Here is a 72,089-nt window from a genome sequence, read left to right as displayed (position 1 = left end):
ATGCAACGTGACGCCTGCAGACCAATCCATTTAAGTCTGCATTCCAAATGACGCTCCTTCCCTTCCGAGCTCTGTCATGCACCCAAACAGTGGTTCCCCCCCACATATGGGGTATCAGCGTACTCAGGACAAATTGATCAACAACTTTTGGGGTCAATTTATCCTGATACCCTTGTGAAAATACAAAACTGGGGGCTAAAAAATCATTTTTGTGAAAAAAAAAAAGAATTTTTATTTTCACGGCTCTGCGTTATAAACTGTAGTGAAACACTTGGGGGTTCAAAGTTCTCACAACACATCTAGATAAGTTCCTTGGGGGGTCTAGTTTCCAATATGGGGTCACTTGTGGGGGGTTTGTACTGTTTGGGTACATCAGGGGCTCTGCAAATGCAACGTGACGCCTGCAGACCAATCCATTTAAGTCTGCATTCCAAATGACGCTCCTTCCCTTCCGAGCTCTGTCATGCACCCAAACAGTGGTTCCCCCCCACATATGGGGTATCATCGTACTCAGGACAAATTGGACAACAACTTTTGGAGCCCAATTTATCCTGATACCCTTGTGAAAATACAAAACTGGGGGCTAAAAAATCATTTTTGTGAAAAAAAAAGGAATTTTTATTTTCACGGCTCTGCGTTATAAACTGTAGTGAAACACTTGGGGGTTCAAAGTTCTCACAACACATCTAGATAAGTTCCTTGGGGGGTCTAGTTTCCAATATGGGGTCACTTGTGGGGGGTTTGTACTGTTTGGGTACATCAGGGGCTCTGCAAATGCAACGTGACGCCTGCAGACCAATCCATTTAAGTCTGCATTCCAAATGGCGCTCCTTCCCTTCCGAGCTCTGTCATGCGCCCAAACAGTGGTTCCCCCCCCACATATGGGGTATCAGCGTACTCAGGACAAATTGGACAACAAAGATTGGGGTCCAATTTATCCTGATACCCTTGTGAAAATACAAAACTGGGGGCTAAAAATCATTTTTGTGAAGAAAAAAAAAGGAATTTTTATTTTCACGGCTCTGCGTTATAAACTGTAGTGAAACACTTGGGGGTTCAAAGCTATCAAAACACATCTAGATAAGTTCCTTAGGGGGTCTACTTTCCAAAATGGTGTCACTTGTGGGGGTTTTTAATGTTTAGGCACATCAGGGGCTATCCAAACGCAACATGGCATCCCATCTTAATTCCAGTCAATTTTGCATTGAAAAGTAAAATAGCGCTCCTTCCCTTCCGAGCTCTGCATTGCGCCCAAACAGTGGTTTACCCCCACATATGGGGTATCGTCGTACTCAGGACAAATTGCACAACAACTTTTGTGGTCTAATTTCTTCTCTTACCCTTGGGGAAATAAAAAAATGGGGGCGAAAAGATCATTTTTGTGAAAAAATATGATTTTTATTTTTAAGGCTCTGCATTATAAACTTCTGTGAAGCACTTGTTGGGTCAAAGTGCTCACCACACATCTAGATAAGTTCCTTAGGGGGTCTACTTTCCAAAATGGTGTCACTTGTGGGGGTTTTTAATGTTTAGGCACATCAGGGGCTCTCCAAACGCAACATGGCATCCCATCTTAATTCCAGTCAATTTTGCATTGAAAAGTAAAATAGCGCTCCTTCCCTTCCGAGCTCTGCTATGCGCCCAAACAGTGGTTTATCCCCACATATGGGGTATCGTCGTACTCAGGACAAATTGCACAACAACTTTTGTGGTCTAATTTCTTCTCTTACCCTTGGGGAAATAAAAAAATGGGGGCGAAAAGATCATTTTTGTGAAAAAATATGATTTTTGTTTTTACGGCTCTGCATTATAAACTTCTGTGAAGCACTTGTTGGGTCAAAGTGCTCAACACACATCTAGATAAGATCCTTAGGGGGTCTACTTTCCAAAATGGTGTCACTTGTGGGGGGTTTCAATGTTTACGGACATCAGGGGCTCTCCAAATGCAACATGGCGTCCCATCTCAATTCCAGTCAATTTTGCATTGAAAAGTCAAATGGCGCTCCTTTCCTTCCGAGCTCTGCCCTGCGCCCAAACAATGGTTTACACCCACATATGGGGTATCAGCGTACTCAGGACGAATTGTACAACAAATTTTGGGGTCTATTTTCTCCTGTTACCCTTGGTAAAATAAAACAAATTGGAGCTGAAACAAATTTTGAGTGAAAAAAAGTTAAATGTTTATTTTTATTTAAACATTCCAAAAATTCCTGTGAAACACCTGAAGGGTTAATAAACTTCTTGAAAGTGGTTTTGAGTACCTTGAGGGGTGCAGTTTTTAGAATGGTGTCACACTTGGGTATTTTCTATCATATAGACCCCTCAAAATGACTTCAAATGAGATGTGGTCCCTAAAAAAAAATGGTGTTGTAAAAATGAGAAATTGCTGGTCAACTTTTAACCCTTATAACTCCGTCACCAAAAAAAATTTTGGTTCCAAAATTGTGCTGATGTAAAGTAGACATGTGGGAAATGTTACTTATTAAGTATTTTGCGTGACATATGTCTGTGATTTAAGGGCATAAAAATTCAAAGTTGGAAAATTGCGAAATTTTCAAAATTTTCGCCAAATATTCGTTTTTTTCACAAATAAACGCAAGTTATATCGAAGAAATTTTACCACTATCATGAAGTACAATATGTCACGAGAAAACATTGTCAGAATCGCCAAGATCCGTTGAAGCGTTCCAGAGTTATAACCTCATAAAGGGACAGTGGTCAGAATTGTAAAAATTGGCCCGGTCATTAACGTGCAAACCACCCTTGGGGGTGAAGGGGTTAATTGTCCAAGAAAAATTTAAATAAAAATAAAAACCTTTTACTCACCTCCAGCAGCAGTGTGGTTCTAGGGGTGTCGGTGCCAGGACTCAAGGCGCTCATGTGTACTTTTTAGGGTACCTTAGCGCTGCAGCCAATCAGTGGCTTCTTACAAACTTCAATCATTACCAATTTGTCAGAGTGGAATTAATAATAGCTGCAGGCAGTCAGTGGTCACTGATTAGCTGCAGCGCTCATGTAGTTTAGGAATGTCAGAGCGCCAGGAGAGAATGGTTAGTTACAGTTCAATATGGCAGCAGGGGAGATAGAAATTCCAAATAAAGGCTCCGAAAACCTGTGGGAACCGTAGTAGTGACCCCCCCGTCAACATCCTGATTTTCCAAAAATGACAAAATAGCTAAATGGAATGTTCTGGACAAGAGTTTGAGACGGTAATAACATCAATAGGATTTCGATGTGGAATTTTATGGCTCCTTCTGAGGAGTCGGTCGTACCTTAATGTGACACGCCACATCTCGCTTGTTGACATTGATAAGGAGACTACGGTGTTATACTGTGCTGAAGGCTGAAGGCTGTGTCCACACTGATGTTTTTCATGGGTGTGTGGTCTGAGTGTGAACAGCTGAGACGTATGATGTAAGCTTTATTGTTCGTGCTTATACCTGCTCCAATGTAATCTGTAACACCTCATGACATGCCAGTGTTCACACACACTCAACCTTGTTCCACATACTCGGGCTTATTCTTAATTCATTTTATAAAGCCGAAGCCGATGTGACCACTCAAGTGTTTTTTTTTTTACTTTTTACTCCTTTCTGTAGGTACACATGCTGTGAGCTTATCAGGCAACCCAAAGTTGCCAGGTGTGCCCCATGTAGATTCATAAGTCAGATTACTAAACAGTAACACCTATCTTAAAGGGAAACTTTCAATAGAGTCAGCCCTTTTATGCCATTTATTTGGACATGCAGGTCATAGGAAGCTGAATAAAATGATACCTTGATATCTGAGATCCGATATATTATTCCAAAGAAATCCACGTTTTTCTTAATATGTAAATTAACTATTGAGATCTATGGGCCGGACATAGATCTCTCTGAGAATCTGCCTCCAGAGCTTATTTTAAGGGCCCCTTTCCACTTGCGAGGAAAACGGACGAGTGCAATCCGATAAAAAATCAGATTGCACTCGGACCAATGTTCTTCAATAGGTGTCTTTGCATTTGCGATTTTTTTCTCAGCCGAAATCGGACTGAGAAAAATCTGGGTCGGCTGAGAAAAAAATCGCAGCATGCTGCGTATTGCTGCGATTCTCGGACGAGACTCGCCAATGCAAGTCAATGGGTGCGAGAAAAAAATCGCACAACACTCGCACCATGCGAGTTCTGTCCGATTTTTACGCACCGATGTTCTTTGAAAAGCCGGTAATTCAGCGCGGTGTACAGTAAAATCACACTGACAGGTTAGGCTACTTTCACACTAGCGTCGGGCCGAGGTCCCCGACGCTAGCGTTGTCTCCGCCGCACAACGGGAGCAGCGGATGCATTTTTCCAGTGCATCTGCTGCCCCATTGTGAGGTGCGGGGAAGTGCAGGGAGGTGGGGGCGGAGTTCCGGCCGCGCATGCGCAGTCGGAAAAAGCGGACCGTCTGGAGCAAAAAACGTTACATGTAACGTTTTTTGCTCCCGACGGTCCGCCACAGCACTGTGCAACCGTCGCACGACGGTTGCGACGTGTGTCATTGCTTCACAAATGCGTCGCTAATGTTAGTCAATGCAGAAAAAATGCATCCAGCAAGCACTTTTGCAGAATGCGTTTTTTCGGCAAAACGACGCATTGCGACGTAATGCAGCTAACGCCAGTGTGAAAGTAGCCTTAGAATAGAGTAGATATATACACATAGAATAGATATATATACATATATATGTCAGTGAGACACCTATATATGTACACTCACTGGCCACTTTATTAGGTACACCTGTCCAACTTCTTGTTAACACTTAATTTCTAATCAGCCAATCACATGGCGGCAACTCAGTGCATTTAGGCATGTAGACATGGTCAAGACAATCTCCTGCAGTTCAAACCGAGCATCAGTATGGGGAAGAAAGGTGATTTGAGTGCCTTTGAACGTGGCATGGTTGTTGGTGCCAGAAGGGCTGGTCTGAGTATTTCAGAAACTGCTGATCTACTGGGATTTTCACGCACAACCATCTCTAGGGTTTACAGAGAATGGTCCGAAAAAGAAAAAAAATCCAGTGAGCGGCAGTTCTGTGGGCGGAAATGCCTTGTTGATGCCAGAGGTCAGAGGAGAATGGGCAGACTGGTTCGAGCTGATAGAAAGGCAACAGTGACTCAAATCGCCACCCGTTACAACCAAGGTAGGCCTAAGAGCATCTCTGAACGCACAGTGCGTCGAACTTTGAGGCAGATGGGCTACAGCAGCAGAAGACCACACCGGGTACCACTCCTTTCAGCTAAGAACAGGAAACTGAGGCTACAATTTGTACAAGCTCATCGAAATTGGACAGTAGAAGATTGGAAAAACGTTGCTTGGTCTGATGAGTCTCGATTTCTGCTGCGACATTCGGATGGTAGGGTCAGAATTTGGCGTAAACAACATGAAAGCATGGATCCATCCTGCCTTGTATGGAGCATCTTTGGGATGTGCAGCCGACAAATCTGCGGCAACTGTGTGATGCCATCATGTCAATATGGACCAAAATCTCTGAGGAATGCTTCCAGCACCTTGTTGAATCTATGCCACGAAGAATTGAGGCGGTTCTGAAGGCAAAAGGGGTCCAACCCGTTACTAGCATGGTGTACCTAATAAAGTGGCCGGTGAGTGTATATTTATATTTAATGCAGCGCTAGATAGCATTAAAGCCGCTAATTCAATTGCCGGCTTTTTCTTTCTCTTTCACAAACCCGACAGGATATGAGATATGGTTTACATACAGTAAACCATCTCATATCCCTTCTTATATTACATATTCCTCTTCCCTAATGTAAGATGTGTCTGTGTGTCAAATTTGGGGGCTCTAGCTATTAAATTAAAGGGTTAAATCGCGGAAAAAATTGGCGTGGGCTCCTGCGCAATTTTCTCTGCCAGAGTGGTAAAGCCAGTGACTGAGGGCAGATATTAATAGCCTAGAGAGGGTCCATGGTTATTGGCCCCCCCCTGGCTACAAACATCTGCCCCCAGCCACCCCAGAAAAGGCACATCTGGAAGATGCGCCTATTCTGGCACTTGGCCACTCTCTTCCCACTCCCCTGTAGCGGTGGGATATGGGGTAATGAAGGGTTAATGTCACCTTGCTATTGTAAGGTGACATTAAGCCAGATTAATAATGGACAGGCGTCAATTATGACACCTATCCATTATTAATCCAATTGTATGAAATAGTTAAAAAAACACACACACATTATTTAAAAGTATTTTAATGAAATAAGCACACAGGTTGTTGTAATATTTTATTGCTCTCTCAATCCAGCTGAAGACCCTCACTTGGCAAAATAATAAACAAACAATATACATACCCTTCCATGAACTGTCAAGTCCCACGAGGTAAATCCATCTGAAGGGGTTAAAATATTTTACAGGCAGGAGCTCTGCTATAATGCAGCTGTGCTCGTGCCTGTAAACCCCGGGGAATGAAGGAAATGTAGGTCAATGACCTATAGTTACCTTCAGTCGCGGTGAGGCGTCCTCTGCTGGATGTCCTTATGAACTGCAGCCTGGGAACTTTTTCCCACGCTCGACGTCATATGAGGACATCCAGCAGGGAGCGCCTCACCGCGACTGAAGGTAACTATAGGTCATTGACCTACATTTCCTTCATTCCCCGGGGTTTACAGGCACGAGCACAGCTGCATTATAGCAGAGCTCCTGCCTGTAAAATATTTTAACCCCTTCAGATGGATTTACCTCGTGGGACTTGACAGTTCATGGAAGGGTATGTATATTGTTTGTTTATTATTTTGCCAAGTGAGGGTCTTCAGCTGGATTGAGAGAGCAATAAAATATTACAACAACCTGTGTGCTTATTTCATTAAAATACTTTTAAATAATGTGTGTGTGTTTTTTTAACTATTTCATACAATTGGATTAATAATGGATAGGTGTCATAATTGACGCCTGTCCATTATTAATCTGGCTTAATGTCACCTTACAATAGCAAGGTGACATTAACCCTTCATTACCCCATATCCCACCGCTACAGGGGAGTGGGAAGAGAGTGGCCAAGTGCCAGAATAGGCGCATCTTCCAGATGTGCCTTTTCTGGGGTGGCTGGGGGCAGATGTTTGTAGCCAGGGGGGGCCAATAACCATGGACCCTCTCTAGGCTATTAATATCTGCCCTCAGTCACTGGCTTTACCACTCTGGCGGAGAAAATTGCACAGGAGCCCATGCCAATTTTTTCCGCGATTTAACCCTTTAATTTAATAGCTAGAGCCCCCAAATTTGACACACAGACACATCTTACATTAGGGAAGAGGAATATGTAATATAAGAAGGGATATGAGATGGTTTACTGTATGTAAACCATGTCTCATATCCTGTCGGGTTTGTGAAGGAGAAATGAAAAGCCGGCAATTGAATTAGCGGCTTTTATGCTATCTAGCGCTGCATTAAATATAAATATACATATATAGGTGTCTCACTGACATATATATATGTATATATACACATTCTATGTGTATATATCTATTCTATTCTAACCTGTCAGTGTGATTTTACTGTACACAGAACTGATTTGCCGGCTTTTCAAAGGACACCGGTGCGTAAAAATCGGACAGCAATACGGATGTCATACGGATGTTGCGATAAAAAAAATCGCATGACACTCGCATGACACTCGCATGACACTCGCATGATTTTCCTCAGTTTTTTCGGTCTGTTAATCGGACCATTTTTTCTCTCGCAAGTGGAAAGGGACCCTAAATGAAAGTGTGAGACATGTTGAATCCACATTGAAACACTTGCACTATGCACTTTATATTTCACTGTGGATGAATAGCCCCCTACATGCATATTTAGATAGTATTAACACATCACTGGATTGCTTCATTTAAGGCTACTTTCACACTTGCGTTTTTCAGCTTCCGTCACAATCCGTCGATTTTTGGGAATGCAGGATCCTGCAAAAAAAATTGAAAAAAAAAATAAAAAATCCGGGAAAAGGTCTCTCTCTCTCCCTCTCTTTCTCTCTCTCTCCACAAACGATGCATCCATCATTACACTGGATGCGTCACACACGTTTTTCACGATTTTCGTAACGTACGTCGACACGTCATTTTATTGCACAGCAGACGACGCAAGTGTGAAATAAGCCTTATTGCTAAAACAAATTTTTCATTAGAACTTATAATGGAATATTATTTGTGCATATTAGTATAATTATTTTTAATGATTTACTCCCATGCTCATGGGTCTCTTCATGCTCCATAAGGGCTCTTTCACACGTCCTGATATTTCCGGTGCCGGAAAAACCGGTACCGGAGATATCCGTGTCCGTATGTCCGTGTGCTCAAGTGGCACATACGTGCGGCATCCGTTTGCCGCCCGTGTGCCGCCTGAGGACCACACGGCCCGTGCAGGAGAGACAGCGCTACACTAAGTGCTGTCCCCCCCGCATGTGGTGCTGAAGGCAGAATTCATCTCTTCTCCCCCAGCGTTCGTTGGAGAGAAGAGATGAAAGATCTTTTTTTTTTTTTTTTTGGGGGGGGGGTGAAAAATAAAGTTTGCATGTGCGTCCGCGTTCCCCCCCCAGTGCGCCGCCTGGCCCCTTGCCGCAGAAATACTCACCTAGCTCCCGCGATGTCTCCTCTGTCCTCTCCGCGCTGGCAGCTTCTCCTGTGTGAGCGGTCACGTGGTGCCGCTCATTACAGTCAGTGAATATTCCCTGACTGTAATGAGCGGTCCCACGCGACCGCTCACACTGTAGAGGCTGCCAGCGCGGAGAGGACAGAGGAGACATCGCAGGAGCTAGGTGAGTATTTCTGCGGCAAGGGGCCAGGCGGCGCACTGGGGGGGAGGCGGGGGCACATGAAAACTTTATTTTTCACAAAAAAAAACAAAAAACTTGATCTTTCATCTCTTCTCTCCGGCGGGGGAGAAGAGATGAATTCCGCCTTCAGCACCACAGCGGGGGGGGGGGGGGTTGGGGGACAGCGCTTACTGTAGCGCTGTCTCTCCTGCGGGCGCTACGTGCACACGGAGGAGAGTGCACACTGTTCTCCGTGTGCACGTGTGCTGTCCGTATTGTGGTCCATGCTGCCGGTAGAAAACGGACATGTCTACGTGTTTTCAGCACGGACATACGGTCCATGTGAAAACACGCACATGTGCATAGACCCATTCATTTGAATGGGTCTACGTGTGTCAGTGTCTCCGGTACATGAGAAAACTGTTACTATACGTACCGGAGACACTGACGTGTGAAAGAGGCCTAAGCTTGATATATTTTTAATCCGGTTTTGTTTTTATTTTTTATAAGCTAAATAAAGATTTGTGTTTTGTCTTTACTCATTTACACATATCGTCTGGCCTCATTACATCACTTGAAGACGTGTGTACATATGTTCTAGAAATAGAAAACCTTAAAGACTGTGTTAATTGAAGAAACTGATGTGGCGTGATATAGTCGTGTACAAGATGCATGTTTTGGAGGACCCCGGTCTGGTGTTAGACCATGCATGAGTTGTGCCTCAATGATCACTTTACGCATGGCCTAATAATCATAAGAAGCTCTGAGGATGTCGGTGGGTAGGAGGGATTTTGCAGGGCGCTGGTCTGGAAGCTACGGACTACCAACATGGCCGCTGGGTCATGAAAATCTGTTTGTTTAACCCTCATAATTATATATATAGAGAGAGAGAGAGTCATGTATGGCAGTCTCTATATCCGGGTCTCCATGCCCTGACGCCGCCTGTGCACGTTACATGGTGCAGTGTGAGGCTTTCGTCATTCGCCCCCTGTACTGCACGTGATTGCCAGTATCCATCTGAGAATACTTAGTGCTGGAATTCGGGGCACTCTGTAAAGTAATGCAGGCAGGCAGGAGTGCATGTATCCTGCTAAGATCACAGGACTCCTGCTGTCCAGATAATTCTCTCATTATGTGCCATTTGTCCATGAATAATTGATTTGCTGATGGTAAACAAAATGGCCTAAAATCTCCAGGGATGACAATATTTCTCCACACAGTGCAGCCGGCAGGCATGTGTTCCAATAACAGGTTGCAGGCAAAACCTCATAGTACACATGCAGAACCACATGACACAAAATTCAGCTGCTGCAGGACCTCATAATACAAACCTCAGATACAGCAGAACCTCATTATACACACCTTCGCTACTGCATAACATCATTATGCAAATATCATCTGCTGCTGAACCTCATTATGCAAATGTCAGCTGCTGCAGAACCTCAAAACACAAAGATCAGCTACAGTGGAACCTCATTATACACGTCAGCTGCTGCAGAAACCTCATAACACAAACCTCAGCTGGTGCAGAACCACATTATACAGATGTCAGCTACTGCAGAACATCATAATACACACCTCAGCTGCTGTAGAACCTCATTATATACACCTCAGCTGCTGTACAACATAACGCCACTCTAGCTGATGCCGAACCTCATCATAGACACCTCAGTTGCTGCATAACCTCATCATACACACCACAGCTGCTGAACATCATAACACATACTGCCGCTCAGGGCCAGCGACATCACCCTGCTCACCCGGTCAAGTGACGGGGCCCTGGACGAACGGGGAAACCCACTCGCAGTCGGGGAAACCAGCATGCTGTGGCGCTCATGAGTTGGGGGAGCCCGGTGCCATAATACTGTATGGAAGACAGTGGTGCCCATAATACTGTATGGAAGACTAGGTGGTGCCCCTATTGAGGACTATGTGGTGTCCATAATACTGTATGAAGGATTATGTGGTGCCCATAATACTGTATGAAGCACTATGTGGTGCCCATAATACTGTATGAAGCACTATGTGGTGCCCATAATACTGTATGGAAGACCGTGGTGCCTATAATACTGTATTTTGAATTGAGAGTCCTCAGGGGTTGATACCTTTTAATGGCTAACTGAAAAGATGGTAACAAATTGCAAGCTTTCGAGACTACTCGAAAGCTTGCAATTTGTTACCATCTTTTCAGTTAGCCATTAAAAGGTATCAACCCCTGAGGACTCTCGATTCTAAATATTTTTCTATCTACTGGCTAACACGGTACCAAGATATATATCTTTCCTGTATTATAATACTGTATGGAAGACTATATGGGATCACTATTAAGGACTATGTGGTGCCCATAATACTGTATGGAGGACTTTTTTGGTGGCCATAATATTGTATGGAAGACTATGTAGGGCCCATAATACTGTATGGAAGATTATGTGGTGTTCATAACATTGTATGGAGCACTGTGTGGGGCCCATAATACTGTATGGAGGACTGTGGTGCCCACAGTACTGTATGGAGGACTATATGGTGCCTATAATACTGTATGGAGGACTATACAGTCCATTCTAAAATGACTTCAGACTTTTGAATCCCCCCAGTGAAATCTTTGGCATTGTACTATACCTATATTTCTCTGGCGTATCATGAATTGTGGTATGTGTTAAAGGGGCCCACTCAGACTCTTTCACCCAGGGCTCACAGAAACCTGGAGCCGTCCCTGGCTGCAGCTGATGCAGAACATGATAATACATGGAGCACAAGAAATGGATCTGCTTAAAAAAAAATACTTTTAATAATGTAAAACCCTTATTGGGATCTGTCAAAAACTTTTAGCCCTCTGCCTCAAACCATTAAAGACAATCCAGTTCATCACTTTATAACTCGAAACCCTGCTCCGGCAATGAGAAATTACATTGTGAAAGGGCGTCTGTAAGTGCGTTGGGGTGTGACGATGCACATACAGCTCCTCAGCCTCTCGCTATATTTCCTACTAGCAGCCCAGCCCAGTTCAATGGCCGTGTACCAGAGGACAAGACCGATCAATCAGCCAGAGGAAGATGCTGCTAGCTAGGATACAGCATGGGGCTGAGGAGCTGTAAGTGCATCGTCACACCCCAACGCACTTCCAGATACACTTTCAAAACGTGATTTCTCACTGCCGAAGCAATGCATTGGGGTCATAAAGGGATTGAATGACTTATCTTTTAATGGGCTGCACTGTCATATTACTGATTGGAGGGTTAAAGGGTTCCCTTTAAAGTGTATATCTTTCTTTACAACATGATTGCTTCGTAGATTCAATAAGTAATAAAAAAATCAACTTGATTTAAAAATAAGCTCTTACTATTTTAAGTTGTAAAGCGCTGCGGAATATGTTGGCGCTATATAAATAAAATTATTATTATTATTATTATTATTATTATTTTGTATCTACAGCTACCATTGCATGTCCATGGTATCAGTCTGCAAATAAACATGAGCTTTGCAGTCCTGTTCCCGTCCATCTGCTTACTACTTGACACTAATGTTTTTTTCTGCACCCTGAGTGAAAACATTGCGTAAAACACATATTGTCGACACATTTTTTTATGCCTTTTTCAGGCGTTTTTTACATTCATTTTTTTTTCCTATTCATTTGAATGGGTGAAAAATTTGCAGGAAAAAAATATGACAAAGTTGCAGGCCCCAAAGCTGAATTCACACTACCTTTGTAAACCACAAACAGTATGTACTGGGAGAGCTCCATACTCCTATACTGAATTTTTTCACCAACCGCCATTAACCCCAAGTAACTGGTATGTTTATTATGGATTATGGTGCATTTTTTATATTTTTTTTATGTGTTATGGTGCGTCTTCTACGTGCGTTCTTGTGCACTTTTCTATTTTTACTTTATAAATGTTTTTTACGAGGCAAATTGTAAATTTTTCAATGAAAAAAGTCTACTGATTCAAGAAATTAGCTCCATGATTGAACAACTTTGGAGACGTGACTGTCGGCAACCTATCTGTGATCACTGAACTCTTCAGAAGTCAGACAAGTTTTCGATGTTCTTCTTTGGAAAGAGTTTTGCAGGACGAGATATTAATGAGGACATTGTCACGAGATAATAAACTAAGTACTTTTATTTTATTGCCCGTGTAATGACTTAAGATACTACTTGTAAATTTGGAATTCTGTCTCTTGACCTATGTATTCCTTGGACGCTGACAGTATGGGAAGATTTAGACTGTGACAGATGCCTTCACGGGGTAAAAGACATTTACTGCCTGTAACTTAAAAGTCCCAGTAAGTAGACTTGTGTAATGGGGATGACATCGGCAAGGACAACTTTTGAGCTCCTTATGGTCATATTCTGTATGTAATGGTCCTGATCTAAATAAATTATAAACATGATCAAATCAATTTGATGGGAGTCAAATTTGTGTCAAATTTTTAACAATTCACTGAATTAGAATAATTTGCGATTTGCTTTGTGTGAATCTGCTAAAACAACTGCCACTATTGTACGCATTGCACAAGACTGCCTCAGCTTGAGAAGGCATATACAACCTCGATCCTGGCTTCCCCATAATGCAGCTATCACATCACATGGTATAGCACAATAAGGAGGCACTATTATAGCCCGTACAATCCTGTATAAAAGCCCAGGAAGGGAATGCAGCAGCCTTGTCTTACGATGAATCTGGATGGTGAGAGGACGTCAGAGGTCAAAGCTTAGCCATAGAGATAGGGAGAGGAAGACATAAAGCACTAAAGAAACACCATGCTTCCACGTTGTGTGCTTTTTTCCAATTGAAGCAACAACCCATTTTCAAAAATTGCAGCAAAAACACCGTCGTTCTACTATTGAATCATTGAATTTGGTGAGTTTGAATGTTAAAAGATTTTCTCATTTCTAATAAATTGCAATAAGGCATCTCAAAAGCTTTCACGTCTATGCAGAAAAGAGTTTTTTTTCTTGGTTGAATAGCACCTAACATTCGGAAAATCAGGACAAACTAGATCATCTACTAATGAGCCTATTTCACATACATTTGGAGAAAGGACCATGCCCCTTTTTGTGACAGTTCATGACATTTTGACCGCAAAAATTAGGAGTTAATTAGACATCTGGTAGGTAAGCAGTTAAAATTACAATCAACATGTTCCACTTGTTTGACCGTGAACAGGCCATGCATGGTGATCACCGCACAACAGGAAAATAGCTCTTCTCCAGAGACAAAAACTACATCTCGATCTTTGCCTAGGGCTCATTCAGATGTTTTTGCCTACGTGTGACATCTCTGTTTTTCACAGATAGCACTCGTACCTGTAATATCGAATGGGAGCATTCACATGTCCATGATTTTTCATTTACCATGAGGTTAGCGCAAAATCGGGGAGACATGTTCAATTTTGATCTGAGTAATGGATAAAAATCAGCAATGCAAGCCTATGGGTCCGTGAAAAAAAAATCGGACAGCATTCGGATGACAACCACGTGTGGTCCAATTTTCATGGACTCTTAGATATGTATGATAAGATATTTTAAAAAATGGTATATTAAATTGCGTAAAAAATGTATAAAATATGTGCCCCATGGAGGAAATTTAGCAAAATGTGCAAAAAGTTAAGTGCAAATACAATGATGAATGATGAATATCCCCTTTTGTATGTGGTATTAACTATTTTAGGCCCCCTAGCCAGTGTCATTATGGCCTTCCCATACGTGTCTGCATACCTTTTGTTAAGTTGTATAAGAAAGTGTAATCTTTCTTAGGCCTCATTCAGAGGTCTGATTTTTCACGTACAAAAAAATTGGATCTATTATTCTGATCAATGTTTGATCAGTGTGGTACGCACATCATCCAATTTTCTCGTACATGTGGAGAATTAGAAAAAATAGTTTCTCCACCTTCTCCATTCTGACAGTCCGTGAAAACTGGACCGCACTAAGAAGTCATCCCAGCGAAGCCCATTTATTTTCAATAACAAATTGACTTGCATTGCCGATTTTGTTACAACCTTCGGATCAAAATCGGATATGTCTCCAATATTTTCCGTGGACCACTCAGTCTGAGAAAATAATTGGACATGTGAATTGCTCCGTAGACTATTATAGGTACAAGTGCTATCACGACTATCACTCATATGTAAAAATAGGACATCTGAATAAGGCCTTATACAGAGAGCAACTACAAAAAAATGGACTGAGATATTTTTGGACATATCCATCCATCCATCAACTGTGGCCACTGTGAAGGTATACGTCCAATAATAGGCGCAAAGGTAACATGCACTTAGGCTAAGGCCTCATTCAGAGGTCCATGTGTCATGGTCCAAGTACGAACAGCAGCGTGTCTCCTGACCCAAACTCAAGAGTTTCATAGACGTATATAAGGCTATTAAGTTCAGGTCCGCAGACCCATGGGCACTCTGTGTATTGCAGGCTGTACTCGAACCATGATGCATGGACGTCTGATTGAGGCCTATTGTGTATTGATTGAGACTTCTCAGTGGCAGACATTGGTAAAAATACCCAGTGCTTCTAGGTGAGAATACCTCCATCATATGGGTGTAATGGAAGATGCCAAAATTTGATGTTGTTATATAAAAGCTGAGTGTGGGCCCACAAATTGCTTTGGTTACCATTTTTCAGGTCCATAATATGACTAAGTGCACGAGCCTTAGGACACAGAAAAGAGTGCGTTCTGCTCCATAATGTTTTCTCCTTATGTCTTTCCATAACCTTCCTTTACTCTAGGCAGTGCCATTTTTCCTAGCAGTGTAACCTGATAGGTCGTATTTCTGCGAATTCTGGTTCCAAGAACTGGCAGCTTCCTCGATGTGTAGGTGACAGACGTATAAATCCAAGTGGCATTTTCTTTACAGTATCCTCGTTGGATAGGCAGATTGTTGTGGTTGGTAGACAAATGAAAGTGTTATGCAATCATCTCAATGATTACTTAGTACTGGAGCCAAATGTAAAGCCAAGTCAATGAGCTCACCAGGAAATGACCGGCCCCCGGTGTTTGCATTTGTGGGGCAGGGAGCAGCAGTAGTTATGGCTCAATAATATTTGTATTTCCAGTTTGTCGGATTACAACAGTTATTAAAGAATGATGTTTGACATGCACAAATATAAAGGGAAAAAAATCTATAAAACATACAAAGGCACAGATAGGTGAAAACCATGCAAGAACATATTTAGACCTGTCCTGTAAACATGTCAGGACGTGGAGGATCATTGAGTTTAGATTGAGGTGGTTATGGCACAAACTGTTCTTTCACATAACTTTGTCCAACCTCAAAGTTGTTAGAAGCCATAAAGTCTCATACCCACCACTGTAAAAAAAAGGTCCGATATTGGTCCAGAAAAGTGGGACAAGTGTCACGCAAGTGTCATTTTTATGAGAGTACAATCTGATTTTTAACACATTGGATCTTACATCCAATTTCCATGTGAATGCGATCCGATAGCAATGCAATTTTAACATGAACTTTTACATAGAGCAATTCTCTATGTAATTTACGCAAAGTTTTTCAAGAAAATATTCTTCAAGAAATATGTATATATATACAGATTATATCGACATACAGATAGATGGATAAATTAATAGATAGATACAAAAAATAGATCTAAATATGTGAGTGAGATATATAATGAGTGCTTTGTGTGTGTAGTTACTGAACATGTTTGTTTTAGTAAATAAATTCCTTTAAAAAAATATAGTGGGATCCCCCCCATATTTTATTAACCAGTAGAGGGAAAGTGGACAGCTGTGGGCAGATGTTTATAGCTTGGGAAGGGGGTAATGCCCATGGAGCTTCACAGGCTATTAATATCAGCTCACAGTTGTATACTTAGCCTTTACAAGTTATTAAAATGGGGGGACCTAACAAAAAAATTAAAAGAAGTAGGGTCTAACTATAATTAATAACCAGCAAAGGCAAGGCAGACAGCTGCAGGATGATATTAATAGCCTAGGAAAGGGCCATAGATATTGGCCCCCTCCCAGACTACAAATATCACCTCTCATCCACCCCAGTAATGGCGCATCCATAAGATGCGCCAATTCTGGCACTTAGCCTCGCTTTTCCTAATTGCCCAAGTGGGGTGATAGTATTGAGGTTGATGTCACTTTTGTATTGTCACGTGACATCAACCCCATAGGTTAGTAATGGATATACGTCTATAAGACGCCCCATTGCTAACCCCATAGTCAAATTGTTAAAAAGTAACACCTACAATAAAGTCATTTTTTTTAAATAATGACAGCGACTCCATTAATTAATCAAAATTTACCAAAAACACGTATACTCACATCAACGCCCAATTTACTGAAACCAATGTCTCCTGTAACAGAATTAAAATAAAAAACAACTATATTCCTGACCTGTCCGCTGAGAAGATAGTAAAAAGGAATCTGTGTCATTATTTCAAATGAAAGTCTTTATTTTGGGTGTTACTTTTTTTAACATTTTGACTGTGGGGTTAGTAATGGGGTCGTCTTATAGATGCATCTAATGAATGCACCATTTCTCAGGCGGTTGAGAGCTGATGTTTGTAGTCTGGGAGGATCGGACATCACGGTGCATATTCACACCATGAAATGATAATAGGATGTGTTAAAGCGGCTTAACTCTTCATGGCCCTAGTTTCTTATGAAGATTATCTCTGCTGGAGTCCAAAGTATTTTTTACTAGAAGTATTGCTACTGAGAGAAAAATAGCTCTTCGATGTGAGGCCATAATGACCAGGGAGGTTTTAGAGGCTGGCAAGAGGAACGGTTATCAAGTGTACCATTTTCTTGAGCTCAAGGGGTGCCTTAAAATAAGAACTAACATCAACCAATATGGTTTAGCAGGGTATGGTCGCATTATTTGTCCTCTTTGAAGGTCTGTTTTTGAGGTTTTATTTTATTTTGCCAAGGTACATAAAAATATGATGTGGGATAAAATTCTCAGAAGAATTGTTAAAAATGTTCAGCTCCAACTCTTTCTCTATTTTCTATAAACCAAGGCCTTCATTTGACTATCCAAAAGGACCTTTGGCCACATACTAAAGTCCCCCACACTTCTTAAATAGCTGTTGGTCAAACGATGGTTCGGCCAACCATTTGGCCAGCAGGTCTTTCTCCCAAGTCTCCCTTACACAGGAGCGCGCTTCTGTCCTTTATGAGGGAGCCGCTGTCAGACATCTATGGTGGCAGCATATTTCCAGGAGAACATAAGGAGTGGCGATCCGAAATTTTGTCATATCGGATTCTTATTTCCCTTGATATCATTTGTTGGGAAGAGTCAGAGGACCCTAAAAGTATTAGACTGTCAGACAATCCCATCCATTTTGGCAGGTTTGGAGGACGTTAGTCTAATGTGTATGTGGGCTTTAAGGTATGCTATGTGCCTCCATATAGATACCTTTGGCAGCAGCGTATCTTCCCCAGGAAACAAGGATTTCAACATGCCCAATTTTCCTTCTGTCGACATCTGCCACTGAGTTGGGGATTTCTATGTACATTAGATAGTAGGCCAAGTTTCCTCTATTGTGCCTGGGTATGTTCAGTGGCAAGTTTGTTTTCTGCCACAGTAAGAGCTGTAGCAAAGCCAGGTAGGAACTGGGTTAAATCCTAGCACTGCAGGTCTTAATTTGATGCACCTGGCTAGCTTTGCCTAAGAACCTGGATATGGGTTCCCCTTGTGTAAGTCTGTTGGGGGCAGAGGAGAGTGGAGTGTTTTGAAGCTGGTGAGTAACCAGCCAAAATATTAGCTGTAGCTGGGACAGAGACACATGCCAGTGTCTCTCTCTGACTGGAAATTGCACGGGTAAGCTAGGAAAGCTGAGCAATCTGTGTGCTGCAGCCACAGGATAACTTGTGGAACCTGCAGCCTGTTCAGTGTGAGCTGCGCATGGAAATGAACACTACTGTTTGGTGCTGGAAGATGCTGGAGCTCAGGCTGAAGGTGATACTAATAGTGGTATGACCATACATCTTCAGTTTGCTCCAGGAGAAAGAACTGTATTCTGTTTTGGGGAGCCTGCACTGACATATATGTGTCTGCTGAATGAACTGTTTATTTGCTATGATAACTTTACGCACAGAAGAGGCTGTTTTGTTTTGAATTCCATGGAATTTTATGAAAGCAATAAAACAGCACGTTTGGACTAAACCGCATTGCCAGTTTAAATGCTACTTAATGCCTACCTGAGAGTGTGGATCCCTACAGAGCGAATGCCTCTAAATTTGTTTCAGCCAGATTTGATTTGTTCTGAATAAATTCGGCCTAATTGAACTGGCCCTATTTGCTGAATATAATACTGTGAATTCTTTCCAGACCCCAAAGCATATTAAACAGAAGGGAGGGAAGTGGGTTAAAAAACATCACACTATCCTCACCTCTCCTAAGCCCTCACTTGATTCCTTAGACTGCCATGCGGAAGAAGCACCCGACCAGAGCGGAAAACTGAGGAAGTTGTGATGGAGAAAGCAAGAAGAGTCAGGTGAGGGTCTCGAAGAAGTGAGTAGAATTCATTTCCCGCCTGGCTGCCATTTTGATTGATTTGTGCCAATCGAAACCTCAAAATTTATGATTTGGTAAGATATTACATTTTGGGTAAATTGGTACTGAATTCATTTTATTACGAATCAACTGTTTTTAATCATGAAGATTTGCATTTACTTTTGTCATTACCTGTTACTCTGGAATTTGCACCAATTAGTAGACCTGTCTCATTGTGTTTAATTTTGGTTGTTTGCCAAAGTGTTGCAGACTACGACAAAGGAGGTACTCAATCTAAACAGATCATCATATTACAAAAAATACAGCGTTTCTGCATGAGCAGCTCCTTTATTTGCCCAGGGTAGTGAGCAGCAATTATGCGGATCACCGTATGACAGGTCTTTCTTCAAACCACTCCTTAGTTAACCCCTTTTTCTTAGAGCATTGTTCATATAATGCCTTTCTTCCATTTACACAAGTAAACAGAAAACAGGTTGGGCGAGTATGACATCTTAGCGCTAGAAGAAGGCAAGCACAAAACAAGGACGTGTAAGGCTGGATCGGAGGCGATCAGGTGTCCTGCTTTGTGTCACACTATTTGTTGCTGGGATGGGAATGTCACTCCAAAGAAAGAAATATCAGTTCTTGAGCAGAGGTCATCCAGGAAATCGCACACACAATAAGGCAACATAATCCAGCTCTTGAAGCCACACGGTCCGATTGCTGTTATTTTTGCCCTATTAACTTTGCTGCATGAAGATACAGTGACATTAATTACCCGCAAACAGGTCGAACAATGCAAGAAAGTTCAGACAAATGTGAAAACCCCCACCCCAAATGCTGACCTTTGCAGAATTTCTGTGATTGGTTTCATAAAAGTTTTTAAAACATTGCCGTGTTCTAAACAAAAAACATTTTAATTGCCCTGATAGTATATTTTTAATTACTAAAAAGGGGTGTTCACAGCAACTAGCCAGAGTGGAAAATAGTTACATAGGTGGTCTCTTACTCTGGAAGACCCAACATATAATTATTCATTTCACCTCTGGGGGTGCTACAGGGAAAATTAGTAGTTGTCAGATTCCCCTTTAGATTACAATGGCCCTTCTAACAAGAAAGGCATCACACCAATTGGACAATGCCTTTATAGGATTCTTATGATTTATCTTCAGGAATGCAATTCTCTCCAGCTTCCTAATTTCCCAAATCCTGGGGGGATTGGATCATAATATATATGGGGACCTGTGTATGTGCTTATACTGTATATAGGAATCTGTAAGTGGGCTCATTCTTAATGTATAATGGGATCTATGGGGATCCATAATGTATATAGAAGGCTATGTGGGGGCTCATACTGTGCATAGGGGCTGGGTGGGGCTCATACTGTATATAGTGGGCTGTGTGGGGGCTCATGCAGTATATCGGAGGGCTCTGTGGGGGCTCAAACTGTAAAAAGAGGCGTGTGAGTGGGCTTATACTTTATATACGGCAGCACGGTGGCTCAGTGGTTAGCACTGCAGCCTTGCAGCGCTGGGGTCTTGAGTTCAAATCCCACCAAGGACAACATCTGCAAAGAGTATGTCTGGGTGGGGCTCATACTGTATATAGTGGGCTGTGTGGGGGCTCATGCAGTATTTCGGAGGGCTCTGTGGGGGCTCAAACTGTAAAAAGAGGCGTGTGAGTGGGCTTATACTTTGCGTGGGTTTCTTCCAGGTTCTCCAGTTTCCTTGAACATTCCAAAGACATACTGATTGGGAATCTAGATTGTGAGCCCCAACGGGGACAGTGATAATAATCTATGCAAAGCGCTGTGGAATATGATAGCGCTATACAAGCAAAGTGTAATAATTAATAATAAATAAAAAATACATAGTGCCGGGGGATCATGCTGTATATAGGACCTGTGTATGCGATCATACTGCATATAGTGGGCTGGGTATGGGATTGTACTGTATCAAGGGGACTGTGTGGGGGCTCATGCTGTATATAAGAGGGCTATGTGGGGGCTCATTCTGTATATAGGGGACTGTGAGTGGGGTCATACTTCATATGGGGGGGCTCATGCTGTATATGGAGGCCTGCTTGTAGGATCATAATGTATATAGGGCAGCTGTGTGTGGGATCATACTGTATATCGGGGCTCATACTGTATATAGGGTGGATGTGGGCTCATATGGTATAAAGCGGGCTGCGTGCTGCAGACTCATAATGTATATAGGGCAGCTGTGTGAGGGATCATACTATATATTGGGAGATGTGTGGGGGCTCATACTGTATATTGGGTGGGAGGGTGTAGGCTCATATGGTATAAAGCGTGCTGCGTGCACACTCATAATGTATATAGGGGGCTCACACTGCAAATAGGGGGTGTGAGCGTACTTACTTCTCCTCAATATTAAGTGATCCAATTAATATTAATATAAAATAATAATTCTAATTAATATGGTAATATTCATATTGAGCAGAACTCATTTCATCCATTTGTTTTCGCCTCCACAACAGTCGCGGTCTCTCATGTGACACCTCGGGAAAATTCATTGCTCACCCCTGCTGTAGACCTATGGCGGATAGGGAGCACATGTGATGTTTGTTATAGTAATTCATAGATATAACACATTTTGGATGGAAATGCCCTTTAACAAATGGTCCGAATTAAGTTATCCGAATAAGATGGATGGACATCTGAAATCTGATGCAAAGACTTGCTCGGAGACTCCCTGTAATATTAGATAACAGTAGACAGAGCGCGGCTCGGATTTCTGCTTCTACGTAGTGTGGCCTCGCTGTATGAAGAATGGTCCTGAACGCTGAGCAACAACATACGGAAAATGACGTTTGGACTTTATCACTGTTCTTTGTTTTGTGACTAATGGCCCTCCATAGGATTCATATCTCGGACATTCCTTTCTTTTGTAATTGAGAATTACATCATTTAATAAACAAAATTTGTGATTTTTATGTCTTTTTTGGGAGCGTGAGAATTCCCCTATCACACTCCATGTGCACTATGAAAAACATGTTCTAGAAGTTACAAGGTTCGGTTTCTATCTCTTCTCCCCCGAGACTCTAATTCATCTTTTATTATCAGCTTTTCAAGAGACAAAGCCACAATCTCCTCTGGAAATGACATCATTCTCGGAGATCTGCAGGGAATGGGATTTAGGCTTTTGTTATTGAAAATATTCCTTTTAATTCGTGTAACAATCATTAATCAGCGGCATCAATAAATATGTGCCGGGACAAAGCGAGGATCTGTATAATCTTCCATTGTTCAGATTCAGAAGATTCAGAAGAAGAGACAAGAATGGAAATGTTATTAGGTGACAGATTACAAAGTCATAGCCACACTTTTCTTTACAAAAAACTTTTTGAAAACAAAAAACGGAATCCTTAAGGGCTTGTTCACATGTTGCGTTTTATTCAAGAGTAAAAAATACTGCACTGTAAAGTACCAAGAAAGTGAATGAGATTTCTGGAATTTTGTGCATATGGCAAAAAAATTTTTTCGTGTAGATTTGAACCTTAAAATAATTTTTTCAAATCTTCAGTTTGTCAATTCTGTCTGTGTTTTTGCAGCATTTTCCAACCATTTAGATGAATAGGAAAAAAGCGCAAATGCATAAAAAATGTACCGTACTTAAAATGTGTAAAAAATGCATGGATTTTATGCAGCTTTATTTTCAGCCAACGCTGGTTTTTAGTGCAGAAAAATATGCTGCAAATGCTCAACATGTGCACCTATCTTTAAGTAGTATTCTCCATATTCCAATGGGTATGCCACAAACATTTAGAAGCTGCAGGGGGATCATCCCACAAACTAAGTACATTTTAAGTAATAAATCTTTAGAGCCAGATCACATGAGCATTGGGTATTCCCTTGCTGGCATGTGCATACATAGAAATCATGGGGGCCCATAGCAGAAGTTCTAATTGTCCAAACTGTCATCCCCATACAGCCCTCCACACTGTATAATGGGCCCCACATAGACCTCCATACAAATTAATGGCCTAACATAGTCCTCCATACAGAATAATAGCCCCACATAGTTTTTCATGAAGTGTAATGGGCCCCACATTGTCCTCCATATAGTATTATACTCTCCATATTGCTTTCCATATAGAATAATGGCCCCACATAGTCCTCTACTCCATACAGAATAATGGCCCACATAGTTCTCCATATAGTATAATGGCCCCACATAGTTCTCCATATAGTATGATGGGCCCCACATTGTCCTCTATATAGTACTAGACTGTGGCCCGATTCTAATGCATCGGGTATTCTAGAATATGCATGTCCCCGTAGTATATGGACAATGATGATTCCAGAATTCGTGGCAGACTGTGCCCGTCGCTGATTGGTCGAGGCAACCTTTATGACATCATTGTCGCCATGGCAACCATTATGACATCTACGTCGATACTGTGCCCGTCGCTGATTGGTCGAGGCCTGGCGGCCTCGACCAATCAGAGACGCGGGATTTCCATTATGACATCATCGTCGCCATGCTGTGCCCGTCTCTGATTGGTCGAGGCCCGGCGGCCTCGACCAATCAGAGAGGCGGGATTTCCAGGACAGACAGACAGACAGACAGACAGAAAGACAGACAGACAGACAGACAGACAGACAGACAGACGGAAAAACCCTTAGACAATTATATATATAGATTGTGGACCTCACATTGCCTTCCATACAGAATAATGGAACCACATAGTCCTCTCCTCCATATAGAATAATGGCCTCAGATAGTCGTCCATTTAGAGGGAGAAAGATGGGGAGGGAGCTGACAGCTCCCCTCTTCCATCATTGCTTTCAACTGTATCGCTGTCCAGGATGCTGACACAGTTGAATGTCGGCTGTGGGGGGAGTGCTGGCATTGTGGGCCAAATATTATCAACCTGTTAGCCAGACTTTGCCCACTTGCCAGAGTTTGACATGCTTTAAAGGGAACCTGTCATGTAAAATAACACTACTAACCTGCAGGTATGGGGTTAATCTCAGGCTAATAGCTTTCTGAGACCGAGCAGCACCAGCACTGAGAGCCCCGCTGCCAGGAGAAAACTAACTTCATTCGGGACTTTCAGGGCCAACGCAACACAATGTCAGAAAGCTGTTGACCTGCAGATAAACTCCATATCTGCAGGTTAATAGCGTTATTATACATGACAAGTTCACTGTAAGCATATTGTTTCTTAGACATCTATGTGTTATGGGGAACATTATAGATCAGTGGAAGCAACACTGTAAAATTTGTTTGTACTGCAAGTAATCTAAATTTTCTAAGGGTAATTGACTTGGATTATTATTAACCATTGGGTTTTTAATTTCTCCACTCAGCATAATACGGTAGTTGGGATCCTTGGGTCCATCAGAGAAAATTATTGTGAGGTCCTATTGACCTCCTATACTTAAAATGTAGACTTGACATATTGGGGTTGTCTTCTGCTGGACACTGGGGACCACACCTTCTGGGGACCAGACCTTCTGAGGACCAGACCTTCTGGAGCGCATGCGCTGGCGTTCAACGTGGCGCTCAGCGCTTGCTCCGGTCAAGATATCCAAACACCTGTAGATCATTTATCTCCTCCTCCTGAGCATCGTGACAACCACCGGTGACGTATTAGTTTTTTAATTATTTTGCATATATACTGGGCTTGCACTGTTTTGTCTAGCGCTTTCCCTGATGAAGCTATGTTCCACAGCGATACGCATGGGGTGTCTGGGTTATCCTGCTCCATGGCCTCTCATGGGTGACATTAATTGTCTCTAGTAGCTTTTTCTTTCCATGCAATTATCTTGTGCTGGAGTATCTGATAGTGAATGAGATGGTTCTGGGTAGTGTAATATTGATTATGGCTGTAGCCTTTGTTTTTACTGAATTTATATACCCTTCTAAATTCAGCGGTTGTATACTTAATGCTCAATGAACATATAACTTAAGGTACCTTCACACGAAACGACTTTACAACGAGAACGACAACGATCCGTGACGTTGCAGCGTCCTGGATAGCGATATCGTTGTGTTTGACACGCAGCAGCGATCTGGATCCTGCTGTGATATCGCTGGTCGTTGATTAAAGCTCAGAACTTTCTTTGGTCGTCAGGTCGGCGTGTATCGTCGTGTTTGACAGCAAAAGCAACGATGCCAGCAATGTTAAACATGGAGCTAACGACCTGTGAGAACGATAAGTGCGTCACCGCTACGTCACAGGATCGCTCCTGCGTCGTTCTGGAGCTGCTGTGTTTGACATCTCTACAGCGATGTAAACAGCGACGCTGCAGCGATCGGATCGTTGTCGTTCTCGTTGTGAAGTCGTTTCGTGTGAAGGTACCTTTACAGCTTGGGATTATGTCCCTTGGCTGAGATGTTCTTATCTGACGTATACACTTTAGGATATTATAGGATGTTTAATTATTGTTATTTCTTGATTCGCTTTTTTGTATTTGCTTTTCTCTTATCTGACATGTTCTTATTGTTCTATATACTGTATGTCTTTCTGTGTACTAATTCTCAGCATTCTTTGTATTGCTGTGAAAGGGGAAAACAGCAGGGAAAGATTCCATATATCTAAAATGTAACTTTTATTCAATATAAATTAAAATAACTCTGAACATACACAGTGGGGACAAAAAGAAAAAAACAAAAAAACATACACAATGATAAAGTGTCAGTGCTTAAACCAGTGCTCAGTAGAAAATAGTTTGGTCTCACCAGTTTGTTGAATCTTTATTAGCAGGTTATTATTATTATTATTATTATTATTATTATTATTTATTTATTTATATAGCACCATTAATTCCATGGTGCTGTACATGAGAAGGGGTTACATACAGGGTTATAAATATCGTTTACAGTAAACGAGTTTACAGGGACAGACTGGTACAGAGGGGAGAGGACCCTGTCCTTGCGGACTTACATTCTATGGGAATTCTAGGTTGAAGACAAGTAGGAACAAACAAGATAATTACATGTGGGGGAGGAGGTTCCCTACAATCCCCTGTTGTGCCCCTGTATTGCTCCTGCCCTCACAATGACACAGTCCCCAAGTGTAGGCTGCTAAGATGTACCCACCATAGTATGACTTATTTTATCTCTACACGTTTCCTCCCCAGTAGAGGGGATTCATCAGGGGAGCAAAAGTAAAATGTTGGATAAGTATCAAAGGTTCCTGCAGTGGCAGGAATCCCAGAATCGGGTTTGACCAGTGTCACAACCCATGTGTAAAAAATCTGCGGTACGTAATCTCCCCTGATGAATCCGCTCTACTGGGGAGGAAACGCGTAGGGAGAAAATAAGTCATGCTATAGTGGGTACATCTTAGCAGCATAAACTTGGGAACTGTCCTTGTGAGGGCAGGAGCAATACAGGTTTTGTCCCATTATTTGTACATAGCTTTGGCCCACTAGAGGATACGTTTTTATTCTGCCCTTGTCTCCACCACAAATGGACTAAGGCTGAAGAACCTTCTTACTATATGTTTTGGACGGAAAGACCATAGGGAGCCCATGCACGCCTACAAATCTAACTCCATGCAGATGGTCCTCCAGTAAAAGTCAACTGAAGGCTGAAAAGTAGAAGTACTACCCACAGTGCCACATTGCTGAACATTAACCTTTAAGGCATGATTAAGACTCACTTACATTTTTAGACTTTAGCCTTTTTCTTTTTCACAGGGATATCCTATTTCCAACAATCTGCACTTTCCAGTAAGTATTGGGATTAGTTAAAAAGGTGTTGAGCATCCACCAAAGTGCATCTGCCCAGTTGGCTCCACAGTAATGAAGAAGAGATTGTAGAGCATTGTCTCCTTCTTTGTTTATTTTCATTCATGGCAGTGAACATATGTCCTGTCCTCGCATATTATGTATAAGGTGCCGGTCTTCTTGGCTGCATTTACACAGTCCCTGTCTCCAATGGGGCTCGCAAACTAATTTCAACATATACTCAACCTAATTTTATTTAAAAAAAAACAAGACTCTGAGATGGACTGGCTCACCGTATAGTTGCTGTTCATGCTTGGGGCTCACTCTGTGACTGCAGACTTGTGAGTCCTCCCAGCATGCACAGTGCATGCTGTAAGGATTCTCCAGTGTGTGTGACCACAAGTAGGCAATGTGGGTACATGCGGTCACTTGCTGACTAGACGTGCGCAACCTTGTTCAATACAAATGTATTGAGCGAGGCTGGACAATTCTAGTCTGAATGTGACAGGTAATATGCAAATTTCATACTTTCAATCACATGACCGCCCATAGAATCCTGACAGCATGCACTGCATAAAGTGACTGCAGATTTCAGCCCTAAGCCTGGACAACTCTTTTAAGAAGACAAGATGAGTATGTAGTCTTATTTGACATACTCTATGGGTAAAAAAAGGTATTCAAATTAGCTTTCCTGTAGAAGGAAAGTACGGTAAATGATCTTGGAGGAGATAGTTTTCTTTCCTTCTACAAGAGAGCTAATTTAAATAAAAAAAGCCAAATAACCTATTTTGTAGAGTCCAAGTAAACTGGGGTACAGCGCCATGGACTAAATGGCACAACAGTAATAAATAATATATATATATTTTTTGCACTTTACAATCATCAATCATCATCGCTGTCCCTATTGGGGCTCACAATCTAAATTCCCTTTCAGTATGTCTGTAGTGTGTGTGTGGGGGAGAGGAGTCAGAGTACTTGTAGGAAACCCAAGCAAACATGGTGAGAACATACAAACTCCTTGCAGATGTTGTCCTTGGGATTTGAACCCAGGACACCAGCGCTGCAAAGTGCTAACCACTGACCTATGTATGGAAAACCAACCAAAACTGGTGATAACATACACACTTCAGGGCTGGACCCTAGTGTTAGAAGATATCAGTGGATATCAGTTACATTCGTACGTTGAATCCAGGCTCGGACTGGCCCATAGTGGAACAGGGGACTCCCCCGGTGGGCCCTTCTGCAGATCTGGTGCCCAAACCCCACTCTGTGGGTAGTACTTGGCATAATTCACTTGTTTCACTCTGTACAGAAAAAGCAACATCTCATCATTCATTAATCAAACTACCCAGTTTATTATTAAATAAAGATATATGTAAATTTGTTAACGAGGGTAGTGTAATATTTGTATGCAGGTGAAAAGTGGGCCCCCCAGTCAATGTTACTGGTGGGCCCTTGGCACCCTAGTCCGACACTGGCTGAATCCATCAAATTTTTCATAAACTGGAATTTTGTATACAGTAGATATAAGCTAAAATCCCTTGTATTGTAAAATGTCTTATATCATCCATATTCACTGAACATCCTGTGCTGTTGCAGACAACATCTTCAGCCTGAACATGATTGTCATGTTATATCAGGTCATGATCCAAATATTTGTATTTTTAACTGGAAAAGGTGTTTACTGGTAAAATGAGTCTCACAACAGATGAGATGCAAAGCCCCTGAGCAGACATTCGAGCTCGTAGTATTGTCCTCCACCCATGTCCTTAAGCATTTCACTGAGTCATGCATTTCTACAGGGCTTTCTAACTATAATGTTCTTTATTTTAAAGATTCTACAGAAGTAAAAAAAAAAACTTTAGTGAGAACCACTCAACAGGGATTATCTTAAAGCTGACCTGAGTTCCATCTCTAAGGTTGACCTTTGACTCTCAGGTCATAGGTTCCTTCAACTCTTCACTTGTAGCTAAAGAAACCTAAAGGCAAGAAACAAAGGCAGTGTCTTTTCTTTCAAGCTATGTTTTTGTGGGATTGTTGTGACAAATAGTGGAAAGATAATAGTCTTCTGACCATTTATTATTTCAGCTGTTGAATTTAGGAGAAACTGTAGGGAGGGGAGGTAGGAGAACAGCAAGGTAAATATTTCTAAAAGGAAGAGAACCATTTATAGGGGAGGGGAAGACTTTCTCCAAACAGATAAAGTTCAGGACTAGACCCCCAGTAGGACTGACATTTGATGAACTCTAAAATAAAGAATGTCACTCTTAGAGCGAGGGACAAAGTCAACTTTTTAGACTTGAACTTGACCTCAGTCTTGGCAAAGGATTAGGTTTAGGTAGACGGGACACTCCAGAATTACAAATGTAATGTTCTTCTGGTGGAGGTGACTTCATCTCAGTCTGTTCTTGGCTGCTGAGGAACAATTCTTTTAGGACACTAATAGTTTAACATATATTTTTCCAGGCTTGCTGGATTAAAGAGTACAAAATGTTTTTTTGTATGCTGACATCATGTTTTTTTTTTTGTTTTTTTTTGCAGGACATATGACTCCCATGGTAAGATGAATAATTTCTCCAAAACTTTCCATAGAAACGTCCTGTGTTATGTAAAAAAAGATCAATGAAGTAAAGGATGGAATGAGACAGCAAATTAATGTTTTCTTATTATGCTACTGATTGGTTTTAGGAGCAATACTGGATTGTCAAAAATAATAAAGAATTATGTAAACTTGTCCTCTTGATTCCTTGCTGCCCCAAGTACTGTCAGGTACCCTGCAGTCCTCAGTGTGTCTTCTTCCAGCCGGACAGGCATGAGACTGCTTTAATCAGTAATTGGCAGCATTGGTCACATGTCTATACAGCTAGAAAAGAATGTACAAAGATTGTTTATGTATAAACTGTTTGTGTCGAATGACATTTTATTCATAGCAGAAGTATTGATCGCTACTGAGGCCATATATTGCCACTATGGATAGAAGATGGAGCACAGAGACCGGAAGCACAGTATAGTTGGCTGGTCTCTCCAAAACCGGTGAGGTCAAACGACTTTACCTTATATGTATCAGAACAATTACTCCATGATCTACACTCTGAGTTGATTCAGATTATTTGGTGTGAATTTTGCAGACTTAACCTCCTGCCATAGAGATAAAAAATAAGCTACAGATACAGGAGCATCTTATGGGGCGCCCAGTGGAGTTGTCTGACCAAACACATAAGATAGCTGAGGGCCAAGTGATTGTTCAGCCATCAGCCATCTCTCTCAACTCCTGATACACATGAACCTTTGGCTTGGATGAGAGTTTGTGTTTTCAATGGAAAGAAAGAAGAACACCCCTGACAATCGATTCTGTCAGAGGATCTTAATTGGGGTTCATTAATGTTTTAGAACTTGGGCGTTCCTCTGGTAGACCAGCCCAAGTCATGAGGACTTAGGGTAAATGCAGTGCCGTAGCAAATTAAAATGATTTTCTACTATTAAGATATTGATGACCTACCATAGTGGATCAATAACAGATTGGTGGTTGCCTGACACCTGGCCCATCAGCTGTTATCAGGTCTAGTTGGATGTAGAAAGTGGACAGTGGGGAGCACCATCACTCCATCACACTTTTTAAAGGACGCTCCCTGTTACTGCAAATTTGCTTCTCTAAGGGCTCTCTCACACCGTCTGATTGAGATCCAGTATCATTCTATGGAGCTGCACACATGTCCGATTTTCAGATCGCCCTCAGCAATGCAAGTCAATGAGCCGAAGGAGTCCGATTTCCTCAGACTGACAGAATGGAGGAGATAGAGAAGAATTGTTCCCCGTCTTCTCACAGTGTGCTCCAATTCTCTACCCGAGAGCATCGGATCACAATCACACTATGCTGACAATCTGATCAAACTCTGATCAGAGTGTCATTTGCATAATTGACCCAATTGTCTCTGATGAAAGAATTTATGTCCATCTGATGCTACCCTAAGGGTTATTGTGACAGATCCCCTGTACCTGGCAACCCATATGGACCTCCTCTCCTTGATTGGTTGATTGGCAGTCCAAGTTGAGACTGACATCCAAGTGTCTCAATGCGGAACATCAAGTATTCTTCACGATAATGTATGCCTGAAGTGATATCAGAGCAATTGGACATCTGCCAGAAGAATGTAATCTATCCCACTCTAGCGCCAAAAGATTATGTTGAACATTTTACCACAAAAATAATAAAATAATATATATACAAAAATCTTACTCATAGCATGTCGAAATACAATAGAGATTAGTTCATCTGGGGATAGCAAACAAGCAACTTTTAATAAGTCACATATTTAGTATGTTGATAGCGGTTGTATATTTTGTGTGTTTAGATTGTTTTAAATCTTTGTATTTCATCCAAATTGGCATATGAAAAGCAGCGCTGTCCCATAAATCGTGAATAATGCTGGACTTGCATGATGTGTTGCTGGATGGAGTGAACAGATCTCTACCACCCAAATAGCCATAGCCATCCTGTTGTCCTAACGTTAATATCTTGTTGAGACATATATTGTTTGTTGCAGACTTATTACCTTTAACACCTGACCCACTGACCCATCGGCTCTAGTTTTTTCAATGATCACGTAGCTCTACCGATCTGCACACCATCGATTTATTAATGATGTTGCAGGATATCGCAGAATTGTACCGATCTGCACACCATCGATTTATTAATGATGTTGCAGGATATCGCAGAATTGTCTCATTAATTGCCACAAAAATTAAAAGAAAAATTGCTGTTCAATTTTATTTTTTTTAAATAGGCCCCCTATCTTCAATAAAACAAATAACTACAGTATTTTCCTTAAAATAATAGGCCAAAATACTTATTTATCAAGCTAAGTGCATCCTAAATTATGACGCAATTTGTGACAAAAATCTGTCTTTATTGACTTACTCTATAATTCTGTGTATTAGACACTTTCTAACCCTTGTCTGACAAAGGGGATGTAACTTTGCTAAAACAAGGCATGAAATGCTGGGAGGGGACATAGTCTACCATGAGACACAAACATTTTGGCACAAACTAAACCAAATAAAAGGTGATGTGTCACGGGTTTACTGCGACAGAGAGGAGCCAGAAGACCACAGCATCTGATTTCTCGTACTCCTGCACTGATTCGAATCATTTCACCTTCATATTAAACGGTGCAAGTTTCTTTTAGCAGTGTAGAGGTTAATGTGCTCAGTTGAGAGCTCCTGGCAACTTTCCATCTCCTATACAATCTGGGCCCTGGCTAGCATTCATTGTCAGAGATAGCTTTTGCTACATGGCTGGAGGTTGTTGGTGGTTGTTATTGGAGAAAGGTGTTTGGTGAATTTATCTGTGACTTTAGCTAAGTGTTGAGTGTGTGATAATTCCCTTTCTTCTCTTACTTTGATTTAACCCCATCCTCCACTCCCTAGTGTTTTCCTCTGTTGTATGTGTGCATATATTTGTATGATTGGTATTTTCCTTTATCTTCTGTTCGTATTATCTTGTTAGTCTTTTGTTGTAGTACGGTACACTACTACACCCCTTTTACGAGGGTGGTGGAAGGATACAGACTGAAGGCGGATTCAGGAGCTAAGGCAAGGTAGTGGCTCTGGCATCTTCATCATCAGAAGTAATCTGGGGAACAGGGCGAGCTTTGGCACCCTCTAGTGTTAGGGAAAGAGCCCCTGGTCCAAGGACACCCGACAGCAGTCGTGACTAGTGTTGAGCATTCCGATACCGCAAATATCGGGTATCGGCCGATATTTGCGGTATCGGAATTCCGATACCGAGTTCTGATATTTTTGTGATATCGGAAATCGGAATCGGAAGTTCCCAGTGTATGGTTCCCAGGGTCTGGAGGAGAGGAGACTCTCCTTCAGGCCCTGGGATCCATATTCATGTAAAAAATAAAGAATTAAAATAAAAAATATGGATATACTCACCCCTCCGGCGGCCTCTGGACCTTACCGATGTAACCGGCAGCCTCCGTTCCTAAGAATGAGGAGTTTAGGACCTGCGATGACGTCGCGGCTTGTGATTGGTCGCATGAGCGGTCACATGAGCGGTCACGCGACTAATCACAAGCCGCGACATCATCGAAGGTCCTAAACTCCTCATTCTTAGGAACGGAGGCTGCCGGTTACATCGGTAAGGTCCAGGGGCCGCCGGAGGGGTGAGTATATCCATATTTTTTATTTTTATTCTTTATTTTTTACATGAATATGGATCCCAGGGCCTGAAGGAGAGTTTCCTCTCCTTCAGACCCAGGGAACCATCCAGGATACCTTCCGATACTTGTGTCCCATTGACTTGTATTGGTATCGGGTATCGGTATCGGCGATATCCGATATTTTTCGGATATCGGCTGATACTATCCGATACCGATACTTTCAAGTATAGTGTTGAGCGATACCTTCCGATACTTGAAAGTATCGGTATCAGATAGTATCGGCCGATACCCGAAAAGTATCGGATATCGCCGATACCGATACCCGATACCAATACAAGTCAATGGGACACCAAGTATCGGAAGGTATCCTGATGGTTCCCAGGGTCTGAAGGAGAGGAAACTCTCCTTCAGGCCCTGGGATCCATATTACTGTGTAAAATAAAGAATTAAAATAAAAAATATTGATATACTCACCTCTCCGGAGGCCCCTGGACATCACCGCTGGTAACCGGCAGCCTTCTTTGCTTAAAATAAGCGCGTTTAGGGCCTTCCATGACGTCACGGCTTGTGATTGGTCGCGTGGCGGTCACATGAGCGGCACGCAACCAATCACAAGCCGTGACGTCATGGAAGGCCCTAAACGCGCTCATTTTAAGCAAAGAAGGCTGCCGGTTACCAGCGGTGATGTCCAGGGGCCTCCGGAGAGGTGAGTATATCAATATTTTTTATTTTAATTCTTTATTTTACACAGTAATATGGATCCGATACCGATTCCCGATACCACAAAAGTATCGGATCTCGGTATCGGAATTCCGATACCGCAAGTATCGGCCGATACCCGATACTTGCGGTATCGGAATGCTCAACACTACTCAACACTAGTCGTGACATTAGAAATTAGAATGGTGCTCCAGACTTATGAAGAATAACATTTCAGCACTCTACTACAAGACTCTACTAATATTGATAAAACAGCCCTAATATTTTTATTGCACTGTTCGTCATGAAAAAAATGCAAAAATTATGGCACGATTGCTGCTTTTCCTATTTCCCTGTAAAAAAACAAACTCCCCCATTTGAATACATTGAGTGTAAAATAAAAAATTATGGTTTTGAAATCTGGAGACATTTTTTTTCCATAAAACCAACTTTTAATTTAAAAATTGGTAAAACATGAAAATAAATATAAATTTGGTAATAACATAACTGTATCCACCTATAGAATGTATCTTTGAATGACAGAAAAGGGGGCTGGTTTAGTTATTAAAATTAGCCAGTCAGCCAGCCCCCTTCACATTTAGGCATAGTAAAATATCAACACAGGAAGCTTTCTCCTGTGTCAAGCACAAGCCAATAGTTGAACTACTCCAGATGGTCGCTGATATCTTCAAATTAGAGCAATTTTCTTAATAATTAGATTTGTAAAGATACATATTCTTCATGAACATGTGCTTTTCACAACATTAGAATATCACAATATCATCAAAAAGTTAATTTATTTCAGTCCTTCAATATAAAAAGTGATACTCATATATTATATAGAGTCATTACAGACAGAGTGATCTATTTCAAGCGTTTATTTGTGAAAATGTTGATGATTATGGTTTACAGCCAATGAAAACCCAAAAGTCATTATCTGAGTAAATTAGAATAATTAACAAAAAACACCTGCAAAGGCTTCCAAGTGTTTAAAAAGGTCCCTTAGTCTGTTTCAGTAGGCTCCACAATCATGGGGAAGAGTGCTAACTTGACAGATGTCCAGGAGGCAGTCATTGACACACTCCACAAGGAGGGTAAACCCCAAATGGTAACTGTTAAAGAAGCCGGCTGTTCACAGAGTGATGTATCCAAGCATATTAATGGAAAGTTGAGTGGAAGGAGAAAGTGTGGTAGAAAATCGTGCACAAGCAAACGGGATAACCGCAGCCTTGAAAGGATTGTTAAGAAAATGCCATTCAAAAATGTGGGGGAGATTCACAAGGAGTGGACTGCTGCTGGAGTCATTGCTTCAAGAGCCACCACACACAGAGGTATCCAGGACATGGGCTACAAGTGTCACATTCTTTGTGTCAAGTCACTGATGACCAATAGACAACGCCAGAAGCGTCTTACCTGGGCCAAGGAGGAAAAGAACTGGACTGTCACTCAGTGGTCCAAGGTGTTGTTTTCAGATGAAAGAAAACTTTGCATTTCATTTGGAAATCAAGGTCCCAGAGTCTGGAGGAAGAGTGGAGAGGCCACAATCCAAGCTGCTTGAGGTCTAGTGTGAAGTTTCCACAATCAGTGATGGTTTCGGAGCCATGTCATCTGCTGGAGTAGGTCCACTGTGTTTTATCAAGACCAGCCGTCTACCCGGAAATTTTATAGCACTTCATGCTTCCCTCTGCCGACAAGCTTTTTGGACATGGAAATTTTATTTTCCAGTAGGAGACTTGGCACCTGTCCACACTGCCAAAAGTACCACTACCTGTTTTAGAAAATCTATGGGGTATTGTCAAGAGGAAGATGAGACACCAGACCCAACAAGGCAGGTGAGCTGAAGGCTGTTATCAAAGCAACCTGGGCTTCCATAACAACTCAGCAGTGCCACAGTCTGATCACCTCCATGCCACACCGCACTGATGCAGTAATTGATGCAAAAGGAGCCCCGACCAAGTATTGAGTGCATTTACTGAACATACATTTCAGGAGGCCAACATTTTGAATTTTAAAATAATTTTTCAAGCTGGTGTTATAAAGTATTCTAATTTACTGAGATAATGACTTTCGTGTTTTCATTGGCTGTAAGCCATAATCATCAACATTACCAGAAATAAACACTTGGAATAGATCACTCTGTTTGTAATGACTCTATATAATATATGAGTTTCATTTTTTGCATTGAAGAACTGAAATAAATTAACGTTTTGATGACATTCTAATTTTGTGAGATGCACCTGTAAGTAAAACCTTTCAGTGCTAAGGCCTATGCACAGACACATAGCTATAGAGTGTGCAGAGGTTGCACTGTGCTTAGGCTCTTGAGCATGAGGGAACCCAAGATGTCCTTCTGCTCTATGTGAATGGACCAAAATGACAAATGGCTTGTGATAGCCTGTAAGCTCTGTTAGAATATGTGTATGAATATGTTCATGAGGCTGCAACACATCCTACACTTAACAAGGAGAGGTCATAATAAATATGTATTTTATTTTAAATGGTGTAAATGGAGCTGCTTCCCTGAATCTGGAGTTGTTTTTCTTCTGCTCTTGTGCCTCTCCGTCTCTGAGATATGGCCCCTTGTTCCCTGTATGCAAATGAAGTCTTGTTAGCCAAGTGGACTTGGTCCCCAACTGTTTTCTATGGGATTCTTTTTGACAACTATGCCCACATGGCTGTCAAGATTAGATTTATATTGAGGGAAGAGAGAGCCATATCTCAGGATTGGAGAGGAGCAGGAACAAAAGATAAACAACATCAGATTCATGAGAACAGCGTAATTTCCACCAGAAAAGCAAAAAATGCTCCTTTAATAGATAGATCACGTTAAATGTATTACAAATAAGTCCTGGCGTGTTTGTGAAGTTGACTTTAAAGCGTCCGTACTGGAGGTACATGATGGCTGCCAAGAGTTTTACGCACAATTTTAAGATGTTAGAATTACTTTAGTTACAGTCCTGGAAGAAAAATTCTGTATCTAATTTGTTTTGTCTTTGCCACAGGAAACTTCCAATAGTAACATGCTGCTTAGATTTTGGGATTTCCACAGATAGTTGGCTAGTTATGAGGTAGACAGCTTTAGCTGGAAGGTTCTCAGACAAGTGTTTAATGCCAGATCATTAACCTAGTAAACCTTAAAGGGACTTTCTTATGAATGGATCTTACTAAAATGAATAACCTATAGGGCATAAAAGCCAAAATGGAGACCCTGCTATATGAAGTCTCTAGTTTTGGAAGACAGAGCCTGCTAATGTTCTGTATGGGTGGACTTTCAGGTAACACTATGTCACCCCTGCAATGATCACTGGCTATGTGCCACCTATCCCCGTTTCATATCTATGACGACAAGTTACAAGATCCCCATTTTTCCACTCCTGGTTAATCCTAAAATTAGGCTTTCGCTAAACAATGTCTTTAAAGGGGTTATTCAGTCACAACGAAAACCTTACAGGTGGCAAGGATTTGTCTAAAATGCCAAAGTCTGGAATACTAAGCTGCTGTCACCCCAGTGGATCCAGCACAGGTCATTATGTTGGTTTGTGTTGGGCTCTGAATTGATGTTGTCTCGTTCCTCAGTCACCTGAGAGTTGAGGCTTGTGATTTGCTGCAGCAATCAAGTGGCTAAAGGAATGACAAATCATCAGATGTATCTCTAACTTCTGCAGCCAATTACATGCCTCAGTTGGCAGTTGACCGAAGAAAGGGACATCGATGCTTCCAGTCCAGAAGCAGACCGTCATAACCATAATGGGTTCAGCTCAGTAGCATACCTACTGGGGGGCAGAGGGTGCGGCTACACCAGAAGGTCCACTTGAAGCTACACTACTTTAACTGCATCAGTGTGAGCAGCGCCAGATACAGTTAAACTTTGCAGCAGAGCAGGGAGGCACGATCTCTCTGTACTCCACTATGGGGCCTGTGAGCCAAGGGGCCTAGTGCCCATACAGTATAATTCACCCCATAGTTCATACAGTATAATGCGCCCCAAAATCCATAGAGTATAATGCACCACATAGCCTATGAAGTGTAATGCACCCCGTAGCCAATACAGTATAATACACCCCATAGTCCATGCAGTATAATACACCCCATAGCCCATACAGTATAATGCACCCATAGCACATGCAATATAATGCACCCCATAGTTTATACAGTATAATGCACCCCATAGCCTATACAACATAATGCACCCCATAGTCCATACAGTATAATGCACTCCACAGTCCATACAGCATAATGCACCCCATAGGTATCTATACAGTATAATGCACCCCATAGTCCATATAGTATAATGCACTCCAAAGCCCATACAACATATGGCACCCCATAGTCTATAATGCGCCCCATAGCCCTTACAACATAATGCACCCTGTATTCTATACAGAATAATGCCCCCCATAGCCCATACAACATAATGCACCCCATAGTCTATAATGCTCCCTAACTAACTTGCATAATGATAAATATATTTATAGATGTGGATATTAATGTAGTTGGTCATGAGTATCTGCACATGGTCTGCATGACTTTAGAAGTACTCAGTAGAGCAGCCTCAGGCCTTAGTCGTCCATACATGTAAGAGAAAATGTGGCCAAACCTGCCAATTTCTGCTGGACTGGCTGACTTTTCTATGTGTATGTATCCCTCCCAACTTGGCGGAAAGAAGGCTTGACCTTGTAAAGTATTAACATGTCCAAATTTTTTTTCTTAGAGTACATAAATCACCTCCAGATATACGGTACCTGGCAGTCATAAAATATTGAATTTCTATTTCAAAATTTTGAGCCTGGAATGTGAAGAAATAATTTTTCAAGGTAGTTAGATATTATGGGGGGCTGTCCCACTACTGCCCCTCTTATTTTACTTTTATGACTTATCAATTAAATTGGTCATAAATAGTGTTGAGCGATACCTTCCGATATCGGAAAGTATCGGTATCGGAAAGTATCGGCCGATACCGTCAAAGTATCGGATCTAATCCGATACCGATACCCGATCTCAATGCAAGTCAATGGGACGAAAATATCGGAATTAAAATAAACCCTTTCTTTCCTTGTAGGTTAATTCTACATGAAGGAAAACAACTAAGAATAATGTAGGATGTATTGGGGGAGGTAGCGGAGACATTAAAGGCACAGAGGTTTAGCCCAAACAAATAGAATAGCAGGATTTTTATTTTTTTTTTATGACGTTCGGCGTTAGAAAGATTTTGACTATGTTATTTTTTTTTTTTTATTTTGTCAGATATTGATGTTTCACTACTTCCACGCCCTTCACCTTCTTTTTTACTTCTCCCACACTTTCTTCTTCATTATCCTCATCATCAGTTTCTTTGACATCAACTATCTTCACCTTATTCATCTTCTTCTTCTTCTACCTATAATTTTTTTTTTTTACATTGTTCATATTCTTTTTATTTAACTATTATCTTCTTCATATTCAACTTCTTCATCATATTCTTATTTGTGACAGGCATTCCCGTAGTTGTTATCTATAAAAGTTTGAAGATTACACCTTTGGCCTGCAGCATCAGGCTTTATCCAGGGGCACCACGAGGAGGAACGGACTCACCCCCATACACTGCTTAGTCTTCTTCTGCTTATAATTTAGATAATATCTTTTGCTCTGATATTTAGTGTTATGCTTAATGTTCTTCTGCTCTTTGTTCTGCAGCCTCTTGTTCTTCTGCTTCTCGGTCTCCCATGTCGTCGTCGTCTCCAGGGTCGTCGTCTCCAGGGTCGTCGTCTCCGGGGTCGTCGTCATCGGGGTGGTCTTCAGGGTCATCGTCTCCAGGGTCGTCGTCATCTCAGTGGTCGTCGTCATCTTAGGGGTGGTCTTCCGGGTCATCGTCTTTAGGGTCTTGAACTTGGAAATGTAGCAGAAGGTACAAGAAGGCTGAGAAAATGCCGAGAACCAGCTGACGGTACTGGAACCCGGATGGGTAGCCGAAGGTCCAAGAGCCAATGGAACTACCGAGGACCAGCTGACGTTACTGGAACCCGGTTACTAAGCAGGAGGTACCCGTGCCTGAAAGCACTACCAAGGACCACCTGACGTTGGTGGAACTCGGATACCCAGAGGGAGGCACCTAAGCCAAAAGCTCTGCCCGGAACCAGCTGACGGTACTGGAACCAGGATGGGGAGCAGAAGGTACAAGAGCAAAAGACACTGCCGAGAACCAGCTGACGGTACTGGAACCCGGATGGGTAGCCGAAGGTTCAAGAGCCAATGGAACTACCGAGGACCAGCTGACGTTACTGGAACCCGGTAACTAAGCAGGAGGTACCCGTGCTTGAAAGCACTACCAAGGACCACCTGACGTTGGTGGAACTCGGATACCCAGAAGGAGGCACCTAAGCCAAAGGCTCTGCCTGGAACCAGCTGACGGTGCTGGAACCAGGATGGGGACCTATTCAAGCTTATCTTCCTAGAACCCCAACTAGCGGTGTTGGAGCAAAGGGTCAGCAGGGGGAGCAGAGTGTAGGCCGAAGCCTGCACTGGCGGCAGCTTTGTGTCTGCGTGGCTGTTGCAGGACACGTTGCCGGCTACACAGCAGGGGAACAGCTGGCAGTGCTGAACCCCACTGACACATTGGCGAGGTGTTTTTCTCTGTGCAGCCAGCACTTCGGGGCACCAACTGGCGGTGTTGGAGCCCAGGCTCTGCAGGGGGAGCAGAGTGTAGGCCGAAGCCTAATTGAACCAATTTTAAAGGTAACCTTTAACCCCCGCCTCAGGTGTTACAAACTAGAAGAGCCACGCCTTATGCAGCAGTAGTGCTGCACAAGTCAAAGGTTGCTCTTTTAATTTTGTTCCTTGCACAAGCTGAATGAAACACGTACAACATTTTGGCCCTTATACAGTCAATCTGTCTTGGAGGCGGGAGTTCCCTTCGTAATGAGACGCAGCACAGCTGGCAAAAATACCACCTTGGTGCTTGGTGCGGCCTCCTGAGCATCGCATTTTGATGTACAGGAGTCTGCGTTGTTGCGTTATCCCTTGGCCATGCGCAGCCCGTCTTCTGACATCATTTCATGTCGGCTGGTGCGGTTCGCGATGCCCATGAATCCCAGCCCCGCAGTGTCTTTACAGTGTTTCACACTGCGGGGCTGGGATTCATGACCTGGCGCAGTACATATGTTCGCCTCTCGCTCGTGTCCTTACACCTGCTACAGACTGTGCGGCGTCAGCTGATCCCTTATCGCATGCCACGGCCATGAAGCCGCACAGTCTGAAGAAGGCGGAAGGAGATGAGTGACAGCCTGGCGAAGATATGCACTGCTCATGCCCGTCAATCACACCCTCGCAGTCAAAATAAATAAGACACCGAGGGGCGTTGTGTCGGGCAGGGCGGCCGCAGAGGCACAGCCAGCCAAACAATGATGTCAGAAGAAGGGCTGTGCTACCAAGGGGGTCGTTGCGTGTCATTACAAAGGAAAGTCACACCTCAGGGACGTTTTAATGGTCTCAGGGGACACATTGTAGACGTGTTCTGTTCCACGTGTGCAAGGAGAATAAGTTTATGAGCCACCTTGCACACATGCAGCATTACTGCTGTACAAGGTGGCAGTAAAACATACAAACACCTGGGGGTGGGGCGACAGGATCCCTTCAATTTCAGTTTTTGTGTCTGCGTGGCTTTTGCAGGACACAATGCCGGCTACACAGCAGGGGAACAGCTGGCGGTGCTGAACCCCACTGACACATTGGCTGGTGTTTTTCTCTGTGCAGCTAGCAGTACCGGGCACCAACTGGCGGTGTTAGAGCCCAGGGTCAGCAGGAGGAGAGGGAGCAGAGTGTAGGCCGAAGCCTGCACTGGCGGCAGCTTTGTGTCTGCGTGGCTGTTGCAGGACACGTTGCCGGCTACACAGCAGGGGAACAGCTGGCGGTGCTGAACCCCACTGACACTTTGGCTGGTGTTTTTCTCTGTGCAGCTAGCACATCTGGGCCCCAACTGGCGGTGTTAGAGCACAGGGTCAGCAGGAGGAGGAGAGGGAGCGGAGTGTAGGCCAAAGCCTAATTGAACCAATTTCAAAGGTAACCTTAAACCCCCCCTCAGGTGTTCCAAACTAGAAGAGCCACAGCTTATGCAGCAGTAGTGCTGCACAAGTCAAAGGTTGCTCTTTTAATTTTTCTCCTTGCACACGCTGAAAGGAACACGTATAACATTTAGGCCCTTACACAGTCAAACTGATTTTGAGGCGTGAGTTCCCTTCATAAAGAGACGCAGCACAGCTGGCAAAAATACCACCTTGGTGCTTGGTGCGGCCTCCTGAGCATCGCATTTTGATGTACAGGAGTCTGCGTTGTTGCGTTATCCCTTGGCCATGCACTGCCCGTCTTCTGACATCATTTCATGTCAGCTGGTGCGGTTCGCGATGCCCATGAATCCCAGCCCCACAGTGTCTTTACAGTGTTTCACTCTGCGGGGCTGGGATTCATGGCCTGGCGCAGTACATATGTTCGCCTCTCGCTCGTGTCCTTACACCTGCTACAGACTGTGCGGCGTCAGCTGATCCCTTATCGCATGCCACGGCCATGAAGCCGCACAGTCTGAAGAAGGCGGAAGGAGATGAGTGACAGCCTGGCGAAGATATGCACTGCTCATGCCCGTCAATCACACCCTCGCAGTCAAAATAAATAAGACACCGAGGGGCGTTGTGTCGGGCAGGGCGGCCGCAGAGGCGCAGCCAGCCAAACAATGATGTCAGAAGAAGGGCTGTGCTACCAAGAGGGTCGTTGCGTGTCATTACAAAGGAAAGTCACACCTCAGGGACGTTTTAATGGTCTCAGGGGACACATTGTAGACGTGTTCTGTTCCACGTGTGCAAGGAGAATAAGTTTATGAGCCACCTTGCACACATGCAGCATTACTGCTGTACAAGGTGGCAGTAAAACATACAAACACCTGGGGGTGGGGCGACAGGATCCCTTCAATTTCAGTTCTTGTGTCTGCGTGGCTTTTGCAGGACACGATGCCGGCTACACAGCAGGGGAACAGCTGGCGGTGCTGAACCCCACTGACACATTGGCTGGTGTTTTTCTCTGTGCAGCTAGCAGTACCGGGCACCAACTGGCGGTGTTAGAGCCCAGGGTCAGCAGGAGGAGAGGGAGCAGAGTGTAGGCCGAAGCCTGCACTGGCGGCAGCTTTGTGTCTGCGTGGCTGTTGCAGGACACGTTGCCGGCTACACAGCAGGGGAACAGCTGGCGGTGCTGAACCCCACTGACACATTGGCGAGGTGTTTTTCTCTGTGCAGCCAGCACTTCGGGGCACCAACTGGCGGTGTTGGAGCCCAGGCTCTGCAGGGGGAGCAGAGTGTAGGCCGAAGCCTAATTGAACCAATTTTAAAGGTAACCTTTAACCCCCCCTCAGGTGTTACAAACTAGAAGAGCCACGCCTTATGCAGCAGTAGTGCTGCACAAGTCAAAGGTTGCTCTTTTAATTTTGTTCCTTGCACAAGCTGAATGAAACACGTACAACATTTTGGCCCTTATACAGTCAATCTGTCTTGGAGGCGGGAGTTCCCTTCGTAATCAGACGCAGCACAGCTGGCAAAAATACCACCTTGGTGCTGGGCGCGGCCTCCTGAGCATCGCATTTTGATGTACAGGAGTCTGCGTTGTTGCGTTATCCCTTGGCCATGCGCTGCCCGTCTTCTGACATCATTTCATGTCGGCTGGTGTGGTTCGCGATGCCCATGAATCCCAGCCCCGCAGTGTCTTTACAGTGTTTCACACTGCGGGGCTGGGATTCATGGCCTGGCGCAGTACATATGTTCGCCTCTCGCTCGTGTCCTTACACCTGCTACAGACTGTGCGGCGTCAGCTGATTCCTTATCGCATGCCACGGCCATGAAGCCGCACAGTCTGAAGAAGGCGGAAGGAGCTGAGTGACAGCCTGGCGAAGATATGCACTGCTCATGCCCGTCAATCACACCCTCGCAGTCCAAATAAATAAGACACCGAGGGGCGTTGTGTGGGTCAGGGCGGCCGCAGAGGCGCAGGCAGCCAAACAATGATGCCAGAAGACGGGCAGCGCTACCAAGGGGGTTGCAGCGTGTCATTACAAAGGAAAGTCACACCTCTGGGACGGTTAAATGGTCACACAGAGGACACATTTTAGACGTGTTTTCAGTTCCACATGTGCGAGGAGAATAAGTTTATGAGCCACCTTGCACACATGCAGCATTACTGCTGTACAAGGTGGCTGGAAAACATACAAATGCCTGGGGGAGGGGGGACAGGTTCCCTTCAATTTCAGTTCTTGTGTCTGCGTGGCTGTTGCAGGACACGTTGCCGGCTACACAGCAGGGGAACAGCTGGCGGTGCTGAACCCCACTGACACATTGGCTGGTGTTTTTCTCTGTGCAGCTAGCACATCTGGGCCCCAACTGGTGGTGTTAGAGCCCAGGGTCAGCAGGAGGAGGAGAGGGAGCAGAGTGTAGGCCGAAGCCTGCACTGGCGGCAGCTTTGGGTCTGTTGTGCCTGCGTGGCTGTTGCAGGACACGTTGCCGGCTGCACAGCAGGGGAACAGCTGGCGTTGCTGAAGCCCACTGACACTTTGGCTGGTGTTTTTCTCTGTGCAGCTAGCACATCTGGGCCCCAACTGGCGGTGTTAGAGCACAGGGTCAGCAGGAGGAGGAGAGGGAGCGGAGTGTAGGCCGAAGCCTAATTGAACCAATTTCAAAGGTAACCTTAAACCCCCCCTCAGGTGTTCCAAACTAGAAGAGCCACAGCTTATGCAGCAGTAGTGCTGCACAAGTCAAAGGTTGCTCTTTTAATTTTTCTCCTTGCACACGCTGAAAGGAACACGTATAACATTTAGGCCCTTACACAGTCAAACTGATTTTGAGGCGTGAGTTCCCTTCGTAAAGAGACGCAGTACAGCTGGCAAAAATGCCACCTTGGTGCTTGGCGCAGCCTCCTGAGCATCATTATTTGTTGCACAGGAGTCTGCGCTGTCGTGTTATCCCTTGGCCTTGCGCTGTTAGCGCTGCCCATCCTCTGACATCATGTAATGTCGGCCGTTGCGGTTTGCGATGACCATGAATCCCAGCCCCGCAGTGTCTTAACATTGTTAAAACACTGCGGGGCTGGGATTCATGGCCTGGCGCAGTACATATGTTTGCCTCTCGCTTGGGTTCTTACACCCGCTTCAGACTATGCGGCGTCAGCTGATCCCTTATCGCATGCCACGGCCATGAAGACGCACAGTCCGAAGAAGGCGGAAGGAGATGAGGGACAGGCGAAGAAATGCACCGTTCATGCCCATCAATCACACCCTCGCAGTCCAAATAAATAAGACACCGAGGGGCGTTGTGTGGGGCAAGGCGGCCGCAGAGGCGCAGGCAGCCAAACAATGATGCCAGAAGACGGGCAGCGCTACCAAGGAGCTTGTTGCATGTCAATACAAAGGAAAATCACACCTGAGGGACGTTTTAATGGTCGCAGAGGACTCATTTTAGAAGTGTTCAGTTCAACATGGGCAAGGAGAATAAGTTTCTGAGCCACCTTGCACACATGCAGCATTACTGTCGTACAAGGTGGCTGTAAAACGTAGAAACACCTGGGGGAGGGGGGACAGGTTTCCTTCAATTTCAGTTCTTGTGTCTGCGTGGCTGTTGCAGGACACGTTGCTGGCTGCACAGCAGGGGAACAGCTGGCGGTGCTGAACCCCACTGACACATTGGCTGGTGTTTTTCTCTGTGCAGCTAGCACATCTGGGCCCCAACTGGCGGTGTTAGAGCCCAGGGTCAGCAGGAGGAGGAGAGGGAGCAGAGTGTAGGCCGAAGCCTGCACTGGCGGCAGCTTTGGGTCTGTTGTGCCTGCGTGGCTGTTGCAGGACACGTTGCCGGCTGCACAGCAGGGGAACAGCTGGCGTTGCTGAACCCCACTGACACTTTGGCTGGTGTTTTTCTCTGTGCAGCTAGCACATCTGGGCCCCAACTGGCGGTGTTAGAGCCCAGGGTCAGCAGGAGGAGGAGAGGAAGCGGAGTGTAGGCCGAAGCCTGCACTGGAGAAAGTTGAAAGGGAACCTTTAACCCCCCCAGGCGTTTGTAGCTGAAAGAGCCATCGTGTACAGCACTAATGCTGGAAAAGGTAAACTTAGCTCTTTTAATTATGGTCCTTGCACATGCTGAACCTAACACTTATGAAAAGTGTCCCCTCCTACCGTGATACCGTCCGGTTGGTGGAACTTTCCTTTGTGATGTGACGCAGCACAGCCGTCATTCTTACCCCCTTGGCGCCGTGCGCCGCCTCCTCAGCGTTGTTTGAATCAGTCCCGGAGCCTGCGCTGTTAGGTTAGCCCTTGGCCATGCACACATTTTGCGCTGCCCGTCTTCTGACATCATTTGGTGTCAGACTGGCTGCGCCTGAGATCCCGCCTCGCAGTGTCGTCTAATGTAATCCCACCGCGGGCCTGGGATCCGTGGCCATGCACAGTGCATATCTTCACCTCTCACTCCCCTCCCTACGGCTTCTTCAGACTGTGCGGTGTCACGGCCGTGGCATGCTATTAGGGATCAGCTGACACCGCACAGTCTGAAGAAGCCGTAGGGAGATGAGTGAGAGGTGGAGGTTGAGATATGCACTGCGCATGTCCATGGATCTCAGGCCCCCAGTGTGATTAAATCAGAAGACACTACGAGGCGGGATCTCGTCCAGCGCGGCCGCACAGGCTCAGCCAGCCTGACACCAAATGATGTCAGAAGACGGGCAGCGCAAAATGTGTGCATGGCCAAGGGCTAACCTAACAGCGCAGGCTCCGGGACTGATTCAAACAACGCTGAGGAGGTGGCGCACGGTGCCAAGGGGGTAAGAATGACGGCTGTGCTGCGTCACATCACAAAGGAAAGTTCCACCTACCGGACGGTATCACGGTAGGAGGGGACACATTTCATAAGTGTTAGGTTCTGCATGTGCAAGGAGCACCATGAAAAGAGGCACTTTTTCCCTTTGCATCATTACTGCTGCACAAGGTGGCTCCTTCAGTAACAAACGCCTGGGGGGGGGACAGGTTCCCTTAAATTTAACTTGTTGTGCCTGCGTGGCGGTCGCAGTACACGTCGCCGTATACACAGCAGGGGAACAGCTGGCGATGCTGAACCCCACTAACACATTGGCGAGGTGTTTGGCTCTGTGCGGACAGCACTTCTGGACAGCAACTAGCGGTGTTGGAGCCCAGGGACAGGAGGAGGAGGAGGTGGAGGAGATAGGAGGGATTGCCACACACACAGCTGGGGAACAGCTGACGTTACTGAACCCCAATAACAGAGGAGCGACTGTTGGGACTGTGCGGACAGCACTTCTGGACAGCAACTAGCGGTGTTGGAGCCCAGGGACAGGAGGAGGAGGAGGTGGAGGAGATAGGAGGGATTGCCACACACACAGCAGGGGAACAGCTGATGTTACTGAACCCCAATAACAGAGGAGGGACTGTTGACTGTGCGTACAGCACTACCAGGCAACAACTAGCGGTGTTGGAGCCCAGGGACAGGAGGAGGAGGAGGAGGTGGAGGAGATAGGAGGGATTGCCACATACACAGCAGGGGAACAGCTGACGTTACTGAACCCCAATAACAGAGGAGGGACTGTTGACTGTGCGTACAGCACTACCAGGCAACAACTAGCGGTGTTGGAGCCCAGGGACAGGAGGAGGAGGAGGAGGTGGAGGAGATAGGAGGGATTGCCACACACACAGCTGGGGAACAGCTGACGTTACTGAACCCCAATAACAGAGGAGGGACTGTTGGGACTGTGCGTACAGCACTACCAGGCAACAACTAGCGGTGTTGAAGCCCAGGGACAGGAGGAGGAGGAGGAGGTGGAGGAGATAGGAGGGATTGCCACACACACAGCAGGGGAACAGCTGACGTTACTGAACCCCAATAACAGAGGAGTGACTGTTGACTGTGCGTACAGCACTTCTGGACAGCAACTAGCGGTGTTGGAGCCCAGGGACAGGAGGAGGAGGAGGAGGTGGAGGAGATAGGAGGGATTGCCACACACACAGCAGGGGAACAGCTGACGTTACTGAACCCCAATAACAGAGGAGGGACTGTTGACTGTGCGTACAGCACTACCAGGCAACAACTAGCGGTGTTGGAGCCCAGGGACAGGAGGAGGAGGTGGAGGAGATAGGAGGGATTGCCAGCCGCAGCCAGCCAAACAATGATGTCAGAAGAAGGGCTGTGCTACCAAGAGGGTCGTTGCGTGTCATTACAAAGGAAAGTCACACCTCAGGGACGTTTTAATGGTCTCAGGGGACACATTGTAGACGTGTTCTGTTCCACGTGTGCAAGGAGAATAAGTTTATGAGCCACCTTGCACACATGCAGCATTACTGCTGTACAAGGTGGCAGTAAAACATACAAACACCTGGGGGTGGGGCGACAGGATCCCTTCAATTTCAGTTCTTGTGTCTGCGTGGCTTTTGCAGGACACGATGCCGGCTACACAGCAGGGGAACAGCTGGCGGTGCTGAACCCCACTGACACATTGGCTGGTGTTTTTCTCTGTGCAGCTAGCAGTACCGGGCACCAACTGGCGGTGTTAGAGCCCAGGGTCAGCAGGAGGAGAGGGAGCAGAGTGTAGGCCGAAGCCTGCACTGGCGGCAGCTTTGTGTCTGCGTGGCTGTTGCAGGACACGTTGCCGGCTACACAGCAGGGGAACAGCTGGCGGTGCTGAACCCCACTGACACATTGGCGAGGTGTTTTTCTCTGTGCAGCCAGCACTTCGGGGCACCAACTGGCGGTGTTGGAGCCCAGGCTCTGCAGGGGGAGCAGAGTGTAGGCCGAAGCCTAATTGAACCAATTTTAAAGGTAACCTTTAACCCCCCCTCAGGTGTTACAAACTAGAAGAGCCACGCCTTATGCAGCAGTAGTGCTGCACAAGTCAAAGGTTGCTCTTTTAATTTTGTTCCTTGCACAAGCTGAATGAAACACGTACAACATTTTGGCCCTTATACAGTCAATCTGTCTTGGAGGCGGGAGTTCCCTTCGTAATCAGACGCAGCACAGCTGGCAAAAATACCACCTTGGTGCTGGGCGCGGCCTCCTGAGCATCGCATTTTGATGTACAGGAGTCTGCGTTGTTGCGTTATCCCTTGGCCATGCGCTGCCCGTCTTCTGACATCATTTCATGTCGGCTGGTGTGGTTCGCGATGCCCATGAATCCCAGCCCCGCAGTGTCTTTACAGTGTTTCACACTGCGGGGCTGGGATTCATGGCCTGGCGCAGTACATATGTTCGCCTCTCGCTCGTGTCCTTACACCTGCTACAGACTGTGCGGCGTCAGCTGATTCCTTATCGCATGCCACGGCCATGAAGCCGCACAGTCTGAAGAAGGCGGAAGGAGCTGAGTGACAGCCTGGCGAAGATATGCACTGCTCATGCCCGTCAATCACACCCTCGCAGTCCAAATAAATAAGACACCGAGGGGCGTTGTGTGGGTCAGGGCGGCCGCAGAGGCGCAGGCAGCCAAACAATGATGCCAGAAGACGGGCAGCGCTACCAAGGGGGTTGCAGCGTGTCATTACAAAGGAAAGTCACACCTCTGGGACGGTTAAATGGTCACACAGAGGACACATTTTAGACGTGTTTTCAGTTCCACATGTGCGAGGAGAATAAGTTTATGAGCCACCTTGCACACATGCAGCATTACTGCTGTACAAGGTGGCTGGAAAACATACAAATGCCTGGGGGAGGGGGGACAGGTTCCCTTCAATTTCAGTTCTTGTGTCTGCGTGGCTGTTGCAGGACACGTTGCCGGCTACACAGCAGGGGAACAGCTGGCGGTGCTGAACCCCACTGACACATTGGCTGGTGTTTTTCTCTGTGCAGCTAGCACATCTGGGCCCCAACTGGTGGTGTTAGAGCCCAGGGTCAGCAGGAGGAGGAGAGGGAGCAGAGTGTAGGCCGAAGCCTGCACTGGCGGCAGCTTTGGGTCTGTTGTGCCTGCGTGGCTGTTGCAGGACACGTTGCCGGCTGCACAGCAGGGGAACAGCTGGCGTTGCTGAAGCCCACTGACACTTTGGCTGGTGTTTTTCTCTGTGCAGCTAGCACATCTGGGCCCCAACTGGCGGTGTTAGAGCACAGGGTCAGCAGGAGGAGGAGAGGGAGCGGAGTGTAGGCCGAAGCCTAATTGAACCAATTTCAAAGGTAACCTTAAACCCCCCCTCAGGTGTTCCAAACTAGAAGAGCCACAGCTTATGCAGCAGTAGTGCTGCACAAGTCAAAGGTTGCTCTTTTAATTTTTCTCCTTGCACACGCTGAAAGGAACACGTATAACATTTAGGCCCTTACACAGTCAAACTGATTTTGAGGCGTGAGTTCCCTTCGTAAAGAGACGCAGTACAGCTGGCAAAAATGCCACCTTGGTGCTTGGCGCAGCCTCCTGAGCATCATTATTTGTTGCACAGGAGTCTGCGCTGTCGTGTTATCCCTTGGCCTTGCGCTGTTAGCGCTGCCCATCCTCTGACATCATGTAATGTCGGCCGTTGCGGTTTGCGATGACCATGAATCCCAGCCCCGCAGTGTCTTAACATTGTTAAAACACTGCGGGGCTGGGATTCATGGCCTGGCGCAGTACATATGTTTGCCTCTCGCTTGGGTTCTTACACCCGCTTCAGACTATGCGGCGTCAGCTGATCCCTTATCGCATGCCACGGCCATGAAGACGCACAGTCCGAAGAAGGCGGAAGGAGATGAGGGACAGGCGAAGAAATGCACCGTTCATGCCCATCAATCACACCCTCGCAGTCCAAATAAATAAGACACCGAGGGGCGTTGTGTGGGGCAAGGCGGCCGCAGAGGCGCAGGCAGCCAAACAATGATGCCAGAAGACGGGCAGCGCTACCAAGGAGCTTGTTGCATGTCAATACAAAGGAAAATCACACCTGAGGGACGTTTTAATGGTCGCAGAGGACTCATTTTAGAAGTGTTCAGTTCAACATGGGCAAGGAGAATAAGTTTCTGAGCCACCTTGCACACATGCAGCATTACTGTCGTACAAGGTGGCTGTAAAACGTAGAAACACCTGGGGGAGGGGGGACAGGTTTCCTTCAATTTCAGTTCTTGTGTCTGCGTGGCTGTTGCAGGACACGTTGCTGGCTGCACAGCAGGGGAACAGCTGGCGGTGCTGAACCCCACTGACACATTGGCTGGTGTTTTTCTCTGTGCAGCTAGCACATCTGGGCCCCAACTGGCGGTGTTAGAGCCCAGGGTCAGCAGGAGGAGGAGAGGGAGCAGAGTGTAGGCCGAAGCCTGCACTGGCGGCAGCTTTGGGTCTGTTGTGCCTGCGTGGCTGTTGCAGGACACGTTGCCGGCTGCACAGCAGGGGAACAGCTGGCATTGTTGAACCCCACTGACACTTTGGCTGGTGTTTTTCTCTGTGCAGCTAGCACATCTGGGCCCCAACTGGCGGTGTTAGAGCCCAGGGTCAGCAGGAGGAGGAGAGGAAGCGGAGTGTAGGCCGAAGCCTGCACTGGAGAAAGTTGAAAGGGAACCTTTAACCCCCCCAGGCGTTTGTAGCTGAAAGAGCCATCGTGTACAGCACTAATGCTGGAAAAGGTAAACTTAGCTCTTTTAATTATGGTCCTTGCACATGCTGAACCTAACACTTATGAAAAGTGTCCCCTCCTACCGTGATACCGTCCGGTTGGTGGAACTTTCCTTTGTGATGTGACGCAGCACAGCCGTCATTCTTACCCCCTTGGCGCCGTGCGCCACCTCCTCAGCGTTGTTTGAATCAGTCCCGGAGCCTGCGCTGTTAGGTTAGCCCTTGGCCATGCACACATTTTGCGCTGCCCGTCTTCTGACATCATTTGGTGTCAGACTGGCTGCGCCTGAGATCCCGCCTCACAGTGTCGTCTAATGTAATCCCACCGCGGGCCTGGGATCCGTGGCCATGCACAGTGCATATCTTCACCTCTCACTCCCCTCCCTACGGCTTCTTCAGACTGTGCGGTGTCACGGCCGTGGCATGCTATTAGGGATCAGCTGACACCGCACAGTCTGAAGAAGCCGTAGGGAGATGAGTGAGAGGTGGAGGTTGAGATATGCACTGCACATGTCCATGGATCTCAGGCCCCCAGTGTGATTAAATCAGAAGACACTACGAGGCGGGATCTCGTCCAGCGCGGCCGCACAGGCTCAGCCAGCCTGACACCAAATGATGTCAGAAGACGGGCAGCGCAAAATGTGTGCATGGCCAAGGGCTAACCTAACAGCGCAGGCTCCGGGACTGATTCAAACAACGCTGAGGAGGTGGCGCACGGTGCCAAGGGGGTAAGAATGACGGCTGTGCTGCGTCACATCACAAAGGAAAGTTCCACCTACCGGACGGTATCACGGTAGGAGGGGACACATTTCATAAGTGTTAGGTTCTGCATGTGCAAGGAGCACCACGAAAAGAGGCACTTTTTCCCTTTGCATCATTACTGCTGCACAAGGTGGCTCCTTCAGTAACAAACGCCTGGGGGGGGGACAGGTTCCCTTAAATTTAACTTGTTGTGCCTGCGTGGCGGTCGCAGTACACGTCGCCGTATACACAGCAGGGGAACAGCTGGCGATGCTGAACCCCACTAACACATTGGCGAGGTGTTTGGCTCTGTGCGGACAGCACTTCTGGACAGCAACTAGCGGTGTTGGAGCCCAGGGACAGGAGGAGGAGGAGGTGGAGGAGATAGGAGGGATTGCCACACACACAGCTGGGGAACAGCTGACGTTACTGAACCCCAATAACAGAGGAGCGACTGTTGGGACTGTGCGGACAGCACTTCTGGACAGCAACTAGCGGTGTTGGAGCCCAGGGACAGGAGGAGGAGGAGGTGGAGGAGATAGGAGGGATTGCCACACACACAGCAGGGGAACAGCTGATGTTACTGAACCCCAATAACAGAGGAGGGACTGTTGACTGTGCGTACAGCACTACCAGGCAACAACTAGCGGTGTTGGAGCCCAGGGACAGGAGGAGGAGGAGGAGGTGGAGGAGATAGGAGGGATTGCCACATACACAGCAGGGGAACAGCTGACGTTACTGAACCCCAATAACAGAGGAGGGACTGTTGACTGTGCGTACAGCACTACCAGGCAACAACTAGCGGTGTTGGAGCCCAGGGACAGGAGGAGGAGGAGGAGGTGGAGGAGATAGGAGGGATTGCCACACACACAGCTGGGGAACAGCTGACGTTACTGAACCCCAATAACAGAGGAGGGACTGTTGGGACTGTGCGTACAGCACTACCAGGCAACAACTAGCGGTGTTGAAGCCCAGGGACAGGAGGAGGAGGAGGAGGTGGAGGAGATAGGAGGGATTGCCACACACACAGCAGGGGAACAGCTGACGTTACTGAACCCCAATAACAGAGGAGTGACTGTTGACTGTGCGTACAGCACTTCTGGACAGCAACTAGCGGTGTTGGAGCCCAGGGACAGGAGGAGGAGGAGGAGGTGGAGGAGATAGGAGGGATTGCCACACACACAGCAGGGGAACAGCTGACGTTACTGAACCCCAATAACAGAGGAGGGACTGTTGACTGTGCGTACAGCACTACCAGGCAACAACTAGCGGTGTTGGAGCCCAGGGACAGGAGGAGGAGGTGGAGGAGATAGGAGGGATTGCCACACACACAGCTGGGGAACAGCTGACGTTACTGAACCCCAATAACAGAGGAGGGACTGTTGGGACTGTGCGTACAGCACTACCAGGCAACAACTAGCGGTGTTGGAGCCCAGGGACAGGAGGAGGAGGAGGAGGTGGAGGAGATAGGAGGGATTGCCACACACACAGCTGGGGAACAGCTGACGTTACTGAACCCCAATAACAGAGGAGGGACTGTTGGGACTGTGCGTACAGCACTACCAGGCAACAACTAGCGGTGTTGTAGCCCAGGGACAGCAGGAGAAGCAGAGGAACACAATGTAGGCCGAAGCCTGATTGGAGAAAGTCTAAAGGGAATCTTTAACCCCCCCAAGGCGTTTGTAGCTGAAAGAGCCAGCTTGTGCAGCACAAAAGATGCAAAAGGAAAAGGTGGCTCTTTTCATTATGCTCCTTGCAAACACAGAACTAAACACTTATAAAATGTGTCCCCTGAAACCGTGAGACCGTCCCGGAGGTGGGACTTTCCTTCATAATATGACGCAGCACAGCTGTCATTCCTACACCCTTGGCGCCGTGCCCCGGCTCCTCAGCGTTGTTTGAATCTGTCACGGAGCCTGCGCTGTTATGTTATCCCTTGGCCAGGCACACTTAGCGCTGCCCATCTTCTGACATCATTTGGTGTCAGGCTGGCTGCGCCTGTGCGGCCGCGCTGGACGAGATCCCGCCTCGCAGCGTCGTCTAATGTAATCCCACCGCGGGCCTGGGATCCGTGGCCATGCGCAGTGCATATCCTCGCCTCTCACTCCCCTCCCTACGGCTTCTTCAGACTGTGCGGCGTCACGGCCGTGGCATGCTATTAGGGATCAGCTGATGGCGCACAGTCTGAAGAAGGCGTAGGGAGATGAGTGAGAGGCGGAGGTTCAGATATGCACTGCGCATGTCCATGGATCTCAGGCCCCCAGTGGGATGAAATCAGAAGACAATGCGAGGCGGGCTCTCGGCCAGCGTGGCCGCACAGGCGCAGCCAGCCTGACACCAAATGATGTCAGAAGATGGGCAGCGCTAAGTGTGCCTGGCCAAGGGATAACATAACAGCGCAGGCTCCGGGACAGATTTAAACAACGCTGAGGAGCCGGGGCACGGCGCCAAGGGGGTAGGAATGACAGCTGTGCTGCGTCATATTACGAAGGAAAGTCCCACCTCCGGGACGGTTTTACGGTATCAGTGGACACATTTTATAAGTGTTAAGTTCTGCGTGTGCAAGGAGCTAAACAAAAATAGCTACCTTTTCCTTGTGCAGCATTACTGCTGCACAAGGTGGCTCTTTCAGTAACAAACGCCTTGGGGGGGGGGGGACAGGTTCCCTTACATTTCAGTTGTTGTGTCAGCGTGGCGGTCGCAGGACACATTGCCGGCTACACAGCTGGGGATCAGCTGACGTTACTGAAACCCAATAACACTGGGTCGTATGTTTTGACTGTGCAGACGGCACTTCTGAGCCTCAACTGGCGATGTTGGAGCCCAGGAATTTAAGTTCAGGTGGTAGAAAGATGAACACAACAGGAGACCTGGATAACGTAGACAGTCACCTAATTATTTAATCAGGAAGAGGAGTGGCAAATTCCTGCGAGATCCAGGCCTTGTTCATTTTCAGGAAAGTAAGCCGGTCAACGTTATCGGAGGATAGTCGCATGCGACGGTCAGTTAGTACACCACCTGCAGCACTAAAGACGCGTTCCGATAATACACTAGCCGCAGGGCAAGCCAGCACCTCCAATGCATACTGGCTTAGCTCTGGCCATGTATCCAGCTTTGAGACCCAAAACTTGAAAGGTGAAGAGCCGTCTGGGAGTACAGCAAGAGGGCAAGACATGTAGTCTGTCACCATCTGACGGAACCGTTGCCTCCTGCTGACTGGAGCCGTCTGTGATGGTGTTGACTTTTGTGGTGGGCACAGAAAACTGTGCCACAGTTGGGCCATACTGCTCTTGCCTTGGGCAGAGGCACTGCTTCTGCTCCCTCTTTGTGCAGAGCCTCCACCACTGCCTGGACACACTGAGCTGCTTTGTAATGCACTAGCAGCACTTCTCTCACTTGGAATGGAGAAGATGATGGAATTCACCAGTGTGTCTTGGTACTCCCGCATTTTTCGCTCCCGGTTCAATGGTGTGATGAGGCTTTCTACGTTGTCCCGGTAGCGAGGATCGAGGAGGGTGAACACCCAATATTCAGACATGTTGAGAATGTGGGCGATGCGGCGGTCGTTTCTCAGGCACTGCAGCATGTAATCCACCATGTGCTGCAGACTGCCAACTGCCCAAGAAACGCTGTCCCCTGCTGGAGGCGTGATCTCTGCCCGCTCGTCATCACCCCACCCTCACTGTACACACTGGACAATTGTGTAACTCCCTCCTCTGGACGGATGTCTTCCTCCTCCATTGACTCCTCCTCATCCTCCTCACAAACTGTCCCCTGCCTACGCATTTGTGAGGAACCACGTGGCGCTGACTGTCCAGAAGATGATGGAAATGCTGAATCCTCATCCTCCACCTCTTCCACAACATCATCCCTTAGCGCTTGCAGTGATTTTTCAAGCAGGCAGATAAGGGGGACAGTCATGCTGACTAGTGCATCATCTGCACTCGCCATCCACGTGGAATAATCGAAGGGACGCAAAACCTGGCAGACGTCATTCATAGTGGCCCACTCTGTGGTTGTGAAGTCTGAACGGCGCGGAGTACGACTTCTTTGCGCCTGATGCAGCTGGTACTCCATTACAGCTTGCTGCTGCTCACACAACCGCTCCAACATATGTAACGTGGAATTCCACCTGGTAGGTAGGTCACATATGATGCGATGTTCCGGCAGGTGGTGTCGGCGCTGCAGAGCCACAATGCGCGCTTTTGCCGTGCTGGAACGCCGCAAGTGAGCACACTCTAGGCGGACTTTGTGCAGCAGTGCATCAAGATCCGGATAGTCCCTCAAAAAACTCTGCACGACCAAATTGAGCACATGTGCCAGACATGGGATGTGAGTGAGGTTGCCGAGGCCCAGAGCTGCCACCAGATTTCGGCCATTATCACACACTACCATGCCTGGCTGGAGATTCGCTGGCACAAACCACACATCGCTCTCCTGCTTGATGGCATTCCAGAGCTCCTGCGCTGTGTGGCTTCGATTCCCCAAAGAAATTAATTTCAAGACGGCCTGTTGACGTTTGGCCACGGCTGTGCTCATGTCGGTCGTAACAGGTAAACGTTCATCACGGGTCCATGTGGAGGTGGACTGTGATGGCTCCTGCAGCGATGATTCTGAGGAACTGGTGTAAGAGGAGGAGTCAATGCGTACAGAATGGATTCCTGCAATCCTTGGAGTGCGCAGGACACGTCCTGCGCCACTCGCACGATCTGTACCCGGCTCAACGACATTAACCCAATGGGCAGTGAGGGAAAGGTATCGCCCCTGTCCATGTTGACTGGTCCACGCATCGGTGGTGAGGTGGACCTTGCTACTGACGGCATTCAGTAGCGCGTGTTTTATGTGTCCCTCCACATGCTTGTGCAGGGCAGGGACGGCTTGCCTGCTGAAGTAAAAGCGGCTGGGCACATTGTACTGTGGGACTGCCAATGACATCAAGTCACGGAAGCTGTCAGTCTCCACCAGCCTGAATGACAGCATTTCCAGTGACAGAAGTTTGGCAATGCCTGCAGTCAGAGCCTGTGCTCGTGGGTGGTTTGACGAGAAAGGCCGCCTTTTCTCCCATGCCTGTACTACCGATGGCTGTACACTGGGCTGGGAGTGTGTGGATGACTGGGAACGTGGTGCTGCGGGTGGAATTACAGCGGGTCTCTGGACAACAGGGCCAGAGGTTCTTCCACGGCGATCCTGGGAGGAAGCCGAACCAGCTGCGTGTGAGCTGGAGGAAGAGGCAACACGAGCTGAAGAGGTGGTAGCTGCCGCTGTTGGTTGGCCTAGCTCTTCAGTGTGTTTTTCTAACTCCGCCGCGTGCCTGTTGCGCACATGTTTCCACATGTTGGAGGTATTGAGGTTGCTGACATTTCGACCTCTTTTTACTTTGTGATGACACACCTTGCATTTGACATAGCAAATGTCATCTGCAACTGTGTCAAAAAAGGACCAGGCACTGCAAGTCTTGGGAGCGCCCTTTTTGGCTTTTGGAAGAGACATGCTCCTAACGGGTGCCAAAGCGGAGGCTGCAGGATCCGCAGTCTTCCCCCTCCCTCTCCCTCTTTGGGCCGTACGGGGAATCTCTTCCTCAGAGCTGCTCCCACCACCTTCCTGTCCCTCACGCCAAGATGGGTCAAGGACCTCATCATCTACACTACCCTCTGCCCCAACTGCTCCTCCTGGGTAGTCTCAGCAGCAGAGCACGCACCAGAAAGTGGCACCTGAGTGTCATCATCAGCGGATGCGGCCTGCGATGTGGTGACCGGAAGCACTGGCCCACCCGCCTCTTCAGAGGAAGAGAGAAAAAGCTGTTGGGCATCACTGCACCCTGCCTCTTCTTCCATTTCTCCAATGCTGCTTGGCTGGCCCCGTTTCCAAGCCAAGAGATTCAGAGAACAGAAGTAGAGACGGCTCCTGTCCTGGGCTCTCTGTCTGCCTGGGCAATTTGGCAGGTGGTGAAGAGACAGATGGCTGCTCTCCAGTGCTCTGTGTCTGAGAGGATGTGGCACTAATTGAAGTTGATGCATTAGCTGCCATCCATCCGACAATGGCTTCAATTTGTTCTTCACGCAGCAGCGGTGTACGGCGCTCTGCGACAAAGCTGCACATGAAGGACTGTTCCCTGGTGAAAGTGGGTGCTGATGAGTCACCGGTGCCCGCAGAAGGCACAGAATCCCCACGTCCTCTCCCTGCTCCGCGCCCACGCCCACGTGCCTTACTCACTGCCTTCTTCATCTTGGTTGACTGATAAAGATAAGCAGAAAAGTACTAACGGCTTTGTGTGCTTATTCCTGAACAACTCCTAACAGGTATAAGAAACACTAATTTTATAAAGTGTGGACTAGACTTTAATATGAGCTAATGTGGCCTACACAAATGTTAAGTGGTGTCACTGGTGTGTTTGGTGAACTTTATTATTTATTTATTTTTTGGGGACTGAACTGACAACAGAGAGAGCTGCAGTCACACGGAGACCGTGCAGACAGCCGTAAACGGCGCTGCAAGGCCCAAAAACCCTCCTCTACGTTATCCTATGTAGTGTTTTTCCACAAGTTAGCTGGAGACGGGTGGAAAGACACTAATAGGAATTTTTTGAAAAAATGTGCAGCAGCCTGCACTACTTAAAACAAAAGGAAAATTGATTTTACGGTATGACGCAGTGAAGAACCCTGAGCTGGAGACAACCAGGCTATGGCTGCTCACAGACTACAGGGCGAGCTGCAGTCACACGGAGACCGTGCAGACAGCCGTAAACGGCGCTGCAAGGCCCAAAAACCCTCCTCTACGTTATCCTATGTAGTGTTTTTCCACAAGTTAGCTGGAGACGGGTGGAAAGACACTAATAGGAATTTTTTGAAAAAATGTGCAGCAGCCTGCACTACTTAAAACAAAAGGAAAATTGATTTTACGGTATGACGCAGTGAAGAACCCTTAGCTGGAGACAACCAGGCTATGGCTGCTCACAGACTACAGGGCGAGCTGCAGTCACACGGAGACCGTGCAGACAGCCGTAAACGGCGCTGCAAGGCCCAAAAACCCTCCTCTACTTTATCCTATGTAGTGTTTTTCCACAAGTTAGCTGGAGACGGGTGGAAAGACACTAATAGGATTTTTTTGAAAAAATGAGCAGCAGACTACACTACTTGAAAAAAAAAAAAAAAAACAGTATGAGGCAATGAACCACCCTCCCTGAACTGAATACAACCAGCTATGGATGGCCTATGTGGCTGCACTCAGGCTAGAGAGTGGGCTGCACTCACACACACACACAGACCTTGCAGATCGCTGTGAAAACAGCGCTACAAGGCAAAAGCAAGGTGAATAGTAGGTGAACACAGCGGTTGCTAAATTAGCCTTTGAAAAGCACAAAGAAGCAAATCGCTATCTCTAAACTGGCCCTCAGTCAGCAAACAGCGTCCTGTCACTAACTGAATTCACAGCAGAGTGAGCGCAAAATGGCGCCAGCGACTTTTAAACTGCATCATGACATCATTTCAGCAGCCAATCACAGCCATGCCAGTAGTTTCATGCCCTCCATGCTGAACAGGATGTGCCCACACTTGGAATCATTCTCATTGGCTGAATTTGTGCAGTTTGAATCTGGGAACTTCCGTTTCCGGTATCCGATACGCGGCAAGTATCGGATCTCGGTATCGGAATTCCGATACCGCTAAGTATCGGCCGATACCCGATACTTGCGGTATCGGAATGCTCAACACTAGTCATAAATCTTGGGTGGGAATCCAACCGGCATGTTCACTTTCACAGAGAGGATTGTCTCCAGCTTGTCCTATTCTCCAGTCAAAAACAGGAATTTGTGACGTGAGAAGCCCACACAAGGGCAGAAAGTGTTATACCTATGCCTGCATCCTCAATTCGTGGTGGAAAAAACATCATGGCAGAAACAGATGCAGATTCTTTATTTTAAGAGCAGTGAGACTTCAGAAGTTCTCAGGACCCTCAGACACAACAAGTTTTCTGTTCCCTAAACAAGTTCAAGCAGGGCATGGATGCCTTTCTTAAATATAACATTATAAGATATGAATACTAGATTGTGGAGATGAGACATTAACCCAGAGAAAGAGATATTGCCATCTCTGAGATTGGGAAGGATTTTTTTTTTACCCAAATATGGGCTCTGCCTCATGGAGTTTTTGCACTCTTGTGATTCCAGGAGTGGACACAGACAGGAGAACAATACATGGTTTCCTTGTAGACCGGTAGCTCATCAAAGTGCACAATTTCACAAATTTTGGAGGTAGAAGTGGGCCCTTTACCTATCGAATGTCTGCCCCTGCGTGGATCCACATGTTAGGATATAGGCTGAACTTGATCGACTTGGCTCTTCTTTCAACCATAAAACAATAAACTAAATTTGATAGTCGTTGAAAGACCCAAAAAGTTCTTCTCACAAGTGACCTGTAAATTCACGTTTAAAATAAATGGGTCAGAAATAAGACATTTTCCGAAGTAGATTATTTGTTAGCTCCACTTGTGTGATTTCATGATCCTCATTTACTTTCTGTCCTGACAAGAAGCAGAACTCATTTATTATACCCTACCACTCAAAGCCTCGTTATAGACACACTCGATGTATTTTTACTCTTGTCGTTGACACACGTCTTTTGTTGGGCAGAATTATCCGGTAACCATCCTGCCCGTGTTCAACTCTGCAACCTCCGAGGACAATGATGGGCTCAGGTGGAGCCTTTGATGATCACAACGGAAAAATAGGAGCCTATAAATGTAAATGAGGCTTCCCTATAAATATACAGTGGGACCGAATCTTGCGCTGCTTAGCTACATTCACGCAACGTTAGGACGCTTCATGCCTTTTAACCCCAATTTAATGCCAAAATGACCCTAATACCCAGGTCCCTTTAGGGTTTTAGGAACATCAAATTTTCCAGTCGATCAGATGTCACTTGCTTAACATTTCCAGACTGCTCCTCCAGTGACATCGCCCTATACAAGATTCCTGCTTACCTCCTGCTGAATAAGTCCCAAGGTCACTACTGCGTGGACTGCTTGATCTCCATACGGATTTGGGCATGGTTGATTGCCCTCATCTCCTGCTTATTGTTCTATGGTTTAAGACAAATCTCCATTCTTGCTCTGTTCCAGTTGTCCTTTTAATCTGCTTTTGCCACTAGTATCCCCCAGGTCCAGGAAATCAGCTTTGGAAATTCTCCTTCTCTTGTCTGTTTGCAATTAACGGCATAACATGAACCACAATATACTATTTTAGATTTGAGAACATCAAATCATGGTGAAGGCTCATAGTGTGTGAACCATTTAGCTCTTGGGTAATGATGTCTGCTTTACGAGCTATGGTGGAGGATAATTATACGCTGTCATTGGCTTCAATAATGCACTCTGTGACACTTATTAAATATCACATCTAAAGTTAAGATTTCATTATATATATATATATATATAATGAAAAGAAGTGGCACTAATAAAGTTTAAAAGTGAAAAAAGTATAAAAAAGCCTTCTGAATGATAAATATAAAGAATTGTCTTTTTCTTCTAATAAATATTTTATTTTAATTTCATCTTGGAATATGTGACACTTAAAGGGAATCTGTCAGTAATTTTTTACAATGTAGTAGCAGAAATCCTTATTCCAGCAGTGTGTCACTTACTGGACTGCTTGCTGCAGTTTTGATAGAATCCCTGTTTTTACTACTGTAGATGTAGCAGAGCTATGAATGTTGATCTGTGTCTAACCCCGCCCACACGCCTTATTGGCAATTTCTTGTGTACAGTGGGCATTACCAGAAAGCTACCAATCAGTGGTGGGGGCGGGGTTACACAGATTAGCTGGACTACCTGGCACAGGATGCTTAGTCCTCTGGTGATAATCTCCTTCTGATAAAACACTAATTGTATAGAAAGTACAGTAAGCTGCAGAGCAAATGACTCATTCCTGCAATCAGACTGTCTGCCCCTACATCATGCTGCTCTAAGACTAGATAACAAAAATTGGCTGCCAGATTCCCTTTAAATGGAATCCCTATGTATTACAGTGTATCCCTATATACTGTATTACAGAAAATATCCAACAATAATACCTTTATCACAAAGTGCCTTTTTGTTGAAATGATCAGCGATATGTGTAAATCTTTGGGGAAGCCTGGTGGTAAATGTTTCATTTCCCTACAGTGCCACCACTGGGTAAAAAAAGCATTACAAAGTGGCCAATTATCTGAGTGACGCAGGATAGAGCAGTTCCTCCAGAATGAGAGATACTTTTTGACGCTTGTCTATGTGCCTCCTTTACTAACGTTAATAAATCGGAATTCTCTAATTGGGTGTGTACAAATGGGCTTTCAGAACTGGACAACCCCTTTAATTCCAGGGAAAATATAATGGTATATCTTTGTAAACCATAGGGCGTAGTTTTAGGAAAATTGATAGATTTCTTTAAACTGTTATAGTCTGCTAAAATCAATAAAGTGATGCGAATCTTATAAAATGGAGAACAATCCCCATACTCCTTATTCTGCTTTGATCAGACTACAGGAAAAATCCACTCTCCCAGATCTTTCCCAAAGTGACTTTCATGTATTCCCAAAAATGAAAAAAAAAATCTACTTGGCAAAAGATTTCCATCTGATTCTGCAGAAATATCAATTTTTGAATCAATGCAGTGCGAACAGTGTTGATGCATGGTTGGAGGATCAGAAAACTTTTTTTCACAGAAGATAAAACCAGTGAGGCAGCGTTGAAAAAAGTGCACCTAAATTGGGGGGAACGATATTTAAAGTGGCCGAAAAAAGTTTTGGGCAAGTTTCCAATGCTTAGTCCTCCTGAATGTGATGTTCTTTGTGCAGTTGCCATTGGAAAACCTACTCATTACTTCAAAAGGTCTATTAAACCAATAAATAACCATATTGACAGGGCAATAATACAGATTTGTCTCCCCTTTTTTTCCTCTTGGGTGGAGATATCTAGAGAAAGGTGGCACAAAATAATTAATTCGTTTTGAAAAATAATGTGTTATGGATCCTTCAGACTTTATTTTTCTTAATCAGTGTTCATATTCAGTGTCATTAGAGTTTGGTCAATGTCCAATTTTTATCATCTGAGTTTGGTCAGTGTTTCATCAGTTTTTCATGGTTGAAAAAAAAAATTAGTGTGGCACCCTGCAAAATAGGGCATCACAAATGTCTGTAAATGTCTGTGAACTCTGATGGTGTGAGAAGCCAGCTCTTCAGTCATTTTTACACACACACATGTACCATATTAAAAGACGCACTTTTCCCCAAAAAAATTTGGGAGGAAAATGGGGGGTGTCTTATAGTCCGAGCGCAGGATTACTGGGGGGTTGCAGCAGTGGTGTAGCAGCATTCCTTCCCCAAAGAACCGGCAACGGCAGAGGTGTGGCGATGCTGAGGCTCGGTGTTGGCGGTGGGCGGTGCGGAGTGCAACGTTGGTTTCCCTGTGGCCATCTTCCTGAAGCCGTGGACCGCCGAAGGCGGCGCATGCGCAGATTGAGATCTTGGCGGCTCTGTGCTTCAGGAAAATGGCCACCGGAAGCCACGTGTGCGCAGATTGAGATCTCGACGGCCATTTTCCAGATGCCGAGGGTCACAGAGATCTAAATCTGTGCACGCGCGGCCTCAGGAAGATGGCAACTGAGAAACCGGAGATACACTCGGCTCTGCTTGCCATGGACACCGGGCCGTGGCGTAGCGACATTTCTGTTGCCGGTATCCTGAGGATGGGACTCTGTTCCATGCTCTGCCTCACTGCTGACACCGCACCCGCAGCATTGCACCGCTGGGATACCCTGTGCCTCACTTCTGCCACCGCCGGCTTTCTAAGGAAGGGACCATGCCTCCTGTGACCCTGCTCTACCACAGCCGGCCCTCAGGTAGGATACCTTAAATTCAGACAATCAGAAAGAACCCATCTTATAATAATTATATTTCTGCTATTTTCCACCCCAAAATTTGGGGTGCGTCTTATGGTCCAGTGAGTCTTATAGGATGAAAAATACGGTAATTAGTGCAAGGGCTATTGTGAAATCTGGGGGGTAGAAGCCCCCCCACAGGAGGACTATCAAGCCCAGGAGAAGCAACCCTGCACCCCTGGGATTGAGTGGTGCTGAAGATCCAGGATGAAACCAATGCCTTGGCTGTGGTTGCTGTTGGGACTTCTGCATTCACAGGGGATATAGTTTCCTGTATGGTTCAAGACGTGCCCCACTGCCAGGCAAAGTCAGCTAGGGATCAGAAGAGAGATGTCTTCTTGATATGATCCTTAGTTGCCAGCAGTGGGAAGAGAGGTGAGGTACTTTCCTGTAAGCTTGAGGTGCCATGGATGTCAAGGTCCTGACTGAGGGGAGAAGTTTAGAGCACTTATAGTTCTGTATGCAGAGGAAGTGAGGAGAGCTACTACATTATGGTTTCTCAAGCTTCTCCTCAATCAGTCTGTCAAAAACGGATAAAAAATTGATGTCATCCGTGTGCTGTCAGTTTTTTTCACAGACCTAGACAACGCTGATTAACAGTCGAGGACCAGCCCCCACAATTGTTCTGGGAACGTAGAAGTGGAGTTGTCCTGTCTAAATGGGTTGTTAAATGGCAGCTGATTGGCTTGGTTGCAGTCAATCAGTGGTTGCTTAATGGCCATGATTGAACAATCTAAATGGGCCCAGGCTAAGTAATAATTAAGCCATACAGTGTCTACTGGAGAACTGGGAATATTAATAACCCAATAGTTATTTCTTTGTCACGTCTAAGTTATCTCAGCCTACAAAGGGTCATGGCCTTTTTTAATTGTTTTTTTTTTTAACGTAAATCAACATACATCATCTCTTTTTACAGCAGACACAGCAGAAACCAAAGGCTAGGTGATGCTCTAATTTCAACTTAACAGCAAAATATGTACAATTTTGACATCCTACTGTGCATTTTCCTCCAGGGATAGATCGTGCACGTGATCTCACTTTGGTGTTCTGTCCTAGTTAGTGTTACTGTGAAACTATCTTTCTTTTTTGGAAGAAGAGTCTGGAGGGTGATCACGTCATTTACCTGTGATTAGCTGGAAGGCTTGTCTATGGCACTGACCTGAGCTTAGATTTAAAGTGAGATAGTGATCAGCCTATTGTATTTGTTAACAAAAGTTCTATTACTTTAATTACAGTATGATTTTTGCTAATGTGAAAATGTAGAGATTAAATATTCAGCACAGTGAATTCTAGATCAGATATAACTATATTGCTTTTAATTAACTAAACTAAGAAACACTTACATGAGTATAAGGAGCTATATATAAGGGGGCAAAATGTACCAAAAAATTCAAGAATACCTATATACAAATACTCCCCTGATGAAGCTTGATGTGAAACGCACATTGGGTAAGTTTTCTTTGATAGGTAAAATGTACTCCATGCCACTGAGAATTATCAGTATGTCCACTTTCATGTTACATTGCTCTCTCTCTCTGTTTATCTGTATGTACGTTAAAGGGCCTTAACTTATACAGCACTGGCTATTTCGGCTTGTACCTTTTGAATATCCGTCATCAATTATTTGATTGTATATAATATAGCTCTGTATTGATTTGCAGTATTCACACAAGGGAGTTTTGTTATTATTACTTACCCACCTTTAATATTTTATATGTCTGACTTTTGTATGCCTATTTGAATGCTTTCAATTATTTTGGTATCCAATGAAAAGCTATATTTTTTATTGATTTTGAGCCTTGCAAATTTAAATATATATATATATATATATATATATATATATATATATATATATATATATATATATATATATATATATATATATATATATATATATCCTTTAATATAGTAAACAGTGTATTAAGAAGCAAAGAAATATAAATCTCCTTACGGAGAGTGACATGTTAAGCATGTCGAGATGAGGAGACTTAAAGCCGCAATGCTCCTCTGGGAAATAAGCAAATTGTCTCTTCAGAGAGGAAGAGGACTAGAACTCTAGTGCCACCTATTGGAAGTAACAATCCTAACAGTCAATGTCGACCCTTTGTCACATGACTTAGGATAATAGTCAAAACCAGAATTTCAATTTGCAGACACTGTGTTTCGGGCTACTGCCCCTCGTCAGTGCAAAGTGGAGATCTGGTTTGGCTGATTGAGAGGCGTCTGACTGGGATCCAACACAGTGCCTGCAAATTGAGATTCTGGTTTGGCTTTTATACTAAGTCATGTGACAAGGCTCGTTAAATGGTCGACATTGACTGTTAGGATTGCTACTTGCAATAGGTGGCACTAGAGTTCCAGTCCTCTTCCTCTCTGAAGAGACAATTATCATTTATATAGGGCATTGACACAGTTCATAGCCCAGTTTGGGAATTTAGTAGGTAAATTACAATTAGGCGAGTGGTTCAGGCACATGGCTATATTATGGCTCAGTACAGAACCAATAAAACAATACATATGAGTCCTATGGGAACATACTGAGCCTCTTTGGGCCTCTAATCTAGTTTAACGTTAATCCAAAAGAAAACAAAGTGTCATATTAGGATTTCATATTTCGGAGCTATACTTCCCTAAAATTGCCAAAATATGACACTGTATGAGGCACTATATGGCAGCACAAACCCAAAGGAGCCTCTACCTTCTCCGAAAAAATGGAGAGTTGGGAACTCCATATGGCACTGTTCCCATATAGAAGTAGCTGATACCCATTTTGGGAGCTGATACTCTTTTTGTGTCCACTCCCTACAGTGGTTACTGGTATGTTTCATCTGGTTAGGTTTCATCTGGTTCAAAGCCCTTGGTCCAGATGAGTAGAAGGAATGCAGCATGACAGATGATGATAAGGAAGTAAATCGGCGAGACTGTAAAAACTGGATGGCAGTTGGAGGAGCGATGGCTGTATGGGTTAGATATGTCGATGGCTGTATAGGCTACACAACAAGATCATCTAAGTGGAGTCTGTACAGATGAATCACTTGTGGTGATGCAGCAAAGCCAGCAGTATTGTAGAGCTAGGTATGGTAGGAGGAACATTTCTGGCAATGTAGCAGAGCCCAGCAGTGTAACCAAGCTGTGGCAATGTAGCAGATCTCAGCGATGTAGCAGAGATTAGTTTGTCAAAAGCCACACTTGTTGCAAAGTAGCCAAGCCATAGAAATATATCAACGTTCTGTTTCTCAGGAGGCAAACTTTTGGCAGTATAGCAGAGAAACTTGATAAAGCAGAGCCCAACAGGAGAAATCCAAAGTAATAGCGAGGACACAAACTACCTGAATACTAAGGCCCCTTTCACACATCAGTTTTTTGCTATCAGTCACAATCCATCGAATTTTGAATAAAACGGATCCGACGACTGATGCCGTCGGATTTGTTTTTTCTCATAGACTTGTATTAGCAACGGATTGTGACAGATGGCCTCACGTGTCATCCGTCGTTTGCCGGATCCATCGAAAATTGTTTGTCCGGCAGCTGGAGACAACGGACAAAGTAACGTTTTTTGTGTGCGTCAAAAAATCGCACAGCGACGGATCCGTCACTGTCCGTCATTTGCTCAAACAGAAGCCTATGGGCACCGGATCCATCAAATGACAGAATTCGGCGACGGATTCTGTTTTTTTTTAACTGAGCATGCTCCGATTTATTTAGGATCCAATTAGCCAGATCCGCTAGTTGGATCCGTCAAAAAGCGGATTTGTCACATCAGTTTTTCACAATCTGCAACAGATCCGTCAATCCATCGAACCAACGGATTGTGACTGATGTGTGAAAGGGGCCTATGCCACCTAAAGGCAAGATATCATAGGTGTATGCTAGGTTTGCATATCAACTGAATGCGCCTAAAAGCAGAGATAGCCAGGAGCAGGAGGATGAAGCAGCACCTTGTGCGGAATCCAGGAGACAAAAGAAAAAGTATCAGTGTCATTTTTATGTTCACGACATTGTGTTGCTGCCTGATAAAGGACAAGGTCCAAAGCTTTGCTAGCATTTAGAGGTGAGCTCTGTTTCAGTTTCAAGATAAGCAGTTTGATGAATTATTAAAAAAACAAATATGCAAATTGCCTCTTCTGAGAAAAAGAGGACTTAACTCTATAAGCGCCACCTGTTGGAAGTAGCGATCCTACAAGTCACAATCAACCCTTTAACGAGTCGTGCAATATGAGTTAGGATAAAAGCCAAATCAGTATCTCAATTCGCAGACACGGTGTTTCGGGCTGTTTACCGTGTCTGCGAATTGACTATATTGAGACTTGGCACCATTTTGACTTTTTGGCGTGGACATCTGGTGAACTTTAATCCTACTTTTCACATTAGGTGGTTCAGAATATAAGTCAATGTCCAACATATAGTACATGATTACGGCTAGGGATATATCTCCTCTATTTCATACCTTCAAATCCAACTTTTTCCCCTTGTGTTAATTTAACTGTCAAAAGAAAAAAAAACTTTTGAGGTTTTTCTTACACTGTATTTACATTACAAAAAGTAAAAAAGCGGCAGAGTTATTTTATACGCTGCCCTCTGAAGATTAAAGCGCCTTTGACCAGAAGGTGCTGATCTTTGGGTAGTTAAAGTGGAACATGATCTATAGTGAGATCAGAAAATCCCTTTCACATATTGAGTCCTTTTCCCGGCAGCTACTATCAGATTCCAACAGGGAAATTCTCACTTATTTGTCGTGAGTGAGAAGGACAGAAAATAGTTTTCCTTTCAATTTTGGTCTAAGAAGCGATTGTTTACCAGACAGAATGAAGTTTTATTTGTGAGAGGATTACGGCAACCTCTGCTGTACCATAACTAACGAGATTAGAAGAATGAGTCTACAGTTCATTGAATATTCTTTTTCACTGTTTTTTATTTAAAGCTGATTTTTATCTTTTTTTTTAGCCTTGAGTGCACTGGGCCATAATTAATTTATATCACTTGTAGAAACAAGTAGGAGTGAGAGACAGGGGGGCAGGCATGAAAGCAAACTTTTAAGTACATGAAAGGCGTTTGCGCGATTCTGGAGAGTAGGATATTACAGGGGAGAGATAAAGGGTAGGGAAAGTTATTAATAGTTACGGTATATGCACAAAAACTGGCTCAGGAAAACATGTAGTGATGGATTGAATGTGCCCAAAATGCAGTTTGGGCTAGAACCTGGTTCATTTACACTAAATATAACAGTCTGCCATAACTTATGCTTTCTATATTTGTTCCAATTGTCATTCAAGGGTTGTTTTGGTCTACAAAGGAAAATGTGAAGGATCAGACACGACCAGAGAAGGTGGACAAGTTTGCACAAATGATGCAAAGCCGTATGCCTGTTGTTACTCCCCTGTCCCAAATTGCTTCCCTCACCCCAGTCCGCTCAACTTTCTTGTGCTCTGCGTTGGGATTTACAAGTGGCTTGGTGTGCTTCCATGTGATCGTCTGCCTTGGCCTACAGAAGGCCCAGCAAGACACACACCTCTCTTGTCTATCCTTAATGCAGCAGCTAGGGTCGCCCAGCTGGCTAATCGTTACTAATCGTTATGTGTCCGCTCTTCGCCAGTCGTTACACTGGCTGCCCGTTCATTACAGGATACAATTCAAACTACTTGTTCTCATCCACAAAGCTCTCCACAGTGCGGCACCCCCTTACATCTCCTCCCTCATTTCTGTCTATCGGCCTAGCCGACCGCTGCGCTCTGCAAACGACTTTCGACTAACCTCGGCACTAATCCGTACCTCCCACTCCCGACTCCAAGACTTCTCCCGTGCTGCGCCAATCCTCTGGAATGCTTTACCCCCAAGATATTAGGACCATCCACAACTTGCATAGTTTTAGGCGCTCACTCAAATCTCATTTGTTCAGAGCGGCCTATCACGTTCCCTAATCAGTCATTTTATGTTTGTGTGTGTGTAGCCCATTCACTATTTCCATCTACCCTCCACCCCCTGAAGATGGCTGGACCATCATTGTAAATACATCATTGTAAATACACACCTGTACTTTGTATCTCCCCACCTCATTGTAGATTGTAAGCTCTCACGAGCAGGGGCGTCTTATTTTGTCTTATTTTGCTTTATTACTGTATTGTTAACGTTGTTACCTATGACTGTTGTGTTTGAAACTGTTAAACTGTAAAGCGCTGCGGAATATGTTGGCGCTATATAAATAAAGATTATTATTATTATTATTATTGGCTGTTAGTTTCATCTGTGTTCTGTATGTCTGAGGCCTCCTGTTCTTCTAGTATCTACACCTATTGTCCGGTGTCTGTTCTGCCCGCAGTGTTTCCAGTCCTTGTATCCCGCGGGCCTTATCAACTGCACCAATGCCCATGGAACCGTGTGCCAACCAAGACCAGGAGCTTGGAGTGTCCAGCTGACCAGGTGAGCCGAAACACCTGTCCTCAGACTGAATGTCAAACAAATAAAATTGCACTCTGTAGATCTAAAGCATGTAAATATGAAACATATGAATAGGAATAGCATTACTTCTCTAGATAATAAGAAAAAATGGAGATATTTAGCACATAATTTGGCCAACTCATACATGCCCAGCAGCCAATGACAAGGCAATCTCGGATTTGGCTGGGAACCTATCTAGTGTGAACACCTCTCTAAGGCTAAAGCATATATTTATGGGTAGGTGGGATCCTGCTGCAATTAAAACCGCCACAGGCTGAAGGGTAGAGGGCTTGGTCATAGAGCTAATCTACAAACAAAAGACTGACTATTACTTCCATTTTGAAAATGGTGCAGACTAAGGCTACTTTCACACTAGTCCATCGGTACGGGCCGTCGCAAACCGTCGGCCCGACGTATCGACGGACAGTGTGTTAATTAATCACAAAGTGGGCAGCGGATGCAGTCTTACGACGCATCCGCTGCCCAGTGTGATGACCGGGGAGGAGGGGGCGGAGTTCCGGCCACGCATGCGCGGTTGGAAAAAGCGGAACCGACGGACCAAAAAACGTTACATGTAACATTTTTTGTGCCAACGGTCCGCCAAAACACGACGCATCTGTCGCACGACGGATGCGACGTGTGGCACTCCGTCGCAATGCATCGCTAAGTATAAGTGTATGGAGAAAAAACACATCCTGCGGGCAACTTTGCAGGATGCGTTTTTTCTACATAACGACGCATTGAGACGTGAGTCGAACGACGCTAGTGTGAAAGTAGCCTAAGAGTATACAGACAGGACAGCACGGGATCGGAAATCATTCTTTCTTTGAGGTAAACCATTTTTTAAAAACAGGCAGTGGAATGTTTTACCTCACAAAAAGACTCAGCTGTGACCTGATCCCATGTTGTCCTGTCTGTATACTCTGTTTTGCTTCCGCCCCTGCCCAGGAGCTGTGGTATGATCAGACCATGTTCCTGTACTGTCAGACACAGACATTACACAGTACACAACAGGGGCACATTTATAAGATTATCACAGCACAGGAACATTTTATTTAGACACATCTAATTGTGGAACTTCTTATTATTCGAAGATCTATTGAGTAAAAACAACTGTAAAATTAACTTTGTTCATGGGAAAACCCCTTTAGCTCAAGGCCCATGGGAATGGCATGGCGTTGGAAACAAAGTCTGAACCTTTCTGCCTTTAGTGGCAAAACCTGTCACTGTAAAAGGGAACCATTTGGAGTTTTGCTTTTGCTCCACACTTTCTCATGTAGCGAACGTCTGAGAAAAAAATGTTGCAAGAAATGATGGCCACTGATATGAATGACCGTACATGTAATGTGTCTCGTGTCCGCTAGCCCCTCTTACACAGCAGCTTGCTGTTCTGCTAGGAAGGAAGGAAGAGACCCTCTTGCGTACATGCAGTCTGTGTGCATAATAGGGCACGGACTGGTAAGTAGCTTTTCAACAAAACTGATCAAGTGCAATATGATTAATATAACGGATCAGTATCACAACCCTCGAAAAAAAGGATTTGAGGCTTTATTAAAGCATTTATTAATCAATATAAATTAATGAATATTTTGTTTTTTGTTTATTTTTCTAAATGATGCCCATGTCCAATCAC

At 45.2% G+C, this 72,089-nt stretch overlaps 1 long non-coding RNA gene across 1 annotated transcript; it reads left to right on the top strand.

Moving 5' to 3' along the window:
- Positions 1–19,163: 19,163 nt before the first annotated feature.
- LOC143809075 (uncharacterized) lies at positions 19,164–70,439 on the top strand. Its single transcript, XR_013222060.1, has 3 exons — positions 19,164–19,246; positions 29,492–29,508; positions 70,338–70,439. It is a non-coding gene; the product is annotated as an uncharacterized LOC143809075 (long non-coding RNA).
- Positions 70,440–72,089: the final 1,650 nt, after the last annotated feature.

This window comes from Ranitomeya variabilis, chromosome 2, assembly GCF_051348905.1.
Source record: "Ranitomeya variabilis isolate aRanVar5 chromosome 2, aRanVar5.hap1, whole genome shotgun sequence".
Taxonomy (NCBI): domain Eukaryota; kingdom Metazoa; phylum Chordata; class Amphibia; order Anura; family Dendrobatidae; genus Ranitomeya; species Ranitomeya variabilis.
This window is presented reverse-complemented; position numbering and strand designations above follow the sequence as displayed.